This window comes from Brachyistius frenatus, unplaced genomic scaffold (assembly GCF_029030835.1).
Source record: "Brachyistius frenatus isolate BFR_SWC_R1_liver_20210118 unplaced genomic scaffold, ASM2903083v1 Contig_144, whole genome shotgun sequence".
Lineage (NCBI taxonomy): Eukaryota > Metazoa > Chordata > Actinopteri > Embiotocidae > Brachyistius > Brachyistius frenatus.
In genome coordinates this window covers 303,425-373,221 of record NW_027210743.1, presented here as the reverse complement: position 1 = coordinate 373,221, position 69,797 = coordinate 303,425, and the positions used below count along the sequence as shown (strand labels likewise).

At 41.7% G+C, this 69,797-nt stretch overlaps 5 protein-coding genes across 9 annotated transcripts in view; all 5 read right to left on the bottom strand.

Annotated features, from left to right (window-relative positions):
- raver1 (ribonucleoprotein, PTB-binding 1) overlaps window positions 1–8,241 on the bottom strand; it is a 19,500-nt gene extending 11,259 nt beyond the window's left edge. The window contains exons 1-15 of one of the 2 annotated variants that reach the window (XM_069715537.1): window positions 7,918–8,241; window positions 6,775–6,841; window positions 5,029–5,501; window positions 3,167–3,358; window positions 2,947–3,067; window positions 2,768–2,868; window positions 2,552–2,623; window positions 1,990–2,068; window positions 1,473–1,675; window positions 1,274–1,355; window positions 975–1,117; window positions 779–850; window positions 537–671; window positions 272–337; window positions 1–132 (exon numbers count right to left, since the gene is read on the bottom strand). The exon at window positions 1–132 is cut by the window's left edge and continues 432 nt beyond it. In XM_069715537.1, the coding sequence (XP_069571638.1) occupies window positions 1–132; window positions 272–337; window positions 537–671; window positions 779–850; window positions 975–1,117; window positions 1,274–1,355; window positions 1,473–1,675; window positions 1,990–2,068; window positions 2,552–2,623; window positions 2,768–2,868; window positions 2,947–3,067; window positions 3,167–3,358; window positions 5,029–5,501; window positions 6,775–6,841; window positions 7,918–8,241 (2,262 nt within the window). Of the gene's footprint in view, window positions 133–271; window positions 338–536; window positions 672–778; window positions 851–974; window positions 1,118–1,273; window positions 1,356–1,472; window positions 1,676–1,989; window positions 2,072–2,551; window positions 2,624–2,767; window positions 2,869–2,946; window positions 3,068–3,166; window positions 3,359–5,028; window positions 5,502–6,774; window positions 6,842–7,917 lie in introns of both variants that reach the window. The other variant, XM_069715536.1, reaches the window with a different exon arrangement.
- Window positions 8,242–12,107: 3,866 nt separating this feature from the next.
- Window positions 12,108–21,733, bottom strand: tyk2 (tyrosine kinase 2). The gene is made up of 24 exons (XM_069715533.1): window positions 21,604–21,733; window positions 20,841–21,044; window positions 20,601–20,724; window positions 20,378–20,510; window positions 20,103–20,266; window positions 19,431–19,809; window positions 19,138–19,323; window positions 18,668–18,825; window positions 18,458–18,575; window positions 18,177–18,360; window positions 17,979–18,094; window positions 17,723–17,890; window positions 17,541–17,628; window positions 17,176–17,303; window positions 16,637–16,772; window positions 15,887–16,038; window positions 15,623–15,773; window positions 15,427–15,518; window positions 15,157–15,346; window positions 14,715–14,833; window positions 13,133–13,305; window positions 12,931–13,048; window positions 12,704–12,814; window positions 12,108–12,611 (listed from the first exon to the last, which is right to left on the bottom strand). Exons 2-24 carry the CDS (start codon window positions 21,022–21,024, stop codon window positions 12,468–12,470), a joined length of 3,516 nt encoding a protein of 1,171 aa, XP_069571634.1. The 5' UTR covers window positions 21,025–21,044; window positions 21,604–21,733; the 3' UTR covers window positions 12,108–12,467.
- Window positions 21,734–22,661: 928 nt separating this feature from the next.
- Window positions 22,662–27,044, bottom strand: LOC138630926 (hsp90 co-chaperone Cdc37). Of its 2 annotated transcripts, XM_069715588.1 has the most exons (9): window positions 26,902–27,044; window positions 26,665–26,787; window positions 26,103–26,384; window positions 25,296–25,401; window positions 25,088–25,203; window positions 24,763–24,885; window positions 24,170–24,352; window positions 24,005–24,076; window positions 22,662–23,837 (listed from the first exon to the last, which is right to left on the bottom strand). In XM_069715588.1, exons 2-9 carry the CDS (start codon window positions 26,770–26,772, stop codon window positions 23,697–23,699), a joined length of 1,131 nt encoding a protein of 376 aa, XP_069571689.1. In that variant the 5' UTR covers window positions 26,773–26,787; window positions 26,902–27,044; the 3' UTR covers window positions 22,662–23,696. The 2 variants fall into 2 exon arrangements, with proteins under 2 accessions (XP_069571689.1, XP_069571688.1); XM_069715587.1 differs by having other exon boundaries at window positions 26,665–27,044.
- A 3,972-nt stretch (window positions 27,045–31,016) lies between these two features.
- cmc4 (C-x(9)-C motif containing 4 homolog (S. cerevisiae)) lies at window positions 31,017–31,828 on the bottom strand. 3 transcript variants are annotated; one of them, XM_069715561.1, is made up of 3 exons: window positions 31,707–31,828; window positions 31,562–31,621; window positions 31,017–31,469 (listed from the first exon to the last, which is right to left on the bottom strand). In XM_069715561.1, exons 2-3 carry the CDS (start codon window positions 31,617–31,619, stop codon window positions 31,342–31,344), a joined length of 186 nt encoding a protein of 61 aa, XP_069571662.1. In that variant the 5' UTR covers window positions 31,620–31,621; window positions 31,707–31,828; the 3' UTR covers window positions 31,017–31,341. The 3 variants fall into 3 exon arrangements, with proteins under 3 accessions (XP_069571662.1, XP_069571664.1, XP_069571663.1); XM_069715563.1 differs by having other exon boundaries at window positions 31,741–31,828; XM_069715562.1 differs by lacking the exon at window positions 31,707–31,828 and having other exon boundaries at window positions 31,562–31,692.
- A 536-nt stretch (window positions 31,829–32,364) lies between these two features.
- On the bottom strand, window positions 32,365–53,156 carry LOC138630941 (hemicentin-2). The gene is made up of 21 exons (XM_069715602.1): window positions 53,014–53,156; window positions 51,367–51,633; window positions 50,973–51,293; window positions 50,428–50,649; window positions 49,524–49,751; window positions 49,160–49,423; window positions 46,827–47,081; window positions 46,572–46,724; window positions 45,818–46,033; window positions 44,621–44,863; window positions 43,053–43,254; window positions 40,849–40,868; window positions 39,685–39,960; window positions 39,245–39,574; window positions 38,864–39,127; window positions 37,642–37,793; window positions 34,514–34,649; window positions 33,661–33,927; window positions 33,235–33,567; window positions 32,896–33,150; window positions 32,365–32,810 (listed from the first exon to the last, which is right to left on the bottom strand). Exons 1-21 carry the CDS (start codon window positions 53,069–53,071, stop codon window positions 32,803–32,805), a joined length of 4,470 nt encoding a protein of 1,489 aa, XP_069571703.1. The 5' UTR covers window positions 53,072–53,156; the 3' UTR covers window positions 32,365–32,802.
- Window positions 53,157–69,797: the final 16,641 nt, after the last annotated feature.

The window sequence follows — 69,797 nt, the reverse complement described above, 5'->3', positions numbered from 1 at the left end:
ACGCTTCAGGTAGGAGTCTGCGTAGTGACCGCCGAGGCCTTGGGAGTGCTGGCCCACGTAGCCACCTTCAGGGCTCGGCTCCGGAGATGGAATCAGCCGGGAGAACACGCGCTTGTGGCTACCGATGGGTGTCTGCAATCGCCACAAAAGAGAAATAAATTAGGACTTGAAGACGGTTGGTTTAGAGAGAGAGGGAAAAAAAAAAAAAAAAAAAAAGTGTATGAAATGAAGTTTAGACACCAAAGAAAACAAGAAAAGTCTCTTAAATTACCTTCATAACATTCCCCAGGCCTGGGGGGTAGTTGGCAGTGTGGCTCACAGGAGGCATCCCCACAGCCTGAGGACAAACATGCAACTCTGAGTGACCCAAGACTGCTTCTGCACAGGCACTTGCAGCAGACCATTAAATATTGAACATTGGCTTATTCTTGGAACCTAACCCTCCGCTTTTGATCTCTTCCAGTGCTGCTACCTTGATGTTCTTGCACTGACAATTAAATCGATAATCCTAATCAATCCAAAAGCTTGAGGCTTACCCTGTTGAGCTGGGTGGTAGGGAGGCTCCCGTTAATGGAGCCCTCAGGCCCCGAGCTGAAGTACGAGGACAGGGGGGGGCTGGAAGGGTAACTGTAATGGGAAAACCTCTCGCTGTAGTCGAGGTCACGAGAGAGCTGCGGGGACAGACGTGTTCACAAACTGCGTTACCTCGGACTGCGAGTCGCTTTTTGTATTTTTTGATAGTTGATGGTCCAGAAGAAAATCAGCCTGTTAATGTTACCTGCTGACCAAATCCAGCCAACGCCCCAGAATCAAGGTTCTCCTGCTGTTCATATAAGTGGACCAGGGGATCCTGAGGGGAAACACCATATGGGTAATCAGAATCCATCACATCTTATTTCCTACTAAATGAGCAGTCAGGTACTATATCTTAAATTCAACGAGCAAAGCAGTAACTAGTAGAATTGGGAGGTTACCTGGTGCCGAGGAGGATACTCAGGGCTGTAGGAGTCCTGGTAACGGAGGTTGTAGTTTGGTTGTATGCTCTGGTGTGTGTGCTGGTTGGATACATTACTCAGTGTAGGTCTCTTCCTATAAGGGTGGGGCCTGCAGCTTCCTCCTGGAGAACAGGGAGGACCGACAGATATTATAGGTGCTAGATATATTTACCTTAACATCTGAGTTGATGCGGCAAACAAGAACAGACTGTAAAGTAGGACAAACTGAACCACACTGTGCAAAAAAATAAATAAATAAAAATAAAAATACACCTCACCTGAGGGGAACACATTGTTGACATTGAGGAAGCCACTCTGAGGAAGGTTCCCATCTTTTGGAGGATCACCAAGTATTGATACCTGTCAGGTAGGGAAAAAAAGAAGAAAAAAAAAAAAAAAAAAAAGTAAACATTTTTCTCCCCCTAGGCAAAAAAAACCTGATATGAATATCTGAAGGCATATTACTCAGGAACTCACCCCTTGTGCTGTGAGGCCATCTGCCCCCATCATGCCACCCATCAGGGGCATGGAGATGCCCTGTAGGGTGGGAGAGGAAGTCTGGGAGAAGGTGCACGCTGATGTGGGCGACTCCTGCTCCCTCGCTAAGGCTCTGCCGAGTGGCATTGGCTTCAGTGGGGGCAGAGGATCAGTCTGGAGACCCAGCCCTGGGACTACGCCACCTATTGCAATTAAAGGCATTATAGCGGATTACAAATATAACACAAATTTGCAGATGACATGGGGCTTTTTCTTGAACTTACAAGTAAAAACATGCTGAACCATGTACGTTCATGAGCATTTCAGAGCTTTGTAAATGTACTCCATAATAGTAAGCCTCATCTAGCGGCAACATTTTATGACCAACAGTGTGAAGCGTGGGAAGCTTGATGATTGACAGGCAAAGGTGGGATATGGATGTTTATCATCGGAAGCGAAGCGGAAAACATGCAATTTGTGGCTCAAGGAGCGTCGGCTGGAGCCGACGGATGCAAACCTTGGGGTAGGTCTCCGAGCAGATGGACTCCCTGCTGGACAGGCAGAGCAGCCAGAGGATTCTCCGCAATCAGTCCAGCCTGCTGGGCAAAGGAGAGAGAGGCAGCAGAGGTCAGTGTCGCAAGAGGGTCACGCAGCCAGGCGACTTCACTCCAGCCGCGATCGGAGCCACACGAGCAGACTTAATGAGCACCGAGGTCTACTCACCGCATCTGAAATCATGTCCTGGGCATTTACAGTTTTGGCACATAATGGAGGAGTACACCGACTGCACAAGACTCGGCACCACTCAAAAGAACACCACACGCACAAAAATCTCACACTTTCGTTGCGGGCGCTTACCCACCGAGGCAACGCAAGTTTTCTATCACCAGTCATGTAAAAAAAAAAAGACCAGAATCCATCTAGCTTCACCGCCACCGCGCACACACACACACACACACACACACACACACACACACACACACACACACACACACACACACACACACACACACACACACACACACACACATATACACATATACACTGATAGCCAAACACAAAACCACATTATCACTCACACAAGACACTAGAGGGTTTTCTTTACTATGCAGCACCTGAGCCCACAGAAGATGATTTCCCAGAAAGGCTTGCTAATGGTGAAGAAGGACAGAACAGAGTGGGGGGGGGTGAAAGTCAACATGGGTGGCAGAGGATGAATGAGGAAGGATCAAAAACAAGGCTGAAGGAACAGCAAGCGGGAGCACATCAGAGCCGAGGCTGAGAGGGGGTGGTACCTGCTGGGCCTTGGCCTGGTTCTGAAGGAGCAGCTGGAGCAGGGCGGCGGACAGAGCGGGGTTGGCCAGCAGCGGCATGGCGGGGGCTGCCCCCAGGAGGCCTGCACGGAGACAACATCAGGATCCACAGCACCGGGATGAATTTGAGAAGTAAACCGTTTAATCAAGAGCCCCCTCACCTTGTTTGTGTCCCTGTGACAGTGGGTTGAGCAGCATCTTGAGGGTGGCGGGGTTATTGAGGCCTGTAAGTATCTGCATGGCTGTGGGATCGGGGAGGAGACCCTTACCTCTGTTTACAGCCTTGAAAAGGAGGACCCACAAGACAAGGATTCAGCACAACAGACAACCAAGTGGTGACTTTCGAAATTTGAAGACGGTGTCTTGGTTTTACGTTAATACCATGGTTTGTGCAGCGATCAGAGCAGCCAACATGCTTCTTCCCGGAGGGCCCGGGGCACAGAAGGACACCCTGATGTGTGTCCCGCCCAGCAGCTTGCCATCTGTGAGTCGCTGTGCCTCCTCAGCCATATCTGCAGTGGCAAACTCCAGCACTGCAAAACGCCGGAAACTTCCATCCTGTCCCTGAGCCAACTAGAGAGAAATAAACACCGGCGTTCCAATTTAACAGACATAATGTGCCAAAAATCAGCTGCCAATAAATACAATATATACAAAGTGCAGACTAGAGGGACTGGGTTGTTTTTTTTTTGCACCCTCAATGTTCAGCATATATTTTGGTGCAATATCTAAAAGACATTTTATTTGAAAATGTCCTGTAAAACCTTAAAATGTACGAGAATGAAGGTTTGTCTCGATTATTAATTTTAGTTGACAATTAATTGTCATGCATATAATAGCGATTAACAACTTGATTGTCTTTTTCTGTTCATTTTATGTCACCATTATAGTCTAAGCCTAATCATAGAGTAATAATACACTTTATGAAGAAGAAGAGTTTAATCCTCGATGTTTAAGTCAATACATGTTTATAGAAATGTGGTCAATTGAATATCGGAAGTTAGGTGCTTCGAGATAACCAATCGGTGGCATTAATTCTTCAATCGTGTGCCATTAAATCAAAGCAAAAAAGGGGACGTAATAAGATGACATCATTAAAAGGAGCGACAGTCAAACCTTAAATGGTGGAAAATGACGTGGAAACAGCGATGGATTGTGAAATTTCTCATGAAATGATTATGTAATAATTGCGACAGGCCTTTCAAACTTCATTAAAAAGTTTGTGAATTGATAACATTGCGACTACCTTTCCAGGTGGCCAGTTTTGCAGCGTCGCCAGCCTCTCTCGTGTACCAGCCTCGTATTAAAGAATAACATTGACCAGAGAACCGTTTTTAGAATTTAAAACAATCCACCGTTAATTCGAGACTCACTTAGGGTTTGTCAAACCACCTACTGCATTTAATTCACGTCATTGACGTTCCAGAACAAGTCTGAAAACCCTGTAAAAATCCAAACAGATAAATACTCTTCTTCTGACTGTATAGCTTTAAAAATTCCTTTTGAAGGACATCTACTCACCATCTGGATGTGACCGCGTGATTTATTACCACCAGATTTCACAACACCAAACAAACCAGTTGTATCTTGTTTAAACTAGCACACACACAAACACAAACAAAACTGTTTCCCTTAAATTATCACACAGTCCTTAATCATCACGGCAAGCCAAAAAAAAAAAAAAAAAAAAAACCTGGAACAAGCAGAAAAGAACGACTGTGCGAGTCGTGCTAAAAAGACACCCCTCTCTCTCATTCCAGAAAAGCCTGCTGAATGACACCACCTGGGGGAGTCAGGTGGTCATCGCCATAGAAACCAGCATTTGCTATTGCTATAGAAACTTTGAGTGGCCACATGAAAACTGGGGCAAAGGTGAAAGGTACTGAAAGATCAAATGGGGAACACGGTTTCACAAAAGCGACTCCTACTGTCTGCGCCACGTCCCTAAAAATCCACCCCGACACCTTCAGGCTTTGTTTTACAACTTTCTGAACCACATGGCAAGCACTTAACTGTCACTGAGCTCCAAAAGCTCTCAACGGTTTTGTTAATGTGGCCTCGCACTGCATAGATCAACAGTAGCTACACAAAGGAACCACCAGAAAATATAATGGGGGAAGCCAAGTGCGAGGTTACAGTCATTATTCCAGGTTTAAAATACAATCGAGATGATGTATTCTTCCGAAATCGGTGATTTGTTAAGAAGCGGCGCGCTTGCGTGTTTGTGTAAAGTAAATTCGAACCTGGCAGAAGACTGGGGTATGGGTGTCAGCCAGGGCATGGGCCCGGAGGTCTTGGGCTGTCAGCAGGCTCGGGGGCAAGCGGTCCACGCACAGGCACTTGGAGTGAAGCAGCGGGTACGTCAGGGATCCCACCTCGGTCCAGTGGACGTACAGCATGCGGGAACCCAGCTGCTTCCCCAAGAGCTCCGACTTGGCCCGGGCCGCCGAGTCCTTCTTCATGTACTCCACAAAGCCGTAGCCCTTGGAATGTCCCGTGGCGGCGCTGTAAACCAGGAAGCAGCGCTCCAGGTTACCGAAGGGTCGCACCAGCTCCTCAAACTGCTGCTGGGTGAAGGCACGGGGCAAGTTGGCGATGCACAGCAGGGCGTCCGTCGGCTGCAGCTGCACAGAGATCTCCCGGTCTCGCAGAGCATGCTGGTGGAACTCTTTGATGGCACACTGCGCCTGTTCCCCGTTGAGTAGTGTCACAAATGCTGAGAGTGACAGGGGGGGGGGGAGACGGGAGAAGAGAGAGAAATACAAACTTTGAGGTAAAGCCAGGGAGTCTGCATTACAACAAAGATCCATTTTGATCCTCAGCAGGTCTCGAGCAGCAAACTTCGAGTTTGACAGCGTTTCTCCTTTTGCGGGTATGACGCTGGTGGCACAATGTCAGCACACGTCTTTTTATGCCAGTGAAGCTTTACCCTTACTGAAACTACAATGGTTGTTATAGTAACTGACAGGAGTCAAAGGCATTTCATCTGTCCTGAGCATCACTGATGGCATTAAGTCACATCTACACCTGTACAAGTTTTAATATCACTCGCTGTCCATCAATGTGACAGACTGTTGTTACAGTATGGACAAGTATACTGGAGCCCCGAAGTGCGTTGCTCCATGTCAAGCCAACATCCTGTTTACCATGTTTTTAAAGCGAAGCAGTTGGGCTAGAAATGTTTATTTGCCGTTAGGGATTGACAGCCACATAATTTTTTTTTTTTTTTAAAGTTGTTACTCTTCTCTCTCTCTCTCTCTCTCTCTAAATCAGCCGAGATGTTGTGAAAAAAAAAAAAAAAAGCCTATGAATTCCATTGGTTTTCTGCCACAACAGCTTGGTAGATACCAGGCGTACCCTGAATTTACCATGTGGCTCATACAATTTTATGGCCTATTATTATCAGCCGCTTTCTAGTGAAAGATTGCTGGGCCGTTTCACATGCCATATTCCAAGCCCACGTTTAGTTTCATTTGTTGTAACGTAAATTCAAAGGCAAATTAATCTTTTACGCACTGAACCTTCGAACAAAACAAGTAATTATCTTGGATTAAGATCACCGAGCGGCATACGGTTGTATATACACAAGGAAACGGATGGTCTTGCTTCACTTGAACCGATAACAGTGTGATGGGACACCGTGACAAGCGAGTTCCACCATTTGTCAACAAAGCGGATCAGTAACTGCACGACTGTCAAAACGCAGCAGCACACTGCACATCTGAACAAAGTCTTTACTGAAGGTGCAAATTTAAATGTTATGCTAAATATGTCCGCTTCAGAAACATTTTGTACCTCCTTAGCATCAGGAACCCTGTCGCCTTTATTTAACATATTCTAATAAAAAAAATAAAAAAAATTGTGAGGTTTATAAAGACGACTGTGGCCATCATTTTTATTTTATTTTTTTGCCTTTAAAAATGAACCGAGATATATTGCCAAAAGCAGATACGAATGTCTCAACGCGACGGACAAGCAGTTGGACCAACCTGTGCCCTTGTATTTGTCCACAAAGCAGTACTTCAAGTCATAGCTGCCCAACAGCTCATGGACCTCCTGTAAATAAGAAGACACAATAATCACACCCAGTTATTTCAACTTAGATGCATAAAACATGCAGTAGACGAAGATTGCCTAATTGCAGATTTTTGGCGATTGACTCATTCATGTCCACTGGGAAACTAGCGCCAAGTGCACCTGTGGTGGAGGTGGAGGTGGTGGTGGTGGAGGTGACAAGAGGTGAACAACTCATTGTTGTAGGAGAAATTGTTCTGCTGCTGCTTTTGCCCATTCACAAACGAATGGGCGATGCTGTCTAGCATTTTCTGAAACGTTTTTTTGTGTCCACCACGCCTTCCACCTTTTGTTATATTGCAACTCACATCTCGAAATCCCCCCCCCACCCACCCACCCACACACACACACACACACACACACACACACACACTATCCTGCCCCCCCCCTCCCTGTGTGAACAATGGTACCGCCCGCAGGCCCACCGCTCCCCACGAGTCAGGCACGTTCCAAAAAAAGTGTAGCATCATGAGTAAAAAAAAAAAAAACCACAGGCAGGCTGATACAACCACACGCCAGCTTTAACAACAGATGGGCTGATTGGGAAAAAAAAAAAAAAAAAAAAGCAACTGTGCACCTGTAACCCCCGTCCCAGGTCGGAATCACCAGCAGATAAAATAAAATAAATAAAACTAAGCATTGTCAAAAGTTAGTGAATTGTTTTCCCAACCAAAGCGCCGGACTTGGCAGCTCGTGCGGGCCACGGATGACCATTATTGACAGTTGTCTGACCACCTGGCAAGCTAACGCCAAGTCGTGTTTATTTAACCAACAACCAAACCAATGGATCGATGTCAGCTCGTTTGAGGGGGGGGGTGGGGGGAGGGGGTCCACTGGTGAACTTCGTGTTGACTTTTAAACCAGTTGCGGATGTTATAAATCAAAACATCAAGCAAAAGTTTAAAAAAAAAAAAAAAAAAAAAAGGCTAGCAGGCTAACATTGGTAGCATGGCAGGAGCTAGGCTAACATTAGCCAACGGGCTCCCGTCAATCAATCAATCAATCAATCAAATCAGCTAACAATTAAACTCGTAGCGAGCGAGAAGATTTACTCATACCTGGTTGCTAACGTCGGAGGGTAGATTTTTTATGATAATCTTTCTACGGTTGTAAAACTCCCGGCGAGTTCTCTCCAGGCGGCTCTCGACCTCTTCAGGGTCCAGGGATGACAAGTCCTCGTCGAACCTCCGCTGACACTCGCGTCCCGGTGTTGCGTCCTCTACGCCGGGTCCGAGTTCGGGATGCCGGCGATCTCCGGGCATCCAGTTTTCTTGATCCTTAGCGAGGTCGTAATCTTCTTTCGGTGGACGAGAGGCGAAACTAGGCCCGGTGTCTGTGCTTTCATCTCTGGCTGCTGGGCTAACAGACGCGGCGTCCGCCATCACTCGGTTTGGTGGAAGTTTTGTCGGTCTGGGAACTCCGGCCGATTTGAGCAGTTTAAACAATACACACATGGCCCCAGCGCCGCTTCTGATTGGACGAGAGAAGGACGCATTCTCCATGACTACGACGTAACGGAGGTTGGGGGCGGGGCCACGCGTGTCCCGTATTATACTCAAAATGCAAAAAGTATTTTTGCATTTTGTATATATATAAAATTATATATGTATATATAATTTTAAAATTAAAATTATATATACATTATATATGTATATATAATTTTATATATATATATGTATATATTTATATAATTTCATATATATAGAATAATTGAAAATTAGTATTATTAATTATTAATTAATTATTAATTTTTGAAAAATTATAATTATTAATTTTTCAATTATTCTATATATATAAAATTATATAAATATATATACAATTATAAAATTATATATATATATAATAGATTATATATATATATAGAATAATAATTGAAAAATTATATATATATAAAATTATATATATATATATATATAATTTTTCAATTATTCTCAAATATGTTTGAGTGTTAAATCTCAAAACTAATCTGTGGAACTGGTTATAAGTCTTTTTTTTTTTTTTTTTAAACGTTTTTATAATATATCTCCTAACAGAACGGTTCTGCATTTGTAGGCTGGGTCAGATTCAACGATTTGGACTACAAAGATGTTTATACTTTTATTATTGTTATCATACTTTTAACAGTCCAGGATAACATCAGGAGAAATGAATGATTAATAGGTTTAGAACATAACTGGCATATCTTTTAATAAAATAATAAAAAGCCTTTATAATAACCAACAATAAAAAAAAAACACTTATAAATAAGCTTCCAGTCACATACATAGTTTTACTCCTTTTGTTTAGATTAATGTTGTTGTTTTTATCATTAGTTTAAGATATTTGTTATTTTACTTAAATATGTGCTATTGTTTTTTTCTGGATAGGTAAGGTATAGGTATAGGTAAGACTTTTTATTTCTCAAAGTCCCATGGTAAGTGTGTTTTGTATTATTTTGTAGTTGTTTTTGTTTTTATGATACGATACATTGAATAATTAAATGTAGAATTTGTCACCCATTCATTCATATTTTCTTCTCTGAATAAAAAGGCTATATCCCAAATCCCTGCTTGCTTCTTTGTATGTATAATGACAGGACTGGATGTTGTACATGTTTACATACTTCTTCTGTCGATCCATAGCTTTGATGGACAGAAATGGATGCAGGTTTTTGTTTAGGTAGTTGAAGAGTCTTCTCCAATATGAAAGATAACACGAGACAGGAAATTAGATGAGTGTTACTGTAAAATGTAGAGTTATAGAAGCTCTCAACTAGAATGTAAGAGTGTGTGTCATCTGATAGGACAGTATAGTCAGCACAGTTATCAAATGATACAGAGAAACTGTTCTATGTAGCCAGGGAGAATGTCTGTCCCTTCACGGGAAGGAAAGGAAGGTCCAATATCAAGTCCAGAAGTCATCACTTGGTGGACCACAATTTTTATTCTAAGATTATGTCAGAGCAATAATGTTGAAAACTGCTTGTCGTCTTTTCAGTCAGTTTTATGTTTCCAGTCCACAACAGCGTCATGATATGCATTCAGTGACTCTGCGGTTGGTGGCATCACCCTGAACTGCCTCTTAGTACTGGACATACCCAGTGGTACATTCCTCATACTGTATTAGCTTATTGTCCTGGCAGCACTCTCCTTTGAACACAGGTGAGAGCTTGCAGCAGCTCCCTCATTGATGAATGTGGTTGGAAATCCGCTGAATCTGCTGTCAGAAGGGTCTGTTATATGTGTGGGTAATTGGGCTGATCCTATATCCGCACAGTTCTACATGTTAAGTTGTACATAACAATAAATCAGTCAAATGTCAAAAGAGGAGTACTATATGTTTGTCGCTCTGCAGCAAGACCGTAGGGGCATAACTGCCAAGAATTGGCCAGGTGTGGCACCCTCAGTAGTACAGCATGTTTTCATTTCCACAAGCTGGACACACATGCTCTCCCACCTTCAGCAGTCAGGCGTGCGGACTGTCACCTAATTAGTCTAGAACACAGGCTTTTAGAAGATAATTCCCTGAGTCAGTGACCTACTTCCTTTCATTATTCTGCTTCAGTAAGCAGCTTTTATGCGGCAGAGATATACAGTGGGTACGGAAAGTATTCAGACCCCTTTAAATTTTTCACTCTTTGTTTCATTGCAGCCATTTTCTAAAATCAAAAAAGTTCATTTTATTTCTCATGAATGTACACTCAGCACCCCATCCTGACAGAAAAAAACAGAAATGTAGAAATTTGTGCAAATTTACTAAAAAAGAACAATTGAAATATCACATGGTCATAAGTATTCAGACCCTTTGCTCAGTATTGAGTAGAAGCACCCTTTTGAGCTAGTACAGCCATGAGTCTTCTTGGGAATGATGCAACAAGCTTTTCACACCTGGATTTGGGGATCCTCTGCCATTCTTCCTTGCAGATCCTCTCCAGTTCCGTCAGGTTGGATGGTGAACGTTGGTGGACAGCCATTTTCAGGTCTCTCCAGAGATGCTCAATTGGGTTTAGGTCAGGGCTCTGGCTGGGCCAGTCAAGAATGGTCACAGAGTTGTTCCGAAGCCACTCCTTTGTTATTTTAGCTGTGTGCTTAGGGTCATTGTCTTGTTGGAAGGTGAACCTTCGGCCCAGTCTGAGGTCCAGAGCACTCTGGAAGAGGTTTTCTTCCAGGATATCGCTGTACTTGGCCGCATTCATCTTTCCTTCAATTGCAACCGGTCGTCTTGTCCCTGCAGCTGAAAAACACCCCCATAGCATGATGCTGTCACCACCATGTTTCACTGTTGGGATTGTATTGGGCAGGTGATGAGCAGTGCCTGGTTTTCTCCACACATACCGCTTAGAATTAACGCCAAAAAGTTCAATCTTGGTCTCATCAGACCAGAGAATCTTATTTCTCGTAGTCTGGGAGTCCTTCACGTGTTTTTTGGCAAACTCTATGCGGGCTTTCATATGTCTTGCACTGAGGAGAGGCTTCCGTCGGGCCACTCTGCCATAAAGCCCCGACTGGTGGAGGGCTGCAGTGATAGTTGACTTTGTGGAACTTTCTCCCATCTCCCTACTGCATCTCTGGAGCTCAGCCACAGTGATCTTTGGGTTCTTCTTTACCTCTCTCACCAAGGCTCTTCTCCAAACGATTGCTCAGTTTGGCTGGATGGTCAGATCTAGGAAGAGTTCTGGTCGTCCCAAACTTCTTCCATTTAAGGATTATGGAGGCCACTGTGCTCTTAGGAACCTTGAGTGCTGCAGAAATTATTTTGTAATCTTGGCCAGATCTGTGCCTTGCCACAATTCTGTGTGCTCCTTGGACAGTTCCTTCGACCTCATGATTCTCATTTGCTCTGACATGCACTGTGAGCTGTAAGGTCTTATATAGACAGGTGTGTGCCTTTCCTAATCAAGTCCAATCAGTTTAATTAAACACAGCTGGACTCCAATGAAGGAGTAGGACCATCTCAAGGAGGATCAGAAGAAATGGACAGCATGTGAGTTAAATATGAGTGTCACAGCAAAGGGTCTGAATACTTATGACCATGTGATATTTCAGTTTTTCTTTTTTAATAAATTTGCACAAATTTCTACATTTCTATTTTCTTCTGTCAAGATTGGGTGCTGAGTGTACATTAATGAGAAATAAAATGAACTTTTTTGATTTTAGAAAATGGCTGCAATGAAACAGAGTGACAAATTTAAAGGGGTCTGAATACTTTCCGTACCCACTGTACACATGGCAGATTTTGTAATATGTCTTTATACACTTTATAAAAGGGCTAGTGCAAAATGGTTTATTCGATTATGAATGTGTTCTCTTCTGTTTACAAAATGAAACTGAGCATACACCCAAAATTTTTTACAAAAATGATGAAATACAATACCCCTTACCTCATAAAAATTCTTAATACAATATATATGAAGTTATAAGTAGGAAGATAAATAACTTTTGAAATAAAAAAAAATAAAAAGCTGACACTATGTGGCTGACTGCCCAAACCATAAAAAAGAAGAAGAAAACCACAGTTTAAAAGTCTATATACTCTGGGGAGAGGCAGCAGGAATTGCAGAAAACACATTATTGGCTACGCTGTAATATGGTTGCCATTGTGATAAAGTGATGACAGCCAGGTGGCTTGATCAGCAAATCTGAGCCAAGGAAAAGTTTAAGTTGGACTTCCAGTCGTACTTGCAGCGAATCGCCTCAAAGCTTTTGATGAGGGATTCGAATGTTGGCCTTTTTTCAGGATCTGCACTCCAACACTGCTCCATCAACATCTTCACCTGTTGATAAAAAAAACAGTAACTACTGAAATATCAGTCCACTCATGATGCCAACAAAACAGGATTTTTGTTTAATGGGGATCTAGCGTTACCTCAACTGGGCAGTCTTTGGGACAAGGTAATCGCACATGTCTCTCCAACATTTTGACGAGTACCAGTATTGTCATCGGTTCTCGGTCATCCTCCCTCATTCCACGGAACTTCTACAAAATAACACAAAAGAGTACGTTGTGCATTTAACTCAGGGACTGCAGATTTACTCATCTCACTCATAAACATGCAGGTTTGAGCTTGTAATAAGGGGTCAGTGATGACGTACTACTGGAGGACTTTGGGAATGGTCACAGCGGGTCAGGATCTCGTACAATGTAACTCCAAAGGACCAAATGTCAGAGGCAAAGGAAAATTTATTCTCCTTTAAGCACTCAATGGCAAACCTGCAAATGAAAAAAAGATTTAGTGGTTACAAAAATGCAACAAAGCACCAAAAAACTCTGCTGAATTTTTTTGCATGAACTGACCAGAACACTGGACTGTCCCCATCCTCACGGACACGATAGTAGTTCTCCCCTTCAGGAATGTTTTTCGTGAGGCCAAAGTCTCCGATCTTTACCAAACTGTCATTTTCCACCAAGACATTGCGGGCAGCTAGATCTCGATGGACATATCGCTCTGAGTGCAAGTACTTCATCCCCTTTAAAAAAGAACCACAGAAATAAAATATGGATAAAATGTGAATTTTCAAACGGAGTACAAAATCATGCTAAAGAAAAATAGTTGTCATTTTTAACCATTCTGGCAGCACAAGCCCGTGGAAGGAAAATTCTGTCTCATGTTCAGTCCTGCTATATGAAGTGGCATGAAAGTTGAACAAACATTTGTTCTGTCTGTCGATTTTTACGTCGAGCACACTCATGGGTTCACATTCGTGGCTCTGAGCAAATCATCTCGGCAATTATTGGATGGACTGCCATCAAATTTGGTGCGGACAGTCACACTACCATCAGGATGAATTGTAGATTTCATCAAGTTTCATTGAACACAATCATCAGGTTTAAATTTCAGTTTGTCTAATAATTACATTTCTAATCAAAAACGTGCAAAGCTATTGATATTCCCAGCATTCTTGGCTGTAATGTTTTTGTTCAATGATACGTTTCCATGCTACGCTAAGATGGTAAACATGGTAAACAATATATACCTACTCACTGCTGAAATGGTCACTTTAATTTTGACATTACAATTTAGCTCTGCTAAAGTACAGCCTCACAGAGCCTCACTCAGTCTTTTTTTTTTTTTTTTATCAAACTTAACATTATTATGTGTCCTTCATCAAAGGCAATATTGGTATATTATCTATAATAAACTGCAGATTAAATCATTAAATAACAATTTGACAGTGTTACGCCTGGTTTAAAGTTACAGAACTGGCTAAAATGATGCTAATGTCACTGGTGTGACAAACGGCAGCTCGCTGTGATTATTTCCTGGAGGACTTTTTCCACGTTATTTGACAGAAAACACAGTCACGTAATGCTCATGCAAATGAACTACTCGAACAGAATGAATTAATGACAAGGACACGAGAATCTTGAGTGTTACAAAGTGGAAGTGAATCCTAATGTGATGGATTTGCTTCTTCAGGCAGTTACAGGATCAGAATAAAGAGTACAGAGGTAAACTAAAGGAGAGCACAACCAGACATAACTGCAGTTTTTACACCTGCAAATACAGATGATTAGCATAAACTAGATCTGTAGTCAAGACCACTGAAGTCAAGTCAAGGACAAGTTCAAGTCCGAGCATCTTAGAGTCAGGAATGAATGCGAAAAAGTCACGGAAAAAAAAAAGTACATTAGTGTCTACTAGGTCTGAGGAAAAAAGGAACCTTATCAAAAAGAAAATATGCATAGTAAAACAAATGGTGTTCGTAGAGGAGATCATTTGAATGAGCGAGACTATAAGAGACTTAAAAGTTGAGATGGGGGGCCAAGACAAAGTCTAGTCCAAGTGAAAGCGTTCGAGATGGAGAGTCTGAGATCATAAAATAATGACTATGAGTACTGCAGCACTGGCAGAGAATACTAAACCACCTAAACTCACCTGACAGATCTGGTGAGCAAACATGAGGCATTGGGGCAAGCCGACTTTCTGTTTGCCAAGGTAACCTTCCAGACTTCCAAGGGGGAGGTACTCCATTATCAGCTGCACCACTTGTCCTCCTGTCCATGGACAATGCAACAGTGTTTTATATCTTCCTATTTTCAATATTTTCAAAAGGCAAGAATGACCTGTTCAATATTCTGGTAACATGGGCGCTGTGGTGCTCTGCATGCTATGCGAAAAGCTGAAATTACTGGTGGACCATGGAAACCGTAATGCACTTTGAATCGATTTTGAATATCATCAGAGGAAGAGCAGGAACCCAAAGTCACTTCAGTGATTAATCATGTGAGCGCTTCAAGTGAAAAGATGTAGCCTGTGTCTGTTGACGGGCGTTTCACCAAACACATTCAAAGCAAACAAATGACAGCTGAGGACTCACCCTGTTCACTACAACAGCCTTTGTACTTGACAATGTTGCTGTGATCGAGGGACTTCAGGATCTCAATCTCTTTCATCCAGCCCTCAGGCACTTGACTATTTTCTTGCTTCAAAGATTTCACTGCCACGTACTCTCCTGTCTCATCGTTGGCCGGGTCATACAAGTAGAGCGTCACCTTCCCGAAGTGACCCTGCAGACAAAACAATGAGCGGCAGATTACTCTCTAACACACAGGAAAAGAAAAACGACTGACGCGGGGTACAATCTCACCTTTCCTAAGACCCGCCTCTTTTTCATGTAGCGCTTATGGAACACGCTTGGATCTGTGTCATGGACAATTTCCCTGGGCAATATATCAGGATCTGAGTGTGGGGAAAAAAAAAAAAAAAAAAAGCATCCGTGTATTAAATGCACTGAAACAGATTGAAAGAAAAACTGAAAGGGAGAACAGCAAGTAAAGACTGACTTTCATTCATGATTTCGGGGAGTTTTCTAAGCACAGTGCGGAATGAAGGCCTCTCCTCCGGCTCATTGGTCAAACACATGCTGATTAACCTGGCCAGTTCCTGGGAGGATGGTCGAGCTAAGCGTCCCTTTTGCTGGTAAAAGCGCTCTCTCTGTTTGGGGGAGAAAGGTTCCACCGTTACAATTAAAATGTCACAAATGATAATATGGGCATGTGAGGCTTTTGGCTATTGGAAGAAAAGTCAAAGCTGCGGCACGGGCCGACCTCGGGCAATGTGCTGGCACTCATGGGCAGATCGCCGTTGTTGCAGATTTCGAGAAGCGTCACGCCAAAGCTCCACTGGTCGGCAGTGTTGCTGTTAGGTGCACTGCTGTCAACACACTCGGGGGCGATCCACGGTATACGCTCCAGACGCTCTGCAATGCAGAAGAGCAACGATGAAAATAACATGTATCAACACGTTACATGTATCATGTGAAGGTGACCTCAAACTCTGATTTAATTTTTTGAAGGAGAATTTCTGTGAAAGCAAAATGCAGTTAAACGGGGTTTAGGGTTTAAGGAAGGCTACAGAAAATCTTTTTGATGTTACGTAATTCATAAAACTGCTAAAAATACTAAAACTAAGTTCGTTTCACGTGTGTATTTATTGCCAGTAACTGCAAAAAAATATCTACTTAATGACAACTGGTCTTCGTTTGATTTTTCTTTGGGGGATTCTTACACCACAAACTTCATGAAACACGACGCAACGTGGCTGCAAATTTACCTCAGAGCTTAATGTTTTTACTTCAGACAGCCTCAAACAACACACTGCACTGTGGTGCAAAACAGCAAGACAGCAAGACAACAAGAAATAACTTCACAGGAAGTGGTCTAGGCCGTTTCCTAAATCTGATTGAAGAACTGAACGGAACACGAAACATAGAACACCTAAAGTTGACTGAGTTGGGAGACTTTCTTGTGAAGTGAGGCTCATTAAGAGTTTACGTGAAGTGCTTTGCTGGGACTGACCTTCATGTGAGAGGACACTCAGGGAGATTCCAGGGTCACTGAGCTTCACAAAAGGAGTGGTGTTGTGCTCCAGACCGCGCCTTGCCACCAGAATGTTCTTGCCACAGACGTTGCCATGGACCAGCCGCTTGGTTTCCTGCAGTCGTGAAAATGGCACTGATTTGAACTATTTAAGTGTGTTGTTGAAAATGTTTTTACACAAGCTACTGATGCTTTTAACTGTTGAGCAAAAAATGACTTGCAGCACTTATCTTAAAACTTGGTCTGATAATAAGATTATTTCACTTCCTGCCTGCATGCAGCAACTCCCAACTCAAAACTTGATATCCAGTTAGAAAACTGCAATACCTTCAAAATAGTTTACCCTCTAGCCAGCAGCAGCTAATAAGTGAGACTATCAAGAGACACATTATCCAACACTCTCATTACTCCACTTGAATCAATTCACTTCAAAAACCACCAAATGTACTGAACTTTGGCATACAAAAGCATTTTTAAATTGTTTTTTTTAATAGAAACAAAGTAGTGTCTAAACTCACAAGATAATTGAGAGCACTGGCAAGTTGTTTTGCAACAATGAATTTCCACTGAGGAGTCACAGATGCCTTTTCTCTGCGAAGGAAAACATCCAAAGACCCAAACTCCACGTATTCTTCCACCATGATGTCTGCAAAGGAGGGAACAAATCTCAGAGTTCTAGCCTGTGATGTACATTTTTTTTTAAAAAATGCAAACATATTTAAAATAGAGCAGCCCGAGAGTGGTTTTGCATTTGCTACGTGGTTCGCTTGCTGCCAGAATCCTTAATTTAACAACAAACATTGAACATATGTGTGTTGGGGAAGTAGCAAATGAGGAAGTAACGAAAAATAGAAATGAGGGTGAACAGTGCTATCGCTCTTACTTTCAGATCCTTTGAGACACACACCGTGTAGGAACACCAGGTGACGGTGGGATACCTGGCTCATGAGGCTCGCAGTTTCAAAAAATGCCTGAGACAGACAGAAGAAGGAGTAATGAACGAGTCAACGACAAATACACAAAAGGAGTTGGGGTCTCAATTCACTCTTAGATCACATGTCTTACGAAATCTTTATGGCTTTGGTCGAGAATCTTGAGAACCACTCGGATGCTTTTGCGGTCAGCGCAGTTGTTGTTGAGCTCCAAATCATCGTCATCATTCTCTTCTCCTCCTCGAACTAGCAGGCGTCCGGCGTAGATGTTGGTTCTGGTGCCACGGCCCAAATGACGGTCCTGCTCATGAACACAACAATCACACCCGGTCAGTGACAGAGCAGTGAAACACGAAGCTTGTGCAAAGGCGGCGTGTGGATGTCATCACCTGGATGATGTCTTTGTCCTTGATCGGGTAGAAGTGTAGCTGGGTCATGTTCAGGGAAACGGGTTTGGTGGAAACGCAGAGATCACCGTGCCTCCTCACCAGCAGGTTGGATATCTCTACGTCACGCAAACAGACAAAGTCAAACTTAGATTATGGCATGAAGCAGGATAGCATTTAAAACGTCAACTTAACACAAACCTCCTTGTCGTGGCAAACAGCATTTTTTGATAGTAAAGCTGTCCGAACCAGACTTCAGGACAAAAGTCTTGAGGCTATCTGTGAGCTCCTTCATGCTGGAGAATTCCTTATCCCAGCCCTGCATACAGAACACTGAACCCTTGTACTGAACACAAAACTGCTTGCGGGTTGAAGGTGAACCGTCCTGTGTGTAGAAACACAGGTGCACGTTCAGTATCTGAAAGATTTCACCAACACTGCAGTGCAATATTTCCCAGCGAGGAGTGTGGGTGTTGACTTACCTCGTTTTTTTTTAGCATCACAAGGATGATGCGGTGATAGTCGAGAGCACTCCAGCGGACAAGGAAAGCTCCCTCCTCTGCTGTCTCCTTTTTCAGCTTAAGTAGCACAAAATCATCACTGGAAGCACACCAGAGTTATGATATAACATACTGCGTTTCTTTATAGCTTGTTGGCGTCAGAAGGTGCATGTATGAGGGTAGAAAACTCACTGCATGGGTCCATGCAGTAGATTTGCTTCACTCAGCACTACCCTTGGGGGAGCCACTTCACGACAAAGGTAGTGGTGGGCGTCTGCAGTCAGTCGGTAGTATCCGTCGAGGAGGGAGATGAAGGAACGGGCCTCCTGGCTGGAGTTCATCTGAGCCTCCTACATACATATACAGAAACACCACTAGCTTACAATCAAGAGCTCCCACCTACAGACACATACAAATTCAAAACATAACGAAATGCCCCGAGCAAAACCAAAACCCAAAGCTTTTATAGTCACACACATATAGAACTGAAGAATATCTGGGCATACATGCCAACTGTACAATATGTTCAAAGACTGAACAGTTCGATCAGTAGAGTGACTAATATACACGATATCAATTGGGACTAATGCATCACAAGAACATTTACCAATCAAATGAATGTAGTGCAGCTTTTACATGAAAGGATAAACAAGCGCCCTCACCATGCAGTGATTGTCCTGAGTGCTAATGCACACATTAGCATCAGTAATGGTTATGTGAGTTATTTCAGGGAAATCACAGAAGGACGTCCAGTTATTGGGAGTGTTTGCATTCGGTTGGCTGGCCTGCTGCTTGGGTTTCCACATGTAGTTCATGTCGTCATTCCTGAGGTAAGAGTTCGCCTGCGCCTGAGGTGAAGAGATTGAGTGAGTAAAAAGTCACACACAAGCAGAACATGTCAGAGAATTGGCCCGTCAGAAGCTTGGGAGCTGACAAAACAACAGAAGAGACAAACCCTCTGAAGCGACACCTCCCTCCACTGAATCCCCTTGGTGCCTGACACCATTATTTCATGCGTGGCGGAAGCTCTGAAGTTGTCTTTCGAGACGCCCTGGGCATGGGCGGTGGTGGAGGAAGAGCTGCCGTCGTCGCCATCTTCCCGCCGTTCCAGGTGAGTTACAGGGAATGTCTCCGTGCCAAAACGTGGTGCCAGGTGTTCGAGAGTGGAGATGTACTTATACATCATGTCCTGGGCGCACAGCCGCCCCTGATCCACGGTGTGCTGCTGAAATGTTCGCACAAAGTCTGCGAACACCCGCCGGATCCTGATTTTCGTCAGGAAGTTGTCTTTGGAGATGTGTTTGGCGAACGACTTCGGAATGCAGTGCAGGAAGCTGGAAAAAAAAGAAAGAAAAAAAAAGAGATGTGTTAATATTACCAGGGTACAACGGAAAATAAATGTAACAGCACACATAAAATGAGTCAAATATATGTCTATCTTCAGAAGCTATTCAAAATAATATCGACCATTTAACATCTTCAATTGCAAGTTTACAGATCTGCTAAAAGTGCAATTGGTCACGGTTACTATTTCACGTTTTTAGCTGTAAAGACAATTTAAAAAAAAAAAAAGTTTAAAAAGATTTTGCTTCAATAATACCACAAGTACTCTGCCCAAAGTAATTACCTGTTTTTTTCCGCCACATCTTGTAAGGTAGATTCTGTTTCCATTGCCTGGTGTGAGAGGTGAAGGACAGCCATTCCCAAGCTCTCATTTTTAAAGCGAATCAGCTCCTCCTCTGATTTGACGTCTTCCATTTGTACCACTTCATTCACAAATTCGTATTTAGCCTGGTTTGGAGGCACAAGAGGCAAAAGATGTTGGATACTCCACTATTGACATCACAACAAAAATGCGCATTCATTTAAATAAATAACATAAACATCATGTTAAGCACAAACCTGCGAAAACAAATACTCCAAAGATGTGATTTCAAGCAGTGGGAATCCCCCCTGATCTGCTCTAGATTTGGAAGCGTAGCGGGACACAATTGGCTCCTTGTCATTCAGTCCATGCCAATTCAAAAAGTAAAACCTAGGTACAGGGAAACCAGAAAACGTATGTGAGTATGTTTACTGCGTTTCATTGTCTTCCAAATACTGTGTTCCAAAAACACAGACTTACCTCATACAGTAGTGAAGTACAAGGCTGGAGTCCTTCTCTGGATTGAAAGTGTGGTTTGGACTGTACCACAAGCGCGCCTCGGGATCGTACAGTGCAAACAACACATGGCACAGAGGTGTTATCCCTGAGGAAGAAACACTGAAAGTTACGCACACTTGCTGCCATAAGGAAGGCCGCATGAAAAACAAAACGATGCAGCGTCCTTCCATTTTGGCCCGCAATGCGTGTATTGTCTCTCACCAGCAGCCTCTGAAGCTGAGATGCACAGATCCTCGGCTGTGACTTCACCGGCTGTGTGAGACAAATATCTTTCCCCTTCTTTTGTCCAGAACAGGTAAACGTGGATGCCCCGACCCTGAGGTGGCTCACTGGGGCCTGGAAATGCTCTGCTCTTTGAAGATGGGCACCTCCCTCTTTTAGACATGTTGGCGAGCAGCCAAATCACTGACAGACGTACAGAAAGAAAGAAAGAAAGAAAGACAGACACAGATAACCTTAAACCACAGGAAATCCGCTGTTGTATTGGCAGCAATCACTTACGCAATCGGTCGTAGGTAAACGTAAAGACAATTTTAAAGTAACACTTCGCACTTTTGGTTTCTTTAATAATTGTATTCGATGTTTTGTTTTTGTTTTTTTAAACCAACTCGTTAGCTTCCCAAATGACAAAAACAAACAAACAACAGCAAAAACAAACAAAAAATAACTTTTATTAATATGACGTCAGGCAGTCGGATCAATTTGTCAGAAGACCTTCCGGGGATTTACACCTTGTCCGAACTTGTTGTTTACATTATACATTAAGTTACATACGGCGCCGTATAGCACAAACAACGTTGTATTATTCTCATTTATAAAAGGTTATAACGCTGACTGCGTCACCGAGTGGCCCAATGCCAGCCCTCAAGCACTTTACAGTATATCCGCTGCCATAACACGGAAATAAATACACGTTATTTTTAGGCGTATTCTTCGCTGCGCGTGTGACAGCGGAGTATCTTACCGTTTACCGACGAGCTTTGGGAGGCCTTACAGACCGCGCACGGTAAAGGTAAACTTAACAGTTGGACCTCATTATTTTCTGAGCGTATTTCCTCCGCCTCCTCTTCTCTCGGATTGTCGTGAACTGTGAGCAGCGACAGGAGGAAGGTTTCCAGAAACCACCAAAGCCACTCCTTCTGCCTCCAGCAGACCGGCGCGTGCAGGCACGTACACACGTACTGTACTGACCTTTCAGAATAAACGTCGACCATAAGTGATGACAAATACACGAGAGGGTAACTTTGGGGATTTTTTTTTTTTTTTTTTTTTTACCCAGTTGCAGTAATTACAAGTATGAGTCCCGCATGAATAACCCCACGACAGTAAAGGTTCCAAAGTATGAGCAGCAAAATTCATGCTCAACAAAAATAGAAATGTTTTCTCTCCCATTTTTCACAAGGTGAAGTAAAGGACTTCCTTAAAGTTTATTTGTCTAAATTTGAGTTCATACATTTGTTCAAATCCATGTTAGCGAGCACTCCCACCTTTGCCAAGATAAGCCATCCACCTGACAGGTGTGTCACATCAAGATGTTGATTAAACAGATTATTATAGTAGATCTTGGCCCGGTCACAGCAAAAGGCCACTCTAAATTGTTTTTTTTTTTTTTTTACAGTAAAAGGCACAATTTTACATATAGCTACAGATAAGCAGTTTTTGAAAAAACAGTCAGCATCTGGTGTTATCACCATTTGCTTCATGCACTGAATCAACCTGGTGTTGATGCACTAAACGCTGCAAGACCCACATTTTTTTTCGTAGGGCTGCAGTTTTAGACTCGACTATAAAGGTGCTGGTATCTCAACGTACCGTGTGGGTGCATATATTGTGACCACAAAATGTTTAATGGCATTCATTTTAATTTGACAGTCTTGAGGTTCAGATGTTCGTCCTCATTTAATTACTCAGCAAAGATGCAAAATAAAGCCGGGAGGAAAAGCGGACTGGTTTTTGCCATAATAGCTTCCAGCAGTACACATTGAGCAGTTTTATTGAGTGATCTCCAAAACAGTCAGAGTGTTTTTGTTTAGGGTATTTTATTTTCAAAACGTCAGCTCTGACATCATGCAAAAGCCCAAGTTCCTCTCACCTTCAAAATAAAAGCATAGAAAGAAAAAGTATAGACTCCAGCCACACCTAACCAGCATTTTCAGGCACAGTGCCACATCACAAAGGCCCTGCATTTAATGGGGCCAAAGTGGGAACAAGTAGGGCCCATGTAAGCTGTCAATACACTGAAAGACTCAACTTTTGAAATATTACATCCATTTATGTGCTAATGTTTCGGCCATATAAAGCTAGTTAAAGTGGAACCAGTGTGTTATGGTCAGGTCTGAACAGACAGCCTTCTGTGATAAATAATGCTTTTTGTCCTGTAACGTACACCGTGATGTACGAAAGGTCATAACTTACTCACCACTTTACCTATGATGCCACTGAAGTGGAGCAAATTTCAACTACTAAAAAAGTAGCGGTTACCTTTTTTGGTAGATCATTTGTATATCACTCACATTTATGATTTGAAAAGCATGTCACCCACACCTTGAGACATAACCACAACAACTATGGTCTTCAGAAGTTGGATATAATTCAACCTTTAGTTAAGCAAGTTTGTAGAAAATGTCACTTATGGAGGAAATAACCATTTCAATACATTGGCTACTCCAGACCTAAAAGTCAGACAAAAATCGTAAATTTGGAAACGACAAATTACTTCTATGTCCAACCTAGAAACTATACATGACTACAAATGACGCGGGCAGGTAGGCATGTGTGCACATACGTACCCACACAAATTATACACAAATAAGTGAAAGAACACAGCTTAAATGATGTTCAAACAAATAAAAGACCTACACAAAAGCGGCAGCGTCGTTTCCAAGCAGGACTTACTGATGCAACGTCGCTGTGAAGTTCAGTGAACGCTAATCCCTCAGCTAAATATTTTAGAGAAGTTTTTTTCATTAATTGGCAAACTAATCATACACATAGTGGAGTAGCAATACAGTCGGTAAGTATATTTGCAAAAACAACAAATCATGGGGTCAATTTTGGTCATTCCTTCTTAGTTTCTTCCTGCTCCTGTTTCACCTCTTCATAGATGGCTTCTTCCTCTTTTTCATCCCCAAATTCTGTCTTGGAGTTGGGCACCCAAAGCCCCGACTCTATGCACCTCTTCATGTGAATCTTTGCCTCCTAAATCATGGAACACAAGCACATCTGATAAATGACTCACATTAGGACTTTACAAAAAAACACGCTAATCAGAATACACTTTTATTATTTATTACTGGAAATGAAAAACATAGTACCTAAAAACTTGCCTCAATAAAAACATGCGTGCTTTAAACAAAATAACCTACCGTTGGGTCCATTTTGCTAATGACGTCTTGCAACATTTGGATGTCCTTCTCGTCAAAGCATTTCTGCATCTCCTGCAATTAACGACACAACGTGTGAGGCATTTTAAACTAACAAGACAGGATAAAAACAGAGTGTCTTGGCTTCCTGAGAACAAATGAACTTACAGCTGGCAGGGACTCGTACACTTCAACAGGATCTAGCCCTCCAGGACCCATACGCTTTTGTTTCTCCTCTTCCTCGTATTCCTTCATGGCCTTTTCTATGCGGATCTTCGCCCTGCCCCGAACCCGTTCCTTGAATGACTCCAGCTCGTCATTGAAAGCTTCCTGGTACTGCTGATCTGCCGTCTGTGAGGGCACACATGCACACAGTCAGTATTAGGATATTTCCACCGCAGGAATTTTCCCAGGGGACTAAGAACCTCAGGAACTTCTGCGAGTCATCTGGAGAAACCAAGGACTAACTTTAGTTCCTGTACAATAGTTCTACTTGACAAAAACAGTGCCTGTTCTGGAGGTATTATCTTGTGATTATTCACAAACCACTGGGCCATAACCAAGAGATCACCGGACTGATTTGCCTGATATTCGCAGTTCTTCAGATGGAGTGAAAACACAAACAGGAATGTGAAAAACTGACTTAAATCCCTAGTCAAGTTCCTCAGTTTAAGCCCTCTGATTCCTCAAAGGTTAAAAAAAAAAAAAAGATACAAGTTGTTTCATTAGATTTTGCAACACCCAAAAACAATTCAAGTCACCTTAATCTTGGAAAAAAATTGACGAAAGCAACCGCGGGGGTCCACTTTGAGGCTTTTTGCCAACTCTAGAATGAACTGCATGACGATGGTCTGATGAGCCACTTGCTCCATCAATGCGTGTTTCTGCAAACATAGGAAAACATTTTTTTGAATATTGTACATACTTTTTACATACAGGTTGTGGCAAACGGACAGGATCCCCGAGTCACAGTTCATAAGAATATCTTTAGTACACCCGGATCTTAAAATATATGCAATGTATGCAATATAGAATGAATGTGGAATGAAATGATGAGAAAAAAAAAATCAGTTTGTTGGTGTTTACCTCTTCAACTTCAAGGTCAATGCACATGATGACCAGGTAGTTGGCGGTCTCTTCACATACTAGATGAGGATTGTCGGAGAGGTACTTCTGGCTGTCATCCCAGCGTCGCAACATGCCTGTAATAAAGACAGTAATGAAGGAGTCTCTCTACCTATACCCTGTAACAAGGAGTGAATCACAATGGTTCATGGAAGTCAATAATCCTCACCAAAATGTTTGATCTCTTTCTCATATTTCTCCACAAAGGTTTTATGCTTTTGCTCCTTCTCTTCTTCGGTCTCCTCTGCGGATTCCGGTTTAAGATTAACGACACTCTATAAGGCAAAGGGGCAGAATATAATCGTTAAATTCATTTAGAGGGAACTTTATATCACGCATTACTGGAAAAAAAGGGGCGTAAATATTCACAAATGTATATCTGGAAATTACAAAAACAAATGTATCTTACAATGCCACAGAATTCAACCAAAATCTGAGCAAAAATAAAACCGCCAGGAGCAAACCGTAGGTTACGTTTCAAGTTCATTTGTTTGTGTGTCCGATTCCTTCAATCTGACATCCACTTCAAGGTCATCAATTTTTAAATAAATTCGACATTTAAGACAAAACTAGCAATGGTACTGTAAAGTATACCAGTGGTGCTGACCTTGCTACAAACTCCTTGCCTGTGATACCAGATGCCCACATGGTGCCGTTAAAAGATTTGATCGTCGAAATCAACTGTGAATGTCAGCGCATGGCAATGTAGTGTCAGTCCTTTCTATATCACAGGCCACTCTGTATGCTAATGTAATAACCTGAGAAGAGCAGATACTATCTGTATCGACTTTAAAATGTTGTCCAGCTCTTGTGAACGTGTGGAATAATTTAATCAGAGCGAGGAAAAGTAAGCTGATTCAGACCGCACGCTCTCAGGTAACATCGGATTTTCCAGAATCTGCTGTGAAACGTAAAGTCTTTTGCTTCAAAAAAGAAAACCCGGTGTTTTCGTGCAGCCACCTTGACCTTGCCTCACCTTGCTGAACCCCTCCTTGCTCAGAGTGTCCACGTTCCACGGCATCTTCTTCTCCTCCCGGTTGTGTTCGTCCATCTTCTTCTGCATCTCCCGCTCCTCCTTTTTCAGTTTTTTCTCGTCGGCTTGGGCTTTGGTCAGCTCTACTTTCGTATCATCGGACGGCGAAATGTTCAGCTCCTGTATTTTCTTCTGCGCCTCCGCCAGTTTACGCCGACAGTCGCCGAGTCCCTTGTTCAAGTCCTCACCCTTTGTCTGAAATTCTTCCATTCGTTCCACACGTGCCTGAGAAGAAGCAAAAAATAAATAAATAAATAAATCACAACAAGCACAGGTGTGAGCTTCAAAGTCGATATAACTTAAGGTTCACTTCCTCTATTTACCAGCTCTCTCAAATCTGGGATTAATGTAAATAAATAAATAACCTTAACGTTTCTACCAACTTGAAATCATAACGTATATAACACCAAAAAGAGCAAAGGAGGCCTGCCAGCGGTTGAACTGTTAATTGCACCGACGTGAAACATCCTCGGGTCTAATGATCTGGAAGGTCTTTCAACCTCACCTGGTGTCTCCATCTGAAGAGGCTGGGTGTGTCGATGTTTGGGTGGGTGTCATCTTCGTCGTCTGACACCTCAATGTGGTCCCACACGCTGTAGTCTATCCTGGACATCCTGCCAACAAGAACCTAACGCTAACAGCGTTAGCTTTGCAATGTGACTCGGCTAAGTTAGAGGGCTTAAAACGATGCTTAACCAGAAGTTTGAATCCCAAAAAAAAGAGGAAAAAAAAAAGCATTTACCCCCCACGAATGCTGCGCTTCTCGGAAATGCGTACTTGTGTTCAAAGCAGCGACTGGTTGTGTTTGGCCAGGACAAATTCAACAAAGAAACAAACAAACCAAAAAAATCCTCCTTAGCATGAACTAGCGAGAATTCTAGAAAGACTTACCGCTGCTCGTTTCCGTTCTACGTAATGACGTCACTGCGTCAAACGCACGTACGTACGGATGGGCGCGTGAGGGAAAACCCCCCATCGTGTCTCCGGGAAAAGAGCTCGAAACTGTTCAACGTGTTTTTAATTCATATTCGGTGACGTCACAGTTTTAGTGGGGACAAATAATGGCTTAATTTTTTTTTGAAACAAATAATGTGTAAACGCGATGCAAATTCTCTACATGGAGAGATGATCTCGTTAAAGCAACTTTCGATAGGGTAATTATTTTTATATAAGCATTAATCACGTAAATGGAAAACTCAAAAACGTCTATCAATCTGTTGCTGAATTTATACTATGGGATTATTATGTTAATATTATTTTTCTTTGTCACAGTGCAGTTTTAGCCTATAATTATATTATTATTATTTTTCATTCACCGGGTAAAATACTGTATATATATTTTGTGTGTCAGTAGCTTGTTGTGTTTTTGTGTTCTACTTTTGTGTTGATCCACTGAGCAGAAAAGATAGATATAAACTGTTGGAGGCAGATAATATGATGCTGATATAACCACAGTTTAATAGTTATTCAGTGTGTGTACATTGGGTGTCGCTGTGGAGCTCAGGTATACAGTTGAAACCAGAAGTTTACATACACTGTGCAAAAAGACACATAACACTTTTTTTCTCACTGTCTGAAATTAAATCAGACTAAACCTCTCCTGTTTCAGGTCCGTTAGGATTACCAAAATTATTTAACTTTTGCTAAATGTCACAATAATGAGAAAGAGAATATTTTAGAGAATTTTATATTACTTTCTTTGAGGTCAAAAGTTTACATACACCAAAAGTACTATGTCTTTAAACAACGTGGGCAAGCCCAGATGATGATGTCATGGCTTTTGAAGCTCCTGTTAGGTTAACTGACAACATGTGAGTTAATTGAAGGCACACCTAGGGATGTATTTTAAGGCCACACCTCAAACACTCTGCTTCCTTGTTTGAAATCATGGGAAAGTCAAAAGAAATCAGCCAATAAATCAGGGAGAGAATCGTGGAGCTCCACAAGTCTGGTTCATCCTTGGGTGCAATTTCCAGATGCTTGAAGGTGCCACGTTAATCTGTGCAAACAATTATACGCAAGTATAAACATGGGAATGTCCAGCCATCACACCGCTCAGGAAGGAGACGGGCTCTGTGTCCCAGAGATGAACGTGTTTTGGTCCGACATGTGCAAATCAACCCCAGAACAAAAGCTAAAGACCTTGTGAAGATGATGGCTGAAGCTGGTAAGAAAGTGTCATTATCCACAGTAAAACGAGTCCTGCACCGACATGGGCTGAAAGGCTACTCAGCAAGAAGGAAGCCATTACTCCTAAAGAAACATAAAAAAGCCAGATTACAGTTTGCAAAAAGACACCAAGACAAAGACCTTAACTTCCGGAGACATGTCCTGTGGTCTGATGAAACTAAAGTGGAGCTGTTTGGCCATAATGACCACCGTTACATTTGGAGGAAAAAGGGGGAAGCTTGTAGACCTGAAAACACCATCCCAACTGTGAAGCATGGAGGTGGCAGCATCATGTTGTGGGGCTGTTTTGCTGCAGCAGGAACTGGAGCTCTTCATAAAATAGACGGCATCATGAAGAAAGAACATTACCTGGAAATATTAAGGCAACATCTCAGGACATCAGCCAGGAAGCTAAAACTTGGGCGTAAATGGGTCTTCCAAATGGACAATGACCCGAAGCATACTGCCAAAATAGTTAAAAAGTGGCTTGAGGACAACAAAGTCAATGTCTTGGAGTGGCCATCACAAAGCCCTGACCTGAATCCCATCGAAAATTTGTGGGCAGATCTGAAAAGGCGTGTGCGAGCGAGGCGGCCAACAAACCTGACTCAGTTACACCAGTTCTGTCAGGAGGAATGGGCCAGAATTCCAGCAGAGTCCTGTAAGAAGCTTGTGGAAGGATACCCAAAACGTTTGACCCAAGTCATGCAGTTCAAAGGCAATGCTACTAAATACTAAGGAACTGTATGTAAACTTTTGACCTTGAAGAAAGTAATGAAAAATTCTCTAAAATATTCTCTTTCTCATTATTTTGACATTTAGCAAAAGTTAAATAATTTTGGTAATCCTAATGGACCTGAAACAGGAGAGGTTTAGTCTGATTTAACTTCAGACAGTGAGAAAAAAAGTGTTATGTGTCTTTTTGCACAGTGTATGTAAACTTCTGGTTTCAACTGTATAGCTATGGGTAACTGTCACTGTTGTTGTCAGGTGTTTAACCCCGTAAGGGCAAAGGATTTTTGACTGCAGTGGCGCCAACATTGCGTGTTGACATATCCCTGAAAACTGGATATGCATTCACTGTAGAAACAAACCTAAATAATAAAATGGGATTCTACAACTGAAGTAACAGCCTGTAGGATACCGGAAAGTACTGTAAGCGAAGAATGTCGGTCACGTCACTACTGGGTTAATTTATACATCTCAGTAGCTTGAAGTACATGATTAGATTCTTAATACTGAAGCACCTGTGTAATCTGCATGTTTCTCTTGTTGCTAACGGAGGTGGATTTGGTTTGAAGTACTTTATATCCAGTTTTATATCCAGGGACAGCAGATAAATCTGAGAGGTCATCAGATGATTACTGGGAGAGAAAAGGAGAAAAAACAAAGTTCTGACACAAAGCTGTTTTCAGTTTTTGGGTCTTTTTCTCTCGTCTTTGATTTTTAGTCTTATATTGGATCATTTGAACATTTATTAAAATTACTTGATTAGTTTAGAGGGGGGGGGATCACTATTTGGTGGAGCTGTTAACACCTCATAGACATCTGAAATGTGACCCATGACCCATTTTCTGTGAAATGTTGTGGAGTGGAAATATGATGGAAGTATCCAAGTAAAGTACAGGTATCTTGAATAAATATACAGTACTTGGTTACTTTCCAGCACTGCCATGTTCTAATAACAATGATAACAGTTTAATTTGTCCTTGAACCTAACAGGTGACTCAACCAGGAGATTCACGCAATCCAGATCTCCCTTTGTCTTTTATTTATTGTACATAAACAGAACCTTCAACGACACACACCTTGAATAAGATGCAGTTCACTGCTGACAAGCTCAGACATGATTTAAGGGTGTGGGCACATAGATATTAAAATAATTCAGTTGAACTTCCCTTAAATTAAAAGCTAAATGCTTCAGACAGCTTGCATTATAATTTTCAGTTTAACAGCTTCACCTTGACAGCAAGGTGTGACATTAAGCTCCGGGGCCCACAATGTTTATGTGGCTTTCCGCCACAAAAATGTCTGCTATGAAAAGACCTATTCAAAGTCAAATAATAAAAATTAGCTTAGAGCCTTATTTGCAGCATGTATGCACTTCTTCTAAATGATATAACAACCAGTGTTGGGGAGGAGCTTGTAATTAAATTACAAAATAAATGTAATTTTAATTAGTTACAGTGACTGAGGAAAAAAATATGTGATTAAATTACAGGTACTACTAAAAAGTTAGTTATTACAAAGGGGTTTCCTCTGAATGTTTTCCTTTTGGTAAAAAGTAGAATAAAATATATTCGTTCTGTTGTTCTGCATCTTTTGGCTGCGTAGGAATCGCTTCTGTCTACATCTAAACAGGCTTCATTCATTTGGCTCAAATTTTTTTCTTGTTTTTGATTGATTCTCTTGTTTGAATTTGCACCGCTTCTCCTTTGCCGATCAAATCACTGATCAAACCAGCCACACCACGGTGGTTGACCATGTTGTTGGAGAAGAAGGTGTTTAAAAAGAGTCAATCAGGAAGCATCGAGGAAAAAACTGTGAGCCGCACGCAGCCCTGTGTTGATCGAATCATAACACAGCATGGAGTGCATGTAGGCTTGTGATTTGTTTTGGTGGTTGTGCTTTCAAATCAAAACTTTCCCATCTTAATTCAAGTTATATTGAGGATTAAAAAAAAAAAAAAAATTGTTGTGAGGTTTACACTGCCTGGTTTACATATGTCATATAGGACGTTCCAGCTTTAGTGCCCAATTTAAAACATTTGTTTTTAGGATAGTAATCAAAAAGTAAGTTACATTCCATTGAAGTAACCTAATTCATATAGTCACATTACTTTCCAACAAGGTCTGCAACCTATTATATTTCAAAAGTAACCTTAATATTTCCCTACAGTGGTAAGAACTCAGTCCACTGCACAGTTGCATATATTAAAATGTTACAAAGGTAATCAAACATTGATACAATGTGCGTCTCTACCATCGGTTACATCCCACAGGGAGAGCTATGTTTATTTTTGTTCCGGAAGTTTTGCGTCTTTGAACCCGGAGCAGCAGATGGAGTTTCCAGCCTGCGCCTCGCAGCAGCGCCGCATCTCCCTGATCACGTCCTCGCACATGCTCTCCACGTACTTGTTCGCTGCAGGACGCAAGACAGAGTCGGTCAGTTTCGTGTGGATTTCCCTTCAACAACACAGAAATGCGTTCAAGTAAGCATTTGGAGTAGGCTACCTTGTAAACACGTCTGAATTGCACATGCTTGTCTTTGACACGGGTCCTTCCGTGGCATGTCTGTAAGAGAACAACGAGACTTTTTTTTTTTTTTTTTTTTTTTTTAAATTTAGAAGTTGTTTACTTGCAGTAAACAAATACATACCAGGGGTAACAGGACCCAAGAAAAGGACGTGCACCTTTTATTGGTAGAAGGCAGTTGACGGGGGACGGAAGGTCGTTAGGTAAATGTTAGACGCTCATGCTACTTCCTCCTGCGAAGCAGTGTTTTGATCACGTGACATACCGGCAGCCAATCATATCCGAAAAAGTACAACAGCGACATCTCGTGGTCGAAGGCCAGTATGAAAGACGGACAAAATCCATAATGGCGAAAATGTCATAAATGTGTAAAAGTCTATTTTAAACCAAAGGCAGTTTTTAAATCAAAAACCTTAATATGTAAGTTACAGTATGAGAAACGTCTCATAACATATATTGTTTCACTACAACAACTCAATCACAATCACTTCTACAATTAGCACAGGACATTTTAATAGCACTGATGGTGATGATGACAACTTCATGTATGTATTTTCAAAATAGTTTTCCTGGTATTTCTTGTCTTTGTAATGATTATTTGAATAAATATTTGCTTAGCCTGGTAGAAGCTGGAAACCAGTGTATTGTTAATGTTTGATGAAAAGTCTTATAACCCCGTGATTATGTAGCAACGTGATGGCCTATTTTTAATTATATATCATACTAATATTAAAAAATAATCTTATTTAATGTATAGGTATAATATAAACAAGTGAAAACTGTTTTTTTTATTTTATTTTATTGACAAGAAAATTAAGAAACTGTTCATATTTACAGTAATGGTCTGCTACTATTCATCATTGCTATATCAAGAGTAGCTACGCTTTTGTAATGTTACAAGATATCTTCATTAATAGGAAAACATAGACTATAGTCAAAAATATAAATTAGATACAGAATGTCACAGGAAAAGCATAAAAAGTGAACTACACCCAGACTAAACCAACACTGACAAATTAAATGGCAGTTACCAAACATAGTATATTCAGGTCTTTCATTTTATGAGATCTAATTCTGGATGATAACAACATTCACATAAATATCCATGGAGTTATGAATGTATTGTCATTTTCCATCTCCAAAGCAGCAAGAGTAAAATCCCCTCTGTGGAATTCTCCTTGTGTGTCTGATGTAGTCATCTCATTCAGTCACAGCTCATCTCAAATACCTAAGTAAAAGCAAAAGAAGCAGCAGGTTAGGATACAGAGTATGAAAACAACTTGCACATAATGTACTTCAGAGCTTCCTTCTACCTTTGGTCTTTTCCTTCACTATGAACTGCTTGCTTTTCTTCTCCAGCATATTGGAGGCAGTGCAGGTGTAGGTCCCTGGGTGCAATGATGAGGAAGTAACAACTGCTTCGTCCTCCATCCTCTCCGGCATGGGACTGGAGGTCTGCCAGCTGTATACAGGTATAGGGTTTCCAGTGGCGGTGCAGTTTAAGGTCATTTCGGCACCCTCTATAAAGTCCATAACCTCTATTTCAGGACTGAGGAACGTTGGAGGAACTAGACAAAAGATAACATGCATCACTCTTCTACGTGTAAAACGTGAGAACTTGTGTTACGATTTACGATAGCTTTATGACTCACAATACACAGATGCATTAAGAGGCTCCGAAGTCACACTAGGAGGTGGCTGTGGTCCCTCTGGTCCGAGCTCCAGCTCTGCTACACATCTATACTGTGCTCCGTTCTCAGCCTTGGTAGGCGTGATGACAAGGATAGAGGACACTTGGACAGGTGAGGAGGACGTGAGGTCAGAGAAGGAGTGGTTATAGACCTCAGTCTGCGCTCTGTACCACCTCAGGGTGAGATACTGAACAGGAGCGATATTCTGAACCTCACAGAGCAGCTGGTACTCTTTTCCCTCCACCATGGGGCCCGTGTGGTTCACCTGCCTGATGGAGACGCTATCTGGAGTTTCTAAATTAAATGATAAACAGGGTTCAGGTAGGTCAAACAGATTAATGTGAGTCATTCATTTTAAAACCAGGTGTTAAACAAGAGTTGACTCACTGTAGAGGACAAGGTTGAGCTTCTCCTCACACTGTCTCGGAGCTGTGAAAAACACCCCGTAGCAGATGGGCTCTTCTATCCAGTCGATGAGACTGTCCACTTTCCACTGGACGGACCGGTCCTCTTGTGTGTGTGTAGCACTAATGGCAGACTCCCATCCCAGGACACGTACCGGGCGAGCGGCCTCACAGCTGACCAACACTGCCTCCCCAAAGCCCACCACAACCCTGGAAGGCTTGAGGATTAGGGAACAACCTTCACCTGACACTGAGACATAAAGTCATCATCATCATCATCATCATCATTATTATCGCCAGTGGCATCACCACATTTCATTTTCATATTAAGGTAGGCTACTGCATAAAAGCATAGGCTCCCTGTTATGTAACCCTGTTACAACACACACCAGTCAAATCCCAAGTAATAAATGAGCCTAACATTTCCAAAGTATTGCAAACAATGAATTTAGCCTCTAACTATATTGCTGATGATTCATTATTTATATGGTGACAAAATGTGCGCTTTGTAGAACTACATACAGGATTTTACTTGCAGCTTACTTTAGCTGACAAATCCAATCAAATCCATGCAAACGTGCATTTTTAACAGTTTAACTGTGTCACTGGTAGCCTGTGATACCCTGTAGTGTAATCTAAACACAAACAGGCCTATTTTCAGGCTAAAAAAAAAAAATCCTTAGTCCATACAATAATTAGTCTGTTCTAATCCTGCGAGGACCGCCTTAAACTTTCACATTATTACAGACTAGAGGATCACCAAACCACTATTAATAAGACAATTATTGAATCAAACATTTTCTGTAACCCCAAGAAGTGACAAGAAACCCTGTTACCTGAACAAAACGTGCAAAGCACGACAATCCATCTCAGAAAGTTGTTTCCCATGTTATTTTCTGTACTGAGCCGTCGATTAAGGGTCGAGAGAGAGAAAAATTCCAACTTGAACAACCTTGGCAACTCTGCAGGGAACTATGTTGGAACAAAACACAGTTCCCTCCCAGCTGACTTTGGTGGGTGGGGGGTAAATGGGAAAGAGGGAAATTTAACAGGTGGCAGGCCTCTAAGAAACAATACAAAGTGCTGCAGTGATCTTTTAGGAGGAATTTTTGGGGGCCAACAGATAACTCAGAAAACGTCTTAGCAGGAATAATGGAGGCAATACAAATATACCAACTTACATTAATATATGTATTTTCCATTTTCAATATCCAGTTTATAGCGAAAGCAGGGCAAAATGTTGTTGACAAAAGGGATAGTGTTACTTTAGAAGTGTACCAAAGCACATAAATTATAGTGTAACCAAGTTCAAATTATAAAACTACTTCTGTTGTGCAAACTTTCTGCTCTTCTCAGCTTTGCAGACATGCAGGCCTAAATCTATAACATGAAGATAAAATGACATAAATCAGAAATAGATTTTCATCATTGTATCAAGTAAAGTTGGTTAAACTCCAGCCTAAGGTAGGTGTGGCCATTGTACACTGTCAAACCACCGAGTCTATCTCCTGTTTTAGTGTCAAATCATGACTGGCTATGACGAAAAAGCTTGTTTTCGTAGTTCTTGCGTGCTCGTCTCCTGTTGGTTCTGAACTCCGTGCTTTGTGAGATCCCAGCAGGCAGGAGTACTGGTCTTGTGCAGCATGTAGCTTGTAAGACTCCCACTGTGACCAGAATGCTGCACAGCGTATCGGCTCTGACCTGCAACTGCAGTGCAAAAGAGCAAGTGATTGGATGCTTTTCTGTGTATTTATAGAGGAGCACAGCTGGTAATCTCAATGCACAGATTACAGTACACGATCACTTCACTCGCAGCTTTGAATATGCTGCTCCTTCTACAAGTTCTCTAGAGAAACATGTTAAGCTTGCGCGTTAATAATAAAGCCTTTTTGTTAAAAACTCCATGACAAATTGAGCAGTGTCTACTGTGCCAGGTTGCCACGGCAACACAGTCAGAGCATACACAAACAGCACTTTCTGGTGAAGGCTTTAGTGGGAATGACAGGGGACTGAACTTAAAGGACACGGTTTTAGAAAAACAAAATTGGTTTATATGGGCAACCGTAGACAGGCTAACAAACACTCTCCTTTACATTCACTTTGTCCGTAACTAATTAGTATGGCAGTCTCAACACGGTATAATGTAAGCAAGACTGAAAGAGACAGAGAGAGAGGTCCAAGGGATTGACAAAAGGTGGCAGGGGAACATAGACACGGGTTTGACTTTGCCTCAATCAGTATTCTGCCTCAGGATGTCACAGACAGAGAAGTTGGCTTCATCGAAACAGCTGATGCATATGCTTGAGCCACACATGCACACAATACATTCACATTATAAGCAATGTATCCCTTTTAAAATCACATCTCTCACGCTAATGTTCCCCTTTTCAATTAATTCAACTTTCATAATAAATGTCCACTTTTTTAAAGAAATGTGTTTTTACTGGTACATTTGACAAACTGTTTATCTAATACAGGATTTAGTGGTTTATATTCAGATGGGCTCAAATATCCAAATCTTTTATCATTTGACAATGCAGGCACATCAAATAAATGGCATCGGCTGTCTATTCAGTGCAAAAATAATTCAACAATCAAAAACTTTACCAGTACATAGATAAATCTAATTTCACATGACACGATAGAATAATTTATGCTTACATCAAAATAAGTTCGATAAAAACCTCATCGACATTATAAACCATTGTAGTGTAAGTAATTATCGTAGCGGTACCGATATTGCTGCTCAGCATGTCATGATAAAGGCAAATTAAATTAATGGATTAATAACACGAAATGGAGCACCTTTTTACCTCAAAATCTAGACTCTTTGGTGTTGCAGCTGCATTTCTTGAACATTAAACAAAGGATTTGTAGCAAGGCAATAATGCAAGTAATAAGTAAAAAGTGGCTGTTGTGTCCCGTTGACACATATCCTTTGACTCATCATTCGTGTATTATAGCAATAAAAAATTATTGTATTGGTAGACAAAAACGGCCCCACCCCCCCCAAAGCTTTCAATGTTTGGTTGCCCGGCTGCTGAGGAAATCTTCCACAAGCTGGAACACCCACTGTTCTGACTGATTGTCCGTATATATGTATCGTTGCTAGCGTGTCCAAGATAAATTCTTCTTCCAGTTTTGATTTAGTTTCATCCTCACAGTCTTCGATTTTCAGAGGCTCCCTGGAGTATGTGGCTCTTTTCCATGCTGCTAACTTTGTCTTCCCATTTGGTGTTGCACAGTCAGGTAGCATACAGTACAGTGGGTTTATCAGAGCTTTTCTGTTGCAAACATGGTGATAAGTGCAGCTCAGATCAAACCTTACATTAAACATGCAAGAAACAAAACCAAAACAAGAAGCTATAGGAAGCTAAAATGGTCAGTAGAGCTGCAGAGTGAGGTGTTAATGCCCCTGGTTTCAACACAAAATTTGATTTAGTCGGTGTGTTTACGTGCACTGAAGTAACCAGCAGTCTGCTTTTGATATGTGCTTTATGTACCGATGATGCATATGGCAAAAAATTCAATCCAAAGTCAGACTAAAACTGAAACAGAGAGTAGCTGTGAGCAAATGCTTTTCTATAAAAAGGTCAGAGAGCAGCATCACTTCAGAGTCAGAGAAATCTTATTACCGACCTGTTGCATTTATGGGCAGATTTACTGCAACAAGATTACTACAGTGCATGTAAACACACTCTCCCTGCTGTAAATGTACTGTTTGTTAATACAACAATGCTGATTAGTGGCGCTTTGACCCCAGCTGATGAAATTATGCAATTTTAAAGCTACAGTGGGCCAGCAGAATCAGAAGTACACCAACAGTGCATGCAGAACAAGCAATACCCCACAACCTTTAAAATAAATGTCACTATGTTTCTCCAAGCAAACAAAATAATATTAAAAAGTACCATTTTTATGGTTCAGCCATGCAAAATAGAATTTTAAAAAGTCTGCCTCATACAGGTCCTGATGAGGTAGGTTGTCCTGGGAGATAGTTGCCTTTGTTGAGAGAAAATGTACCATCAGGTGTCACAAAAACGAGACCACCAATGACGAGCAGGATCCCCAGGGACACAAACACTCCAAAAATGGCTGCGAAGGTCGTTCGATCCCCTGTGGGAGAGGGGGATTTTTTTGTTACATTCTCTCTCTCTACTTATTAGGTCAGACCTTCTAGTCTCTCAACAGAAGAGTTTCTCTGTTTGTGGTAAACCACACATCCCAAAACAAAGATTACAACAAAGAACGCAGCAAGTAAAATCCCAGCAGTGGTCCCAGGGTGACTACCTATTGGAGAACAGCATGAAAAATTACAGACAATAACGCAGTACAAAAACATGTGAAATGTGATATATTTATGGTGCGTTCATGAGCAACTGGGAGGTGGGAAGTTCCAACTTCACAGTGGGAGAAAACGCCGAAAACGCCTGTTGAACTGGGAATATCCTACTTGAAAAGTCGGAGGTGTTTTGAGAGCTCTGAGAAAAGGTTCGACCTCACATGACTTGGCAGTGTTTGTGGCGAAAGGAAGAAATCTGGACTAATTGCTTCAAAAATAGCCAGACGGTACACCAGCCTACCTGGTTTGCTTATTGTGTTACACCTGTAAGAAATACAGCGTACAAATAATATTGACTTCCTGAGCTCTATTTCTACTGGGTTGGTTTATATCAAGTGGCAACCTTGGGGTGGTGGGAGGGGGGTAATCAAACAGACACACACCCTAAAACACAGCTTTTTGAAGCTTTTTTCCAAATAATTGGATTATTTTCAGTTGGACAATCAGAAATCTAATCAGAAGGAGTGACTTTCGCTAGCAAAACCAAAATAACTCGTAGAAATGTTTTATTGCCTTAAAATTGAATCAGACTAGTTGAGTCTATGGAGCCAGAGGCTTTTTTGGAGCCAACCCATAGCAGCACTCGGTGGTATCGCAGCTTAAGACACTACCGCATCGGCCTTATTTCTCAGACCCGGAAGCTACGTCCACTTTTATATACAGTCAGTGGTTTATATGGATGCTGACTGTGTTGTTTAACACTTCTGTGTTTTGACAGCAGCATTTTGCAGTGTTGGTCATGTTGCCTGCTTGTGAACGCTTCGTACTCGGAAGTCGGATGTTCCAAAATAGAAACTTTTCCACTTCCCAGGTGCCTGAACACATGTTTGAGACAATATCTTACTTGCAGCTCCGACGACAGTGAAAACTTTGGTGCTGGTGCCCTGGGTGTTAGAGGCTATGCATGTATACACCCCTGGAAGCTGAAAGGATAGGATCAGAATGGGTTGATCCACATGTTGATTCTTGTTCGTCTCTTGTGCGGGGTGTGGGAGAAGCCAGCTATATTCCGGCATCGGGTTTCCTTTAGCCATGCAATCTAAGGCTAATGATGCACGAGCTGGAAGTTCCAGCGTCTCATTGGCAGGCTTGAGGAAGGTTGGCGGGACTGAGGATATGCATGAGATAAAAATGCAGCCAAAGAGAGAAAAACAAGGAAGCATTAAAATACAATCAGAGAAAAGAAGATCTGACAGCTTAATTTAAGACGACATTAAAAACTCACAGTGTACAATAACTTCTTGTGACTTTGATGACATCGCGGCGGGATTTTGCTGTCCTGGCAACAAGTTCAGCTTTGCTTCGCACCAGATCTGAGTTCCATTATCACTTCTATGGGCAGTCAGAGTGAGGACAGATGACTTACTGACTGGAGATAGCCTGGACTCGACAAATGTCTCATTAGGGAATGTCTCATTTCCTTTGTGCCAATATACGACGAGGCTGCTGGCTGGAGCGACATCATCAACTCCACACTGGAAGCGATACTGTCGGCCCTCCACCATGGGGCCCACTTCACTTGAGGTCTGAGACATGGACACACTCTGCGGCATTTCTGTAACAGTGTGATAAAATTAGAGAGAGGAAAAATAACTATGACAAATCACAACACCGGTGGCATTAAATGATCAAAAACAAAAGCTGATAAAGTTAAGGTCTACTTACTGTAAACAATAACTGGTAGGTGTACCATACACTGAAGCTCATTAGGGAGATTGAGAAAACAACGTGAACTAATGTCCCAGTCGTCCACAGGGTTACTATTTAAGGAGAGATAAGTGACCCCAGATACAGTGCCTGTTCCTCCGGTAGTGGATTCCCAGCCCATTCCAGTTATCAGGCTGGTTAATGAAGTACAATTGGCTGAAAAGGAGTCTCCAAATCTCACCACAATATGGGGAGGGTTCACCTCTGCTGGACAGGAGTCACTCATTGTACTTCCTACAAGGACAAATTAAGACTTAAAGTACAAGCAACCATTTATAAAACAGTGTTACAGCCCTGCGGGTATTTTGACCCAGTTTAGGGACACTTTGAATGGACAGAGGTGGAAAGTAATGATGTACATTTACTCAAGTACTACAATTTAGTAAATGTTTTTGAGGTAATTGTACTTTTTGGAGAATTTGTATGTGATACTACTTTTCCACTCCACAACTGCTTTCTACTCCACTACATTTATTTGACATTGAATATTTTACATGCTGGCAATCTAACCAGCGTTTGAAATACAACACACTGCTCCAAAATTTTTCTTTTTTTTCCCTCAAAACTTCTCAAATCCCAATAAATGTTCAAATGATCCAATATCTCACAAAAAAATATCAAATATTAGAGACAGCACATAAACCCCTCAGATTGATGTGGTCTCTGTATGTAAAACTGTATGTAAAGCAGGTCAAAATACCTGCAGCATCAGCAATGGTAACATGCTGCTTAAACACAGATTAGAAACGTCATATATAATAAAATATAAGTCACAGGGTCCAAACCAGCACATCCACTTATGATTTAACCACATTTTGCAGCTACTATTTATTTTATACTAGTAATGTATTTATCTTAATGCCACTTCCTCTTGTCCGAAAAAGGGATCGGAGATCATAAACTTAATAGTTTACATATAAATAATAGTTAGTCAATGAGTTACAAGTTGCCAGATTCGATCTCTGAATATAAAAGTAATCATGTTTAAGCAGACTAATGAAACATTGGGCGTCGGCCCCTGGTAAAAAAAACAAAACAAAACAAAAACGACGCTGTCATGTTCAAATAGTGGCGACACAACTTAATGTAAGCGAACTAAAAGCGCACACAAAACAAACTTACCTATGCACGCGATTAAACCGCTGAAGAAGAAGGACCACATCATGTTTTCAGTTCCTGGTCAACACTGTAATTAGATAAATAAATAGCCTGTACATTTGCAGCTACAGAGGAAACGTTTTCCAAATTCGCGTTGCTCTTGGCTTTTACCTGACCAGTCTCGAAAGTAAAAGTTATCTTGTGGTGCATTGACGTGCTACTCGTAAAACTCCACATGCTACAACGTCGTGCAGTTCTTCCGACCAAACATCCCCTCCATTCGCCATCACGGGTTTACATGTGGGTTAAAAGAATAATTCGACAATTTGGGAAACGCTTGATAAAACAGATGTTTTCAGCTGGAGAGAGCAACCTGTTTACTTAACAGCATAAATACGGAAACGGCTAATTATTTGTAAGTTTTTCATTATTATCATCAATTTTGAAGCCATTATTAATTTATTTATTTATGCTTTGCGATTTCCGTTACTGTCAACACTCGGACCTGATGGCACATGGCGATTGAAATACTGGAACTCCCCCGTTTCTCAAGCGGGTACTTTGGAAATTCCTGTAATTGCTGTAGTTCCGACAGCACTGGAAGGCGTTGAGCTTCGAAAAGCTGCTGGATATTTCAGAATAACCGCCCTTCCGGGGAGCATTTCCATCGAAACTGCAGGACTTGGACGCCGCCTTTTGTTTTGTGTGTGTGCAGCAAACTGCCCCCAACACCCAAAGCTTTTAGCATTTACACAGATAACTTTGTACCTGAAAAAAATAAACCTGTCAGCAGGCTACAGCAGAAGGATTTCTACACTTTGTACTTGAGGGCTCTGTCACGTTTTAAGGAGTACATATAGGACTGCAGGATAATGAATACTTTGATATTATATATATTTAGATCCCCTTTTATTTCCTGTTGCATACACAAAGCTTGATGCAGACTACCTATAAAATAATGTATTTCTTACTATTATTAAATACAGTCTTAAGTGATTGTAAATTTAAATACATTCAGGCCTACAGTTTTCTGATCTAACTTTGAATTTCACTTATGACAGTGACAAAAGCCATTCTTGAATATTTGTGTTCATTTGTAAATTAAAGGACGATTTAAAACCTCTATACAACATTTTCCTTTCTTAAGTCCTCCCGATAATTCTGCACTGATTTTGTTCTCATACAGATCTTTGTCGTTGCCATGTTGTAACCATATTAGGGAGTACGTTAAATACCAAAAGAAAGTCTTTGAAAAGCCGCATTTTTTATGATAAAATACTGTTTTACACCAGTCACAAATATTTACAGCAGTATTATCAAATGTGGTACACTGTCCTCATGTCCCTTATATCGCAAGCAGGACTTCCTTAGATCAACGTTTAATTACATGTGTGCAGTCCGTTTTCAATACTAAATTGTTCAGTCTTTACTGTTTCTTATAAATAAATATAAAGTTTTTCATTTACAGAAAATATTATCCAGAATATACAGTTCACTCATACAAAAGCACACAAGTGTGGAAGAAGAGAAGTTGTCCCATCAGGCCCGAAGCCTGACACAGTATGGCACAAGAGAAGGCTCCAAACTCAGAAGTGCAATGGCTTACAAAATATAAAGGACAAAAAGATCACACATTCTGTAAAACTGGTCGTCAGTGTCACACTTCTCGAGGTGCAAACATGCATCTTTAACAAAAACAGTTCTTTTCCTGTTAGTGTGAGAACTGAAACCACAGCAGTCTCAGGTTCACAACATCTTAAACCCTCAAGTCAAGTTTGGTTTGTAACTACATACAGAGATCTGACTTTGAGTTCATCTTAAGGGGAAGAAATTCTAGAAAAAAAAATAATCAAGTATTAGTAAAACTAATCCCAAAAAACAACAAAAATAAACTATATTAGATTCCCTTTGTGCTCATGAAAAATATAAAAAAGTGATTGTCTTGCAAGTCAGAGCCAAATTCTGAGTCCTCGCGCCTTCTTTTCTTTGTGTCCAGTGAAAACTGGTAAAAATCCAGTAGTACATACAGAACTGTACATCTCAAGCCAAGTTGTTTAACTATATCAATCCAGAGGGATAAAAGGATTACACATAGGACAATAGATGTGAGGATAACGGAGCCTGAGTGGTATTCAGGCTCTAAATGTGCTGTAGATTCTGGTGGCTGGGAGATGCGGCTCATTCAGAGTGGTGAGCTATCCGTACTGCTCTATCAGCACATGTACTGCTAAGACAGTTTGGTCATGGGCAACGGCAGGTCCCAGCCGTTGTGAGCCACGTTGCCGTTGTGAGTGCTGAGTTTGGGGTTTTTAAGACTGTAGCGGCGCATCTTGGTGTTCTTGTAGTAGATTGAGTAGATGAAGAGGAAGATGATGGAGATGGCCACCACTATGACGGCCACGAATCCAGCAATGAGGGGAAGGTAGTCCTCTGTAATGAAATGAGTAAAAAAAAACTTTACATTTTTTTTTTTAATAATTCCCTTTAAGTTCAATTTTCTATATTTTTAACATGGAAGAATTCATCTGTGAACTTTTCACGCATTTAAGTCGTTTTCTATGATGTGATCAACAAACATTCACCTCAGTGGAAGCACATCCACAAATGAAAATTATAAACAGGTAGTTGATCATCTAGTTTTTACAATTATATGTTCTAATAGGAAGACTGGCTTTTACTCAGTTTTAATTCACACTTCCCTGGCTGCTATTGTATCTATTTTGCTCTGTTGGCAGTAATATGCAGTCGTGGTACCTTTAATTCCTTGAATCAGAAGTTATATTACAGTCACAGAGAAAATTCAGGAAGGGAGTGGTTAAATGTCCATCTGAAAATTGTTAAATAGTCTGGAAATCAGTGTGGAGTTTAAACACTAACTGAGGACTTTATTAGGAACACCATACTAATCTTTAGTATGGCCTTTGTTTGCCTTCAATTCTTAATTTATTCCACGAGGAAATATTCCTTTGAAATTCTGCTGTGTGTTGAAATGACTGCATCACTTCCTTTATGCAGGTTATTCAGCTGCATATTCACACCGTGAGTCTCCTACTGTATCACATACCAAAGGTGTTCTGTTGGATTCAGATCTGGGGAGGCCACTAAAGTCATTGTCATCTTCATGAAACCAGCTAGAGACTGCTTGTATTTATGACATGGTCCACTATCCTGCTAGAAATAGCCACAAGAAGATCAATTATAAGTGTGGCCATGAAAGTATGCACATTCCCCACAGCGTTACACCAGCAGCAGCAGCAGCCCGGACTGTTCACACAAGGCAGGTTGGGGTCTGTGGATTCATGGTGTTGATGCAAAATTGTGAGCCTCCATCTGCAGCCTCAGTAGTAATCAAGATTCATCAGAACAGGCTAAATTTTTCCAGTCTCAAACTGCCCAGTTTTGGGGAGCTTGTGCCCACTGCTGCCTCAGTCGGAGCTGAATTCCTGCTCAGCACACTGGTAAAGCTACTGCAGTTCAAATCAGTCTGATAATTCTTCTTCTGCGTTTTTATCCACAGAACTGATGCTCACTGGATTGTTTTTTTGTTAGCCGTACCATTCTGAGTAAACTTTACAGACTGTTGTGTGAGAAATTTCCAGAAGATCAACATGGTTTATGTGCTGCACTACTGTTGCATGTTCAGCTGATTGAATAGTTCTATGAATAAGCAGGTGTACGGGTGTTCCTAACAAAGTGCGTTTATTGACCTCAAAACCTCTGGTTGGGAGATCTGGTGTCCCCGCTGGAGCTGGTAATTTACGTACTTCAGTTTTCTACAGGAAGATATTTACGTTACCTTTTAAAACCACATGAACCACGTATGTTGCGGAATCAACATCGTTCGTGGCAGTGCAGTTGTAGAGGCCGGCCTCAAACACGGTGAGTTTGCCTTCGGACAGAGAAGTCTTTTTGCCTGAGCTGTAGAGCCACTGGATCTTTGGAGGCGGGTGACCGTCAGCTTCACAATCAAGCTGCTCCGGATAACCTCTGAACACTGGGATTGCCTTCGGAAGCTTTGTGGTGTTAATAATGGGTTTATCTGTCGAGACAAAGAGGTAAATAGAGCAGTGTGAGGACAAAGACTGTACAGAGACTATGACCCAAAATGCATGTACATTTTGTGGAACTATACTTGTGAAGTCCCCAATTCATAGTAATCGTGTTCACTTTGTCCAGCACATACAACTGGCGATCAAAAAGTTCAGGAGCTGTTCTTGTTGCACACAAATAGAGCCCGGTATGGTACGGAGCAGGGGGAAGCAATAACCTTCTTGAGCGTTTCCAAGTTACGTGGTTTGATCAGCATCAGCACCTGCGTTTGCACACCTTGTTGTGACCACTGCTACGCGGACATTTGAGATTTCACCACGGACCTGAAACTTGAGCGGAGAGCGAACGTCTCACGCGCTGTTAAAGTTAGGAAATCCACGACGAAAACCCTCGCGGGGATTCGTTTTGGAGTGGCATCGACGTTTCAAGGGGGGCAGGATGTCACTGTCGAAGACCGAAGAAGACGCTTCAAAGTCGGGAGCGCAACCGACAGCATGTTGGTGGTTTCCTTTGATATTCGTGCGGTTGCGCACTGAATTCGTCTGAGGGGAAAACACTCAATGCACTGAACTGTGGTGCGACGGCACACCAGCTCCCTGCACAACGACACAATCGTCGCTCCACACCACCCCTACCCACTCAAAATCAAGTTCAAGTTGAAGGTTTGGAGACCGTGGAGGAGATCCGGCGTGAATCGTCGGTGGTGCTGCGCACGCTTACAGAACGGGAGTCCCAGGGAGCGTTCCGAGCGGGTTAGGAACGGCGTACTTTGCTGCACAAAGATGTAAATCAGGTATGGTTTTTGAATGTTACAGTTGCACTCTCTGAACTTTTTGATCGCACAAAGTACACGTTGTCTTACTGACGGGCTTTCTGGAATGATCCATCACCACAGTATCTGCATTGTGACTACTGAGCGCAGCAAATGTAAACGTGATCTCACAGAAGACGGTGATGTTGAGAGGAGTGGACGTGGTCGGAGAAGGCTGCGGTCCCTCGTGTCCCAGGTCCAACTGAGCCTCACATCTGAACTCGGCTCCGTTGTCCTTCCTGTCCAGAGTGACTATAACCGTGGACGACACATTTACCGGAGATCTGATCGCACTGATGTCGCAGTTAGAGTTGTTCTCGGGGTGACAGCCAGTCAGTCGCATTGAGCCTGATGGACAAATGAACGTGTTGGGGAAAATATAAGACGAGAAACCGACATAAAAGTTCCAGTTAACCAATCAGGGGCTGAGAATATATAATAAAACATAATTCACTCTCAGATTAGTCAGTACGACCTGATGTGTTGATTTGACATTTACACCCTGCTGACTCTAAATAATCAGGACGACTTGTTCAAGGGAACGTGTTTGCAGCAGCTTTTGTTCAATTCTCTGTGCTTTATACAATAATGCAAACCATTTCTTGTCCTCGTGTTGATAAATACAGGCTTGTGTGCTTAATATCTGCTTAACGAGGGAGATGACGCGTTGCAGTTTTAGGAAAACTGATGATTACTACAAATGTTCACGCTTCAGTCGTGAAAATGAACTAACCTACACTTCAGCAGTTAAGATCAGATTTCTGCCTCAATGACAATTCCTGCTTTCCATTTAACATCCTATTGTTTTCTACTGCAGTGTGGCTCACAGTGGTTGATATCTCCGGCCTCACAGAAAAGATTAAACATGTAGAGAAAGTTACACCACCTGGTTCAATGGTTTTGTTGCCTCTGTACCACCGCACACTGAGGTTTTGTACGGGAGAAACGTTGAGTACGTCACACTGCAGCTGGAACTCTCGGCCCTCCACCACTGAGCTCGAGTCATTTACACCACGGAGGGAAACAATGTCTGGTGTTTCTGCGAAGGCGGGACAAAATATCAGGGTGGTTAAAACAATTCGAGAGACACATTTAAAAAGTTAATGATAGAAGAGCAAACGATTTGTTAAACAATATTTACTGTAGAGAATGAAGTTTAAAGGTTTATCGCATTTCCCTCGTCCCCGAAACGTCCCGGTACAGACAGGCCTTGCGTCCCAGTCTTCATGGGTGTTGGGAAACCAAACTGTGCCATTGCGTCCCGCCTGCCAGTATATTCCAATGACATTACTGGAGTTGGTCGACGTCGACGTGCATGTTACCGGCTGGCTTTTGCTTCGGTACGGCATCACCATCGTGTCTGGAGTTATTTTAATCGGGCATTCTTGCTTGGCACCTGCGGGGCAGTGAGTGGGGGTGTAAGATGTTATCCCAGTCCGAGTCTACATTAAAATAACACAACATTGTCACATCGGGAAATAGCGCTGAAAGACTTAAAGGTCTTAAGAACAAAAGCTATGTCTCTGGAAGCGACAGGAAAGGACTCAGGAAGGATATACCCCTCCCTTTGGGAAGTCTGCACTTGCTGCCCACCATTCTTTGTGCTGGACCTCAACTATAATATCTACATTTCTGTGAAATGCCTCACACCTAACCCAGCCCATGTCTTCTTGTAATCAATAAGCTGATCTTAACTGAGACTTTTGTTTAATCATACAAATGGGACAGCCATAGGAGGAGCGAGGAAGCTAAAACAGCAGATTGCCTACAAAATGCAACGCTTACTAATACTCACACTTTACAACAGCACACGATTTTCCACACTCAAGTTATCGTGCGTCAAACATAAATAAGTCTCGTTACATTCAAAGTTTCCAGTGTCCTCACAATTTTTTTTTTTTTTTTTTAAACAGCGCCGTGTGTTGCTTTAAGTTGGCTCCTAATAACGCAGGCAACATAAATAGACACCGTTAACCGCTGAGCCATTTCAAACTCCACACAAAAGAAAGCATGAGGTCTCAAAGTGACACAACTTACTCGACTCTGTCCCGTTAGAAAGCGACAGCAGCTCTAAAGTCAAAAAGACTGAAAGCAGACGAAGAAGGCAGAAATTCTCCATTTGGAATAAGTTTCAGCGGTTGTTGTTGTTGTTGTTGTTGTTGTTTTTCTTCTCCCAAACAGCTGTTCGCCGTTCTTCCGTTTCAGTTTCTACTGCTTCACCTCAGCTGCACGCAGCGAGCAAACCAGCGGCGGCTCGTTGACTTTTTAGGAGGAAGCTGAAGCTAAGCTATCGCTGCTACCAGCCCCACATCACCGCAGAGGAAACCGCCGCTCCCCCCCCCCTTACTGGGCACACACACACACACTGCATACCCTCACTCCCACTATGACTATAAATGTAGCAGCTGGGGTTAGGCTTTAAGTTGTCACGACGCCAATGACAGATAAATATATAATAATTGGAACTGGTAAAAAAAAATTTTTTTAAAAAGTTAAAAAAAAAGTATAACCAGCAACAGTGCAATAAAAAATTTTTTAAAAAACACTTTACTTTTTATGTAGGCTATTTAAACTTCTTATTCATTCTTACGTACAAGTCGGTAAAATAACTCTAGTACTGACAGCAAAAAAAAAAAATCATATAATGTAATATAAAGTACAAAATGAAAAATGAAATGATTTTGACCTCAGTGGGGCGACTTCTGAGTGGGGCACAAAGAATTTAACTTTCCAAAATTGGGGAAACAAAGAATAAATAAATAAAACAGTCCATTTAACTATTTCTGTGGTTAAACCTAGGGTCTGGGACCCCTCCAGTGGGTCAAGAATAATATGAAGGGGGACGTCACGTGAATATGATTGAAAAGAAGGAAAAAAAAAACATTGCCCTGCCACCAAAACTTATTTTGATGTTGCGAGGTTTTTCTCCAGTTGTTGCTTTTTTGTGATTTACAGGATATTTTTGCCTCCTCAAGCTTTAAACAATTATTCAAATTAACACAATCTAAAGCCCTTTTCCCACTGGTGGTACCGACTCTACTCGCTTTTGCCAGCAGGTCGTTTTCTGGACTCGGTTTTCCGCCGCTAATAGAACGAAACTGCCACACACATGTGCAGGACACTATCGTTGACAAATAAACAATGGAACATCTGCATCTCATTAATTGACCACGGCGTGGTTTTACGTGTTGCCATTTAATCAAGTATTCCAGTGAATTAAAAATAAATTCTGGTTGCTAGTGTAGGTTGACTAATCAACAACAGCGGTTTTGTGCAGGGCGTCTCGTGTCGCGCACAGAGTGATGTAATGACGCAGTTTCTGCTGACCAATCAGTCTGCAGTGTTTTCACATCACTTTTTACTGTCGACTCCACGAAGGTGAGACCAAAAATAATTACAGGCATCAAAAACTTTTGCCCAATGGAAAAAGTATAAAAAAATATATATATTACGTTCATTATATTGAGTTTGTACCTGTCACAGTGACTTTGGCCATTTTTGAGACACTTCCTCTGCCGTTCCAGGCATGACATGTGTAGGAGCCCATGTTGTACGCAGTGGCATTGCCGATGACCAGAAGGGACACGCCATCTTCATTTTTCTCCACCACGTTGGCCATCTTGTAATAACTCCAGGAATATTTCGGTCGAGGGTTCCCCGTGGAGGAGCACTTTAGCGACACAGTGGAACCAACGTCGACTTCGGTGTCGTCAAGCTCAACTATCGGTGATGGTGGGTCTGCACACAACAATTCAAACAGTATAAGCTGGAGGAAAAAAAACCAAATACAATAGGGTAACAGAGTAAATCACTCAAGCTAAAAGTATTAAGGACTTACATAGGACAATAATATCCACCGTGGCGTTGACACTTGAGAGAACATTCGAAGCTGTGATCAAGTACTGCCCCCCATCACTTCTTGTAAGGTTCTCCAGAAGTTCCACCTCGCCCCCGTCTTTGTACCAGATCATTTCGGGTTCAGGAAAGCCCTCGACAGTGCAGGTGAGGCTGTGAGGAGTGTTCTCTAGTGCAATGTAAGAGCTGGGACACGTCAGCTTTGGTCCATCTGAAAAGAAAAACATTGTTAGCAGTGCATTATGTAGTACAGTTATGTAGTAACAACTTATCACATAAGTGGTATGGTAAAAAATTCAATCAGTCAACTGCAGTATTTTGAAACAGTTTTAAGATATAGTATTTTTACTCCACTGCATGTTAGAAGGAAGTATTGTGCTTTTTATTTCTCTATCTCACAGCTACAGTTTCTTTTCAGATTTCGATTTCACTTTCAAAATGTGTCGTCAGTTCATTGAATAAAATGCATTATCCAGCAGTATGTGCAAGTTGTTGTAATTACTGTCACCCTGACCTACAGTGAAATGTGGTTTTCACACTAATACATCCATTAAAGTAACATGAAATAATAATTTATATTCTGCATATAAAAGTATATATTTTTTTGTATCTTTTGCTGATATACTTCTACACTTTTAGTTAAATAACATTTTAAAGCTAGCGCATTCAATTACAATGGATTCATTTTTACTTAAGGACCTGAGGACTTCTTCTACTAGCACCCAAATAGCAGTGAGGTCCAAGCTTTATTTGTGCATCAAGAAGTTTGCAAGGGGAGCCTAAAGAGTCTTTACATTCGAAAAAGGAACTAAGATGAATGATATTGGAATCTAATTTTACTGTCTGCCGTATGTAGTACTGCCATAAAGACTGAATGTCACACTCACATAAGACAAGAACCGGGATGTCCTTTTGGACAGAGGAGAAGCCCTTAGCTTCAATTGAATACATCCCTGCACTTTCCCTTCTCAGAGGGACAGTCCAGTTGAAGGGCTGCCCATCTTTCAGCCACCTGATGTCGGGGGTGGGATTTCCTGTCACAGAGCATTTATTCGCCAGCGTTTCCTCTTCCGATAACTCGATAGCAGAACACAGTATTTCTGGTGCAACTGAACAGAAATAAAGGTAGCAAACATTTATACTATTTGACTTCAATTCAACAAAAACTCAGCTTAGGCACAAATGAGGCATGAGAAGTGACTGAAATGCAGAAGTGACTGAAGGGCATACATGTCTAAAAAATAGACATATATAGTTCCCTTTTAGGTACATAGGGTCTTATGAGGTCAAGATATTTTACACATGCACTACCTGAAACAGTAGCATAACTTTTGATGGTGGTGTGAAAACAGTACGGAAAAAATGTACTCTGACTCTAACATAATACACATTAAAAGTGACCTTTGACAAGTAAAATAAGCACCATACTTACAGAAAACTGTAATATTATTCTCCTGTGAGGTCACAATAAATTGTGGTCCTTCTGGCCCAAGGTCCATAGATGCCTCACATCTGAATGTGGCACCGTTGTCTTGTCTCGTCGGTGTAAAGCTATAGACAGATGACTGATTCACTGGTTTCTTACTGTTTATGTTTCTGTAATGTTGTGTAGAAATGATTGCATCTCCTTTGTACCACCTTACGATGAGATTTTGAACTGGTGCTATATTGAGGATGTCACATGTGAAGTTGCTTTTCTCCCCTTCTTTCAATACACCATCGGAGCTGCTGATGTTGATTGTTTCTGGAAATTCTGGACAACAGGAAAAAGTTGTCAGACACAGTCATACTTTCATTCTTGTCCATGACCAACAAACAAGACTTACTGTAGAGAACAATGTCAAGGGTCTTGAGGCACTGTTCTTTTGGATGTAAGTTCAAAAAGCAGAAGGTCGTAATGTCCCAGTCTGTCAGGCTCTCCACAGTCCAGGGCAAAGGGTTGACTTGCTGCACACCTGTGCCGTTTTGTGAAGCCTCCCAGCCTATTCCTCTGTACTGGCTCTCTGATGTGGTGCAGTTGACTGAGACTCGGCCTCCATATTTCACCACAACTCTGGGGGGGCTCAACTCAATGGGACAGGAGCCATGCACACCTACAGCATGGGGGTGAGGTTAGATATTTATATAATTACCACAAAAGAAACATTCCTTGGCAATGTTTGCTCTCTGTGTACTGTCAGTCATTTAAAAGCTCTGAGTGCATGCCCATGTATGTCGCAGACTTATGAAAAGCTTGACAAATTCTAGCCTCGTCTATCAACTGACCAAAGAATGTAGAGTTATTTTTTCCCACCAGATAAAAAGCCCCTTGCTTGCCATAATATTATTTTTTCTAATGTATCTATCAGTTAATAAAAACCCTTAGAGTCTTTTGTTTGTTATCATATTCCACACAATTATTATTAGTAGAGAGAAAATGTCTAACAGTGAAGTAAAAACAGAAGAAAAGCTGGTTGAGAAAGATAGAACAGTGCTCTTTTAACAGCCAAACCTCCATCTAAAAAAAACAAACTAAAAAAAATGAATACAAGTGAAAAGACTTCACCACTTTTCAATATTTATATGTCCACAAAAAGCCAAAATGGTCAGCAAAGAGAGATCAGTGACTGCGGAAAAAGTAAGTGGTCAAAAGAAGTGATAATCATTCAATCAATTAAGATTCATTAATTTAAGGAAGGATCTCTATAAAACAGCCTTCCATGTTCTGCCCTTTCATGATTATCACAGCTTTTTAAAGACCACAATGTCAAAGAAGAAGTCAACATCACAGCTTTAACAAAAATAGAGAACGTGCATATCTGATTAACATATTCAAAAATACGTTTTGACTTTTTTTTCCACACCCTCGACCTTCACATTCCCCTATAAATCTTTTCAACCACACGAGTGAAAATGTAAAGGTTTAAAGTATATACAGGCTACTCATCACTACAGTCAAGGTCAGCAAGTCGGGCAAGTAATTTATTGCAGAAATATACTTATTGCAATTTAGCACTCATAATTTGTAGTAATGAAGTTGGTCGTCAGGTTTGGTGTCCCTTCACACTTGTTGGACTGGAGTTTTTAATGTTCTCTCTAATGCAGGAGGATTACCCTATGAAATCAGCTTGAATCTAAATTTTAATCAAAGTTTAATAGCAGCCTGTATGTTGAGCTTTTTTTTTTTTTTTTTTTTTTTTCTCGGTGCATAAAGATCTGAGTCTCTCCCCCCTCACATGCTATCACTCCTTTCTGGTTATTACAAAGTTGTGCACCGGTGGCATGGCTCAGTTTGACCTGTTATAATGACGACGTGCCTCCTCGTCAAAGCATTATATTCACATTTCTGTGTAGTCCGTATGCAGTACAGCTTATACTTTATAACTTCAATATGCCCTCTGTCACGTGACAAACATGACACAGATATACATTATATATATATTAAAAAAGCAATTCAGACCATCATTTCAGCAGTGAAAGAGAGAGCAGCCTACCTGTCGCAATGAGAAGGAGCCCCACGACGAGTCGAACAAACAGTGTACTTTCGCTCATTTGTTTTGAACAGTGTCCCTTCTGTCGTTTAATCCAGCTCTGCTCCGCTTCTCTTCTGGGGGCTGCGCTGTGTCGATCCGCCGTAAATCAGACAGAGGAGAAAGAGAGAGAGAGAGAGAAAGATACAGCCTGAGCACACGCACGCTTTCTCTCTCTCTCTCTCTCTCTCTCTCTCTGGACAATCGGTGGTTTGTGTGTGGGGGGGGATCATGTCTGTTATTCATGAGTCAGGCGATCCTAGTGGTTCTACTGTAATAATATAGTGTGTTTGCGACATATTCACAGATTCATGTTTGTACTTTTTTTTTTTTTTTACTTTCAATTGGACAATTTCATATCTTTTCAAACTTTCATCTAATAACAATTTAGGCTGTTTATTTTTGGTTGTTTAATGGATTAAGTAGCAGATCACTGCAGTTTCTTTTGAAATTGTCAGGCTACAAATGAAGGAAAAGATATGAAACACAGTGCAGAACATCACTTTGGGCCACTTTTTTTCTTTTTTTTTTTTTAATTCCCAATACACCTGTTTACTACAACATATTTTTTTTTTTTCATAATTAAAATAAACAATTGAAAGTTGGACTGATATATCCCAAACTTCAGCTTGAATCAATTTACCACTATGATACATAAACCATAGGAAAACCTTGATGACAGTGATGGTATCATGCTCCTCTTCTCAATCATCTGAACAGTGAAACATGTTTTGTATGCATGCTGAAAGTCTTCATTATGCCCACTCATCTTAAGGTCACCAGCACATAGATTCACACCCACACAACACCAGCTTTACCAGTGTCGTGTTTGCATATTTATTCACACAAGAATTAAACCGTTTTTATCACTTCTTGATGCAGCAGTGCTTCAGAAATGGGATGTGGTACCTTATCATTACAATATTGCTAAACAGAGCTTTGTAAAATAATAAACACGTCGGCTTATTTGTTAGGAACTGTTTTGTGGCTATGTGGCATCTCACTGTCTGGAACAAGTAAATACTAACTGAACTTTCCACATTTATATACCTTCACATCCTGTTGTTGATCGTTTCAAATCTTAGAAGTGGGATATTCCAGGATATGAAAAATACTTCCTGGAAAAGAGAATACATTTGTCCTGACAAAGGGATAAAATGGATAGGAATGCTCATGCTTAGTCATCTTGGAGTGATGGATTCTTGGGAGACATCTCCAACAATGATTAACAAATCTGGAGGCAGAGACAAAGATTCTGAAGGAGGCATGAAGGCATGAAGTGTAATCACATCCTCCCTGAGCTCCTGTGACCCACAGAAATGATTAATGGAAATCAGAATAATGTGTTCGTAGTTAAACACGGGAAAGTGAGAATGCTAAGAATAAACAGCTGCACACAGCAAGTTGTCTTTAATCCATTGGAGGTTAAAGGTTATTTGAGCAGTCCATGAGATGGGAGCTGAAGGAGGTGATAGACGAAGATGTGCAACAAGGGAGGCTCTGAAAGACAAACAAGTCGCTTCAGTTAAAAAAAACAAGCATTGAGATTCCAGTCATGTCGCTGCTCCACTCTATTCACCAAAAAAAAAGAAAGAATTACATGCACTACTCTCCACTCTCTTCTCACGAGTTTTACACACAGCAGCATATCACACTCAGAAGGTTGCTATTAAAGTTTCAATCAACTGTTATTGGTCACATGCCAACAGTGATCTTTCATCTCTTTAATCTCAAGAGGTCTATGTTTCCCAGAAACAATGTCAGAGGAATTGAAAAGGAAAAGCAGTGTTGCCAAACACAACAGGAGTATGCAAAAGTGTTTGAACACCCCCTGAATTTGGTCAAGTCAACATTGTTATCACTATCAGCTTCATACACCAGAGGTAGTTTCCATTCCTGTTTTCAGACATACAGAGAGCCTCGACCAGCTGCCTCTGAGGGATCCAGATTATTTGGATAAAGCTGTGCTCACATGTTTACCCAAGTGACTCACAGACGAATTAATGGTGTGAAAAATAACAGATCTTGCGCAGGATTATTTTAATTATATACTCTCACAGTAAATTGTTTCTTGTACATTCTGCTGATGTGATGATGTTGATCCTTTTCCAGCAGCATGAGATCATGTTTGCTTTGAGTTGTTTATTTATTGTTTCCAAGACAAATAAACATCAAAATCAATGGACTCTTCAACATAAATCTATTCATCTTTAATATAAATTTCTCTGTCGTCTTGCCAAAAAGACTATTCTCGTTAGTATTTCCACAGAAGAGTTATGATTGTTTGTCTCAAATCCATTCTCTTACTATGAGGGAAGTGATATAAGACCAGAAATCTCCGGCCAATATAAAATGAAATCTGAAAGTGCTAGGGTAGTAAAAGAGAGGAAATGAACCACGTGATTCTCATGAAAAAACCCAAACTTCGGTATGACTCACTCTTTGTCAACAGCACTGATTACCGGTACTCTACTTGCTCTTTGTGAACATGACAGGCAGCTGAGAGATGAGTGAAAGGAATTAGCTGTCTATATTCACAAGTAAACAGTTCTCAGGGACACCAGGACACGATGGTACCTCTTTAAACCTTTTCCTGTGACAGACAGGACATGGCTGGGAAAAAATGACAGTGATAAGGTCAAGGAAAAACACTTGACTCTATGTAAATGCTTGAATACTGACCCTGTATCCGACAGAGACTGATCACTTGTTGGACCGCTTATAGGGCGACCTTGAACTTTAAGATAAAAACTTACATCAGCTTCGGTGACCAGATGCTCTTTTCTCACCTTGCGTTATAAAACTGAGCAACCATTTAATGTTTAACCACTTAATTTGTGCAAATAGAGAATAATACGAGAGTTATTCACAGTGCAACAATATGAGTGTTGTCCGTTTACTTGCTGGAGCCCAGCTTACTGTAACGTGATCATGGAAAATGCATCAGCGTAACAGAGGTCCTTCTGTGTCCACAGATTCTTTGTGTCTCTGCTGGCATTTCGCATCCACTTTCTTTATCTTGTGCTGGAGAAATTATCCCAGTCTCAGGGTGACTGGATGGGCTCTCTCGAGAATAGTTAATAAAATGTATTTTAACCCATGTAAAATCATAAAAATGAGTCTGTGTAACTTTATCTTACTTGCCATAATAAAACAACATAAGTCGTCAAACTACACGGATAAAGCTTACTCATCTTGTTTCCAAAGAGGATCTCTCACTGCTCAGATAATTACCTTTGTCATAATGTCATAAGAATTTCACAGTAAAACTGCTATTCCAGTTCCAACATGCTGTTACACAGGGGAAGTCATTTGTTTCTGTTTAAATTTCATTTGAATTTAGTTTCAACATACTTTCCTTGATTTCTCTGTACAAACTCCCCACCGAAATCTAAGACGCTACATACCACAACTCTAAGAAAGAGAAATTTCCCTACCAAGCATTGTATTCTTTCCCCGGTCATTATCCTGGAAAGGAGTCATTTCTGGAGTGCATGTGTGCTTTTGGGAAGGATACTGTCCAGACCCTTACATCTGATTTCATGCAGACATTCTTGGAGAGATTCCCAGAAGTTGCTATATTCCAGTCATATCTGCATTCAAAACCTTTGTAGGAGAAGGCTGTAGTTTAAAGTCTCACCCTATATTTTTGCAACACATATCCAACTTAATTTTAACAAATGTACCTCATGCCAGACTATTATATATGCAATGACAGTTTTGGCTATAGTACAGAAAGGACAATAATAAGAGTCAGAGCATACAGTCATACTAGAGGCTGTACTTGAACACTATGATGCTTTAAAGGTCCCATATAGAATAAATTAAGGTTTCTTTTTTGATAATAAAGTAGGTCAAGATGTTATATAAATACTGTGAAAGTATCAAACCATTCAGTACTCAGAGAAATGCTTAAAAGCCTGTATTCAGTAACTATGCCGATTGGACGAGCCATTTTAGACTGGCCTGGGTGTGTGTCACTTCGAAAAGAGCCAGCCAATCAGAAGAAAGGTTCATTGATATCCATATACCTTAAAGACACAAATAGTGTCTATAAGCATCTTTAGTGTCTTTAGGAGTGTCTAAAGTTTGAGAGAGATGTAAAACCTAATTGGTACTTAAAACCACAAAAATATCTTCTTTTAGATATGAAGACTGCATTAAAGTGTAAAACATGGGCCCTTTAAGCCAAATGTTCGCATCTACATGCCAACATGCTGATAAACATGCAATGTACATCATGTTCATCGTCTTAGTTTTGTGTCTTAGCTTGCTAACATCGGCTAATGAGCATTAAAGACGAAGTAGAGCTAAGGCTGGGATGTCATTATCTGGTAGCCTTTGTGCATTTAAAGTGGTGAACTGACAGACCGACAAAACGATCAGCAGCTTTGCGGGTATGTTTTCATCATCAAAAGCTAGCGACTGACCTTCTCGTGTGAATGTTTAAAAAGGCATTTGCCATGTTTTGCCTGGTGATTAAATTGTGATGGAAATATTCTGGCACATTCAATATTTGAAGGGAGAGTCGAACATTTGTAGGAACCAGTTAACTAACAGGAAATATTTAATTGACTGCACATATTTGAAAGAAGCTCACAAAAAACAGGAAGAGTGTGTCAATAGTAGGCCCATGCCAAAAATTCTTGCAGCCTGTTAGACTCTTTACAATTATCAGATAATTTTCTGTCTTGATTGCTGGACAATACATACCAGGATGCTCATTGAGATAGCTGTGCCCTTGGTCATTTCCTACTTGTTTTGTAGCACTTCACTTTATTAATCTCACTGTGTGATTGTTCCACTGTTTCACCTTCAACAAAAGCAATACATCCTGTGCTTTGAGCTGAGTATATTTACATCTCTGCCTGTCAATGCAAAGTCAGCAAACATTTTGTGACCTAAATCATTCACTTGTCTGAAGTCTGCTCCCACCCATTTCTTTCCACTGTATACTCTCTGTCTGCTCCTTTCTCCCTTCCCCTTTAAAATGCAAGAGCTCTCTTCATTTGGAAATGAAGCAGTGTTATCCCTGATGGCTCAGCTGAGACTAAAGGCCTCTTTTCACAGTAATTACAATGCTTTGTTACTTTGTTTTGTGTGGAGAGACTCTCTCTTATCCAGCTGGGTTATAGGACAAGGCCTCTCCGAGAACAATCTGACCCTTCCAGGCTCCCCCCTTTTGCTCAACTTAACAACAACAAACAAAATCAACCAGAAACTCCCAGGTGGCAGAGGAAGGATGAGTTTGAGGATCTGCCAATTAACCCACTGATTACAGTCAGGAGAAGATCAAATAAGACACATTTAGATTTGTACAAGGTTGCAGAGATTCTGGAGAAACACTGAATCAGAATATTTCTCTCCTCTCTTTGTACTGAAGGCAATTTCAGGAAAGTTTAAAAAGCACATTCAGCATCACAGATGTTTTATGACAGTAGGTTTTAGATCAAGATCGTCCCATTGAGGGAGGATCTACCTACTCTATCGGGGCCGATGGTCCCAAGAGAGAATCATTTCTCTGCAACATAAAGCTTGACATCATAGCCATGTGGAAATGTTTAGGGGCTTAACGATGGGGACGAACAAAGAGCTCAGACAGAAGCTCATTCGGTCTCATTTTTAGTTCTAACGTCTATTAGTTTTCAGAGAATATTAAGACAGAAAAAAAACAATAAGTGATCATTTAAACTTTAAACAGCCACAATTTGATGAGTATAAGAAAACTAGTTTTAGGAGGGGCGTGTGCTGTGCAAACAGATTGTGAAAAATGATGTCATGCATTCTGGGAGTAATAAACTGTAAATATTTTTCCAGATGAACGGCAAATACCCTCCTACATCATCTGGGTGAGATTGCTCTGAGGAGACCCTTTGCATGAAATCCTCCAAAACAACCATCAACATTGGTTCATGAGGTTAAAAGCATCTGCGGGGAGAAAAAGAAACACATGGAAATGTTTTATATTTTGAATCAGTATCAGTGAGGGTGTTGTGAATTATTCATGGCCGGCAACAACAACAAACTCTTTCACCATCTGTCACCATCTTTCACCATTGGTTCACCAAGTTATAACACTGTATGCCAGACTTAATACAGTAAAGTGTGGAATGAACAGATGTCTGCGTGTTCTCTGGCAGGAACCCTGTAGTGGTCAATTTTCATCTTTACATCAGTCTCTCAGGGGTCGAATCCTCAACAGTACTGAAACTGCAGAGGTCACTGAGCCGCTGTGATCTCTGGCTCCCCCTGGAGTTAGAGTCAAAAAAAGTGATCCCATGGTAAATTACAGCACACAATCCACCACTTTAAATGCCTTCACTATGACATACACCTTTAAGATTTAACATAGGTAACACAAAAAAAATTGCCTATAACCATATTTTCATGTGACAATAGTTTTCCATTGCTTTACACCATTATCCAGGATATAACACGAAAACCAGACCCGATTGTTGTTCACCACTAGATAGCAGCATAGTGTCAAATCACATCAACTCTAAAACACACTCTTAAACCATTATAGGGATTTGATATCCTCTGGCTGTGCACAGACTTGTCGGACTGACAGGCTTTTGAAGGTGGAGGAGGGGGCTGCTGCAAACAGTGGGGTATCATATGGATTTGGGAAACTCTGTGGTGGCAGCCACAGCGACCGCATGCATCCACTCTGAGCACATAACAGAGCTCAAACCCAATTAGCACAGTCAAAACACTGGTTAGAAACGTGGGAGTCCTTTTAGTAAAATTTTATGTGAATTGATCATTATTAGTGACAAGTAAGACAAGATCTTACATGTACTGAAAGGCCTCTGTGTTCTTTCGTAGCCATATGTAAGAGGATCATTTTTCCTGTTTGTTCTCAAAAAGCTGCACAACGTCAGCCTGATTTAGTTGAAAGTCAACCTTTTCACACGTATTGGCAGGAAATGTGGTTCAAAGGCTGATTTCATGTATACCACAGCTTTGTGAACTTGTGTCACAGGTTAAAGAAAGGGTCTCGCACACTTTGGTTTGATTTCTGTTTTATCTCCAAGGAACAGACACATATTTGGTTTTCTGTGGTACTAAATAATGCCACACTACTTATAAAAATAACACTGTAACTTCAAGCTTGCTGTCTCACTGTAAAATTCAGCAGATGGTGAATGTCACATATTTTCAACACAGTTTTTCAAAATAATTTTTGTGAAAATAATGTATGGATGGCAGTTACTGCTTTAAGGAAAATTCTTGTGTAAAGTTAAAGCTCTTGCTACACATACAAATTTCAGAACATTTTCATACTGTTTTGTGCTATCTTCCTTCATTTAGTGGCAACCAACTGTGCCTCAGCCAGCGGTGGAGCTGTTACAGAGATTATTGGCCACATTGTGGTGGGATAAACCACAAAACGGACAATTTCTCAGACCTTTGAAATGGTAACACGGTAATCCCCTGTTTGTAAGAACGTTAAACACACAGATTGGCTGTCTTTCTGTGGTTTAATTTTAACCTGTTTGTTTTGGGCCGTTTCCAGCATGTGTTGCAGATGGACACTTTCTCACAGGGCTCTTCAGCTTGGAGCTTTTTCCTTCTCTCTCCAGCTCACGCTTTCCTCTTTGGGTTTCAGTCTGGGGCTCGCTCATGGCCTCAGCGGATCCACTAGCCAGCCAAAATGTTATTGTGTCGTCTTGCTTCGTGTCCCTTTGCCCTAGCCATGGTAATGTGTGTCAAACGGTCTGTCTTCGCTGTGCCAAAAAGTTACCAAAATAACAGAAACATCCCAAAACCATCTTCGGAAGTGGTCCGGTGTCACTGACCGTCGCATTTCATCATCAGACTACCACAAACCTCCATTGCAGAGAAGCATAAATAGATAAGTAACAGTTTCTACAGCAGCTGGATCAGTTCCAACGCTGGTTTTAAAGCATTAGCATTTTCAAAAATATGCCCTGAGGGACACTGGCTGTCTACCACGGCCCAGGGAGCTTTAGAACAGATAGGACCCTAACGATTGGCCATTTTAGCTTGGAACATTGTATGGAACATAAATCTGAGACTGTGACACAAAATCATTTAGTGAGGGTCACAGGGAGAGAACGGAGGATAGATGGTAACACAAGCTAACTCCTGAGAGTACCCATTGATTTTTTTTTTGAATGCTTGAGGCTCAATGAATTAGACCGGGAAAGAGAAAAAGGGCAGGACTGTAATAAGTTGATGAGGAGCAGCTGATACAAGATATCCAAAGGCCCCAACCCAAGGATGCAGACAAATGAAACCTAATAGTATTTACCACTAATACCGATCTGGATAGAGAACAGCTGCAGAGGGTTGTTTGTCAGGACGCCTTCCTTTCTCCAGGATGTCTTTTTAAACCACACTCAGGGTCTTCTTCAAGTGTTTCCTTTGAAACCCTGCTGATCGATGCAAAGGCAAAACAGATCAGTGATTACCCTGTGAAAAGGGAAAGGATCCTGAGGTCCTTTTTGTGGGCTCAGTAGGAGCCTGAAAGGTCCCCCCCCCTCTTCTCCTATACCCCCTCTCAAAGGCCTCCTGGGCACCATTAACACCATGAGAGAGGGGCACTGACTTCCAAGGTTTGGTACGGCCAGAGAGTACAGCATCCCAACATCTGGAAGGCATTACACTGTAGCTGCCCGGGGGTGAAACATGGGGAGACGATGATGGGGGAGTGAGTCTGTGTGTGTGTGTGTGTGTGTGTGTGTGTGTGTGTGTGTGTGTGTGTGTGTGTGTGTGTGTGTGTGTGTGTGTGTGTGTGTGTGTGTGTGTGTGTGTTTTCAGAGAAAGATTTAATTGCATTGTTTTGTGAGAGTGAGATTATAAAACTGTGACCTCGGAGTTGAACGAGGGTGGCATCGCTAATTAAAACCAGTTAAAATGAGATGGAAAGAGATAGCGAAGTACAGTGTACTCTTTCAGTGTGTGTCGGAGGAGTGTGCGTGTGGGTGCTCATGCACACAGCCTGTATGGCTCTTTGTTCATGCAACTTGTTTGAAGACTGGGTCTTTCACTGGGCCAGCAGGATGTAGAGTTTTGGGCCCTTGGCAACAAAGCAGTTCCATCTGAGCCTGGTCTAAAACAAGATGGCTTTGTATGCAAGATCACCATCCTGCCCCTCCCTTCCTTCCCTTGAACCCTACCTATAGGGCCGCAGCCACCAGGTGCTCCCCCTCGTTAGCCTTACAGCAGTTTAGATCCATGCTGCTCACAGGGACCAGAAGTTACCTCAGAGCAGCCTGACCTTCACTGGGACTAAAGGCAGCCCGCTCTTTAATCAAGAGGGCTTTGACATCAGCCGGGAGCCAACGAAAGGCAGCCAGCTGTCAAGGAGCAGCATGTGATACCACAAGGTAGCTGTTCCTCCCAAGACTCTTCCCTTCAGCTTCATGACAGCTGTAAAAGCTCAACAGACAATCATGTGACCTGCTGAAAGCCTCATTTTGTTGGTCATAAATGAAGCCAGCCTCAGGGTGATGCAAAGCATTCAGGCAAGTGGAGCGCAGATCTTTATCTGAACCCACAGATTAATACATCAAGTCAGATTTTAGGTCTGAGCACTGCCTCGAATTGGAACTGGCCCATATGTGATTAATGAAAAGCAGACAGCGGAGGAACATTTCGTCGTCATTTTGTGAGATTTTCCTGGCTGTGTATGATTCACACCCCCACCCTCTTTATCTTATTTTTAAAGAGAGAGCTGAGTCCTCTCCATAACATGAACACATGCTATGTGCCGCCAACTGCCTCGGGCCCACCCGGGACCGGCCCTGGATGATCTTTTTCCCCTCGCGTCCTCCGCCACCCCCACATCAACCTGTCATCCACTCCTCTACATCTCTCATTCCTGCTTTTTGTCCCGCAGTGCCCCGCCATCAGTCGGCTGTTATTGAGCAAGCATTTCACAGACACTCCCACTGAGACCAGTGCAGTGACCTCATCAGCGTGCAGGAAGTCAAAGGGTTCAAGTTCCTCCTGTGAGAGTAATCCCACACATCTCTGTGTGTCTTATTCAGGATAGGGGAGCGTAGTGGGGTCACGGGGGTGTGGAGTCCCCGCACTTAATAGTTTCTCACTATCAGACCATGCCACATCATTATTGTCATCACATGACCATAGACTTTGACGTAAGTTTCCCTGGATGGAGAACAATCTCCGCTCGATCCAGGTGTCTCTACTTCCTGTAGTTCCAAATGGCAACAGTGGAACAATATGGAGGAAAGAGATCAGGAATAGAAAGGAAAGGAGAGAAGAGGAAGGAGCCTTTAACAAATGACGAAACTCGCCCTGTATGTTTAACCATTAATGGTCAAAAAGATGTGGTGAGTGATCATTAATAGACAAAGACCGCTCTGTTCCCTCATCTGTTGTCCTACATCAAGGAATAATCATTAATTCGAAACATCAGGGACACAGAAACTGATTGGTGGCTTTTCCCCTGGAGTGGGTCAATGACCTTGACTCTTTGTCGGTCCCTTCCTGCCAAAGTTCTGTTGCCACAACAAACGACATCAGTAGGAATATAAACCAACAACTAAATCAACTCCTGGCTGGACACACCCTCCTGGTCTTATCATGGAGATCAGACTACATGTATTTTCTTTGTGGTCATGATGCAAGATTTAAATATATTTTATTAAGATTACAAAAACAGACACATGGCACAATTTTATGACAACATAACGTGGATGAACATAAACCAGAGGGGGAATAAAAATGTTGTCCTTTGCTTTTGTTCAGGACGTTTTTAGGGTTACTGTATTGATCCATTTCATCCATAAAAACTGCATGGCATTCATGTTTACAGCAGATCAATGGGGCACCAATCAAATATGTCCTGGAGCTGTATCAGGCAAGCAGACAGCCTCATAAATGCACGCTACCAAATACAAGTGGGAATTATACTATACATATTTGCTTCACATCCTGTACAGAACTCTTACTCCCAGCCTCTTTCAGGGAGCCAAAAGTGAGTAAGTTGCAACACGTTTGTTACCGCTTTGTGCTGACTGGGCAGAAAAACACTTCAGTCCCATAGAGTAAGCGTCTGGGCTTGGCCACTCCCGACTTGCACGGCACAAAGAGGTAAGGCACTGCCAGAAGTCCCATAGCAAACCAATGAAGAAGGAGAAATACAGAGAGCCCAGAGCAGCTCACAAGACCGGGCAAAACTCAAACGGAGGGAGTGGAGGAGGGGGGGGTAAAATAGCTGCAAGCTGGGCAGCAACTCAGCTCAGCTCAGCTCATCAGAGATCTTTGCCTACGGGAACATTGACGGGTTTGTACCCAGATGTGTGGGAGGGAGACAGAGCTGAACAGTCATATCCAGTGTTTCCAAGCTTCCAGACACGGTTCTCGTCAATAAATCTGCCGTACTTCCAGGCACTTGGCGTCAGTGACCCGATTAGTGATTGTAACAGGCCCAGATAATGAGTTTTTCTGGCCTTGGAGATTGTATGTGTGTATATGTACGTGTGCTTCGACACCAACCAAGGTTGCACAGCAAGAGAAGAGCAACAGAAGGAAGCGTTAACATGTATTTTTACCCCAGACTTTCACTTTCAGGAAGGATAATGTAGAGATAAAGTGATGCAATTTAAACAGTTCCACATATCTGTGAGACCCACTGTCACAAGCCCGTATCACAATCAACCCTCTCTGCTTGAGATGTACCATCAATGTGGAGGCTCTATGTGTTTTAAGGGTCCTTTCTGCTCTCGGTCTGACTCTCGGCCAATACTCATACTTTAGTGAAACAGAACATTCAGATGGAGACAGCAGGGAGACTGGGAGGACATTCACTGATAAACTCTGGACCCTCACAATGAGAACAGTCAGACTTTGTATCCAGGGATGAGCTGCTCTCACTCAGCAACCAGCCGACCTGAACTACATGCTTTCGTTATTCAGTGGAAATCTGATTATACCGATACTTGTACGCAAAATGTACTCTCATTTGAAACACACGGCTTGTCATAAAGATAAAGAGATATGGATTGGACTGGGAAAGAAAATGTCGGCATTATGAAAATGTGTGTGTGTAAAGCTTTGTGTGTACATGTGTGATGTGTGATGTGTAGACGGAGGAAAAGAGAGTGGGAAAGAGGAGTGATAGAGAAAGCATGTGAAAGTGAGAGAAAGTGTGTCTGTGAAGATAAGTGCAGGTCACTGGAGTCTGGTTGCTTGAGGGTCAAGAAGGTCAGCGCTGATGTAGATGCGTGGAACGTCACGAATCGTTGCTGTGTGGGAAAACTTGGGGAAGGGAAAAGGGGAATATTTTCAGGTCTGTTTGGGATAATTGAAGTGCGTCCTTCAGCTGGAGTGTTGGTCATACAGGGAGGGAGGAGGGAGGGGGGAGGGCAGGGGGAGGGAGGGGGGGTTGGTCCTTGAGCAGGTCTGGTTCCCATTACACCAGAGGCCCGGGGTCGGTTTGTTTGTGCAGGCAGAACGTCCCAGAGGAGAACTGAGGCGGCCTGATGTTGCTCCTCCCAGCTGGGCCGCCATGGAGGCAATATCAGCTGCAGTGCTTCACTCTCTTGCCCTTCTGTCTCGATCTGCTTTTTGCATCCCTCCTTCCCACCCACCCTTTTGGAACAAAGTCCAAACGAGGCCTGTAAACTGTTTACGGATGTTCTCTGTTTATGTGCTATTCATGAGAGCTGTGCTGAGAGTTCCTGTCAGAGCCCGTGGCCATACTGTCCCAGAAATGGAGCCATGTGATGGATATGTTGTTCAGATGTGAACCTATCCCTGCATATTAATCAGCTCACCTGGATCTAATGGACATGCAGGGACAGGCCTATAACTCACATGGGTTGGGCTGCAGCACTGCCACCACGCATTGCTTTTAGGCATAAACACAGGCCAATCAATAAAAGTCCTTTTCACCAGAACTGTAAAACAATAGTTGCGTAACATATTTTTCCTATTAGCCTGTGTTGTGTCATGGAACATTTTCCCAGCATAACCTTTGCAGCTCCGCCCTTTGAAATATTTGTATACTTCTGTAAAATGAGATTCCCTCCGCTGCAGGAGTTCTTGTTCATGTTTCTTGCTGTTTGCGGCTGCGCCCATTATAAAATGAGTGCTAGCAGATAGCAGTCTGTCAGACTTTACTGGCACCATTGTTGTGGATTGCAGGTAATAAAGGCCTAACAACAACATGACCACATGCAGAAACACTAACAGGTAAATAAAGCAGGGAGACTGATTGAAGCAGCATGACTTTGACGACACGGTGGTGTGACAGTTGGGGCCGTAAAGATCTGAGCACCCGATGAGTGGCTCAAAGTGAAACAGAGACCTGTTGAGTTTGTGGTAAAACCATGAGGAAGTTCTCATCTGCTCATTTTGAGTGCATTAAAACAGTTAGAGGAGGGTGGGCGGAGCTGGAGGAGGTTGAGGGGAGGGAAGGGGATGAGGTTTCTCCCTCGGTGCTCTACGGGCTGGGGAGTGGAACTGTGATTTATGGAAGCCAAAACTTTGCTGAAACTTTTTCCTGGAATTCGGGGCTGTTCTGGGGGGTGAACTGAAGAAGGGGTTAAGGGGGCAAGACTGGTCCGAGGCCAGGATAAGAGCAGTATTTCACTGACACCATTAAATCAGTTTACCTCAGATGGAGTCAAGCTACAGAGCTAATGAACATTTTGTCTTTTTCTGTTTCAAGTTGTTTTGAGTTGGCGCCTGCCCAGGTCCCTGCGGGGGTTAAAGGCTGTTTCCCAACCTGGACACCTACAGTTTTATCATGTTATTGGAAGCATTTGAGGTCTGTGATGCGAATCATTAGGTGACAAGCATTCGCCTGAAGTACAGACTCGAAGAAGAAAGCTGGAATTGAAGGAGTTCTTCAAAACAGTAATAGAAGTCCCGCAGTTAGTACAAGGGGCCCTCCTGCTCTTTTCCACTGGGAGCAGTGCGAATTTATTTGCGTAGAGTCTGTGAAAAATTAGATAATCATCATTCAAAAAATTACACCCTCACTTGCTAAATATTTAGTTCTACAATATTAAAACATATAAGTAACGGAAAGTCTTGGCTTACAAAATTACTCACTTGTGGACTCGATTGGTAGGCCGTTTCAGAAAAGTGGCTGATTTGCTGTGTGTGTGTGTGTGTGTGTGTGTGTGTGTGTGTGTGTGTGTGTGTGTGTGTGTGTGTGTGTGTGTGTGTGTGTGTGTGTGTGTGTGTGTGTGTGTGTGTGTGTGTGTGTGTGTGTGTGTGTGCAAGATCAGAAAACAATCATGGGTCTGGATTAGTAACACCAGTCAAATTTAGTAAAAATAACCTGTGGTCCCGTTGCTGCTTTACTATAAGGAAGAATGTCTAATTCAGTCTGTTTTAGTTTAGTGAGATTACTGCCAGTCATGGAAGAGTTTATGTGAGCTGTTAATTAAAGCCACATTTCTGTTTTGTTATCCAGCAGCGATATTCGTCAGTTTTATGGAGCATTCTCTGTGGCAGCAGCAGGGTTGCCAAATTCAACATTTTACGATTGAACATCTCTGACTTTGCATTTTCCGTCATCCACCTCAACACCCCGAAGGAGTGATTGTTTATATGTCCCCATCAAACCTGGTGTCTGATGAGATAATGATGCAGCAGTCTCCGTAGTCCACTGTGCAGTCTTGAAGCTTTCATGGCATGACTCACCAATCTCCAAGCAGAACCAGACCAGCTGGCAGGTAGCAGCATGAGCTAACACTCACCATCACGTGAGAGCCTCACACACAGATGTGTGTGCATAGATCAACTGACATTAGAGCTCCCCTTGAAATGTATTGAGTGCGAAGTCAAATAGAGGGCGGTGTACTTTAGTCATCATGGCTCATCATGGACTGCAGCAGGGAAAAACTGATGGCTAGATGTCATTAGCCAATGTGATTATTTAGTGATGAGGATGGGATAGGTTGCCAGTTCTTAAGCAAGTTTGTGGAATCCGGAGCTGCAGTTAATTATCTTTTTAAGTATTGTTTATATTGTGATTCTACAGCAGTGCTTTTAATGTGTGGGGATTAACTTTAAATTTGGTTCCCTCTCTATTGGATCTGGTAACTTTCCTTTATTTGCCATCTTTATTACAGTTTTGGCTGTGGGTGATAAGTAATTTTGAACTTGATTGGATGTGGCCAGTGAGGTCATCGTGCAATTAGAGTACAGCTGTATCAATATTACCAGTCTCTCTTGGCAGCTTTCTCTTCACCTTCCCCCTCTCTGAAAGTAGTAGGAAAGTTACTGCGCTTTTCTTTGTTACTTTTCTTTGCAACTCTAAATGGTGCTTTCAAGTGACTGATTAACCCAGCACAAACACATTTTATATATATATATATATATATCACAAGATAAAATATAACCAGAAATGTAAACTCATTTAGAATTTTTTTTTTACTGAGGGTCAAAAAATGCTGAGGCTTTATAGCAATGTTGAAACCTTGACTATATGCAGGGCTTTTAATTTGGCAATTTCTGTAACAAAGGCTTTCTGATAGATAAAGAAAAAACCTATTTCACCACACACAAAACATGAAATAGATGTGAGATAACTCAAAGTTGTCATGTGCTTGAGCACAAGCTGTTGCTGATTGGCCTAATTGGTGTTGTATGGCTCCGTCCAAGCCCCTTTATTTGTTTCTTCTTCTTTTTTTTTTTCTTTTTTTAAGCATGTGCCTATGAGAAGATTTTCACTGCATATGACAATATAGGTTTTGGATTACTTTACCTTTAAAGTGTCCAGTGAGCCACTTTTGTGCTATATTGTTTTGGCAGGGAATCTGTAATATTGACTGGTTAAATTAAAGCACAGTCCTTATAATATTTGCTTGTTTCAATACATGATTTATCATTGTTTTTGATTGTGTATATTTATAAACTTAAAAAGGGTAACATGTTGGATTACTTCTTGTAGGAGAGAAGTAATGCTGATCAGGTGCATATTGGAGCTCTATCACTGTCATCGTCCACACACAGAGGTTAGAGTGGGTTTATTAACAGAACAGCTTGATAAACACAATTTAACAAAAGGAAAAGTGAAGAAATGATCTCCAACGGCCTGTAATGTATTGAAGAGACTACACCGAGTTTTGTCAATCACCATTCAGCAGAAGGAAGTTAAAGTCAAACAGAGGTGGGCTGTTTCAGCTTGGTCGAGTGGGATTTTGTCAGCGCGACCTTGGTGGTGCGAGGTCTGAGCGACTGGAGGTATTCCAGCTGCAGCCAATAATAAACACTGGGGAGGGAAGTGAGCTGATGATGGGAAGAATGTGTGCAGTGTGCTGATCAAAGCACCACTTCCTGGGTGGTGTGTGGAGCTTGACCACAGGGGAGGCTACAGTGTGCAGTCAATAAATCTGAGAGGGTTTCTCCTCCCGGTTCAAAGGTGATTTTGAGAAATATTGAGAAAGAATATAAAAAAATATTATGACAAATGATGTTCGCTGTTTCTTCTTAAATATTTATGTTGATTCCCTACCTTATCTATCTGCTAGTTGGAAAATAATGTCAGTACTTCTAGTATTATGTTATTATTATTTCTATGACCCAGGGCTTTATTTATTTTCCTTTTTTCAGGCCTTCCGTGCTTGACATTCAGGCAACAAATAAAATGACACATTTGCTCATTTGTCATGGTCCCTGCTGATTTGGTCTCCCACCCCATGTCAAAGTAATTGTCTGGACTGGTCTGGCTAATGTTCAGTGTGTGTGTGTGTGTGTGTGTGTGTGTGTGTGTGTGTGTGTGTGTGTGTGTGTGT

Excerpts from the sequence above, each read along its gene's own strand:
- tyk2 (XM_069715533.1), bottom strand. The coding sequence starts at position 21,024 with ATGTCTAAAAGAGGGAGGTGCCCATCTTCAAAGAGCAGAGCATTTCCA. Across the intron at positions 18,095-18,176 it reads CTGTTTGCCACGACAAGGAG|AGATATCCAACCTGCTGGTG; the intron begins GTTTGTGTTAAG and ends TGCGTGACGTAG. Across the intron at positions 15,347-15,426 it reads AGAGGCGGGTCTTAGGAAAG|GGTCACTTCGGGAAGGTGAC; the intron begins GTGAGATTGTAC and ends TTTTGTCTGCAG.
- LOC138630926 (XM_069715587.1), bottom strand. The coding sequence starts at position 26,772 with ATGTCCAGGATAGACTACAGCGTGTGGGACCACATTGAGGTGTCAGAC. Across the intron at positions 24,077-24,169 it reads TGTACGAGTCCCTGCCAGCT|GAGATGCAGAAATGCTTTGA; the intron begins GTAAGTTCATTT and ends CGTTAATTGCAG. Across the intron at positions 23,838-24,004 it reads TTAGCAAAATGGACCCAACG|GAGGCAAAGATTCACATGAA; the intron begins GTAGGTTATTTT and ends TCCATGATTTAG.
- cmc4 (XM_069715561.1), bottom strand. The coding sequence starts at position 31,619 with ATGCCACGGAAGGACCCGTGTCAAAGACAAGCATGTGCAATTCAGACG. Across the intron at positions 31,470-31,561 it reads AATTCAGACGTGTTTACAAG|CGAACAAGTACGTGGAGAGC; the intron begins GTAGCCTACTCC and ends TGCGTCCTGCAG.
- LOC138630941 (XM_069715602.1), bottom strand. The coding sequence starts at position 53,071 with ATGAGCGAAAGTACACTGTTTGTTCGACTCGTCGTGGGGCTCCTTCTC. Across the intron at positions 51,294-51,366 it reads CCTTGACATTGTTCTCTACA|AATTTCCAGAAACAATCAAC; the intron begins GTAAGTCTTGTT and ends CCTGTTGTCCAG. Across the intron at positions 50,650-50,972 it reads GAATAATATTACAGTTTTCT|TTGCACCAGAAATACTGTGT; the intron begins GTAAGTATGGTG and ends ATTTCTGTTCAG.